Source organism: Physcomitrium patens, chromosome 15 (genome assembly GCF_059467195.1).
Source record: "Physcomitrium patens ecotype Gransden chromosome 15, ASM5946719v1, whole genome shotgun sequence".
In the NCBI taxonomy this organism is placed as follows: Eukaryota; Viridiplantae; Streptophyta; class Bryopsida; order Funariales; family Funariaceae; genus Physcomitrium; species Physcomitrium patens.
Window position 1 is genome coordinate 11718470 of NC_143424.1, and position 52374 is coordinate 11770843.

The 52374-nt window shown below is 35.7% G+C and overlaps 2 protein-coding genes and 1 long non-coding RNA gene across 22 annotated transcripts; 1 reads left to right on the top strand and 2 right to left on the bottom strand.

The window, feature by feature from the left end:
- Window positions 1–2411: 2411 nt before the first annotated feature.
- Window positions 2412–5367, bottom strand: LOC112292232 (uncharacterized). 14 transcript variants are annotated; one of them, XM_090256450.1, is made up of 9 exons: window positions 5147–5316; window positions 4725–4884; window positions 4103–4164; window positions 3913–3960; window positions 3721–3747; window positions 3472–3621; window positions 3228–3287; window positions 2969–3030; window positions 2412–2761 (listed from the first exon to the last, which is right to left on the bottom strand). In XM_090256450.1, the coding sequence occupies exons 2-9, from the start codon at window positions 4828–4830 to the stop codon at window positions 2656–2658; spliced, it is 621 nt and encodes a 206-aa protein (XP_090112576.1). In that variant the 5' UTR covers window positions 4831–4884; window positions 5147–5316; the 3' UTR covers window positions 2412–2655. The 14 variants fall into 14 exon arrangements, with proteins under 14 accessions (XP_090112576.1, XP_073395072.1, XP_073395071.1 ...); XM_073538971.2 differs by having other exon boundaries at window positions 2969–3027; window positions 4100–4164; window positions 5147–5285; XM_073538970.2 differs by having other exon boundaries at window positions 4100–4164; window positions 5147–5285.
- Window positions 5368–21627: 16260 nt separating this feature from the next.
- Window positions 21628–26266, top strand: LOC112292910 (uncharacterized). 7 transcript variants are annotated; one of them, XM_024541891.2, is made up of 11 exons: window positions 21628–21971; window positions 22749–23041; window positions 23366–23444; window positions 23699–23793; window positions 23964–24068; window positions 24299–24378; window positions 24557–24638; window positions 24840–24947; window positions 25361–25447; window positions 25600–25668; window positions 25805–26266. In XM_024541891.2, exons 2-11 carry the CDS (start codon window positions 22778–22780, stop codon window positions 25919–25921), a joined length of 1086 nt encoding a protein of 361 aa, XP_024397659.1. In that variant the 5' UTR covers window positions 21628–21971; window positions 22749–22777; the 3' UTR covers window positions 25922–26266. The 7 variants fall into 7 exon arrangements, with proteins under 7 accessions (XP_024397659.1, XP_024397663.1, XP_024397660.1 ...); XM_024541895.2 differs by having other exon boundaries at window positions 25863–26266; XM_024541892.2 differs by having other exon boundaries at window positions 21628–21795.
- A 296-nt stretch (window positions 26267–26562) lies between these two features.
- LOC112292911 (uncharacterized) lies at window positions 26563–27331 on the bottom strand. Its single transcript, XR_002972853.3, has 2 exons — window positions 27161–27331; window positions 26563–27013 (listed from the first exon to the last, which is right to left on the bottom strand). It is a non-coding gene; the product is annotated as an uncharacterized LOC112292911 (long non-coding RNA).
- Between the last annotated feature and the right edge of the window lie 25043 nt (window positions 27332–52374).

The window sequence follows — 52374 nt, forward strand, 5'->3', positions numbered from 1 at the left end:
ATGATGAAAGGATATATTTAATTGAACTTCCTTAAGAAAGATTGAATCAATAGTCAATGTTGATTTTACTACTCAAAAATGAAAATACTCCAATTTCAAGAGAATCATTCTTTGTTAATCAAAAGCTGCATTTTTTTTAGATACAAAGTAAGAACTTCTAAAAAAGATATTTGACAAAATTTGTTGTTTTTTGGATCAATAAGTGATCTTGAAATCAAATCATGATTAAAACATGCTCCAACAAGCTTGGCAATGATTCAAAATATGTACCAATATGAAATACTTGAGATTCTTATGGTTTCTATATGTAGTAACTAGACTAAAAGCACCTTCTAGATAATGGCATCATTCTTGAAATGAATCCATGATTATAAGAAGCTCTTTATTGTAAGTCTCATAGTTAAACTTGACCACTAAAAACTTCATAGAATGAAAAGGTACTAGGTGGATTCAATTGTGAACTTGATCTATTTGGTTCTTTCAATTGTACAATTTCTTGCCATAGAATTTGAACTTCATTGTTGACTTCTTCTATGGATATAGTAATAGTAAATCCATGATTCATATTAAAAATACATGAAATTTCTATTCTAAGAGTGGTGATAAACTTGTAGAAATCTACAATAGTTATAAATTTATTCTCACTTTTGCCAAGAGTAGCATCTACAATTTTTCCTTCCATAGACAATTCAAACAAATTCAAAAGTCAAATTAAAGAAAGGTAATTTAAAACCTCTAATATCAAATAAAAATTTCTACAAAGAGAAGAAATCTCCTTTTTTTAAAGAAAAAATTAATGTTAAAAAATTAATTATTAACTTAAAGATGAATAATCTGAAATCTTTAAAATATAATAATAGAAGTAAAATAATCCACTCATTTCTAAGACAAAACAAGAATAATGAATTAAGACTCTTGTCAAATTGTTAAGGACATGAATTTAAAAAAATAAAAGATCAGTACATTCTTAAATCACTCAAAAAGATTAAAAAATCACTCTAAGATGGTATAATATTAAACTAGAATGGTTATTACCAAAAATAAGAAGATTAAAAAGTCTTCTAATAAGATTAAAGACTAAAAGGTGTTGACAAGAGTGAAAAAGGCTTCATTCTTGCTTCTATATACTATCTAATTAGGAGCTATATAGCAACATTCTATAGGATGTCAAATATGTATCCAACTTGCAAGACATGTGTCTAACTTACAAGACAAGTTTCTTACTTGTGTATCACCTAATTAACTTATACCACAAGCTATCAACACTTAGCTAACTTGTTGGCCAAGTTTCTAATCTATCAATCAATTACAAGCATGTTTTAAGGCAATTGTATGTCTATGAAGCTTCTTAGAAGTTTTGCCATAAGATAGTATCAAATCTACCTACAATTATATTCTATCTAATACTTCTTATGTAAATAAATATATACGTCTATGATATTATTATAATTTTGATGTCATTTCCAAACAAATTGGATAATTTCACATCTTTAACTACCTTTGATATAAGTTGATACTCAAGCTTGACATCATTGACAAATAAATTGAAAAATCTTATATCTTTGATAATTTTTAATATGAATTGGTATTGAAGCTTGACATTACAACCAAATCAATTTGATAACCTTACATTTATGATTTCTATTAAAATATGTTGGTACTCAAGATTGACATCATTGCCAAATAAATTGAGCAACTTCACATCCTTAAATATTTTTGATACAAGTTGGTATTTAAGATTGACATTATTGCTAAATAAATTGGACAATATCACATCTTTAACTTAGATTAGAATTAAGAATTTAAGATTATTAATTAATAGAGAAGTTAATGAAATCATATTCTTAATTTATATAGAAAGGTGCAAGTACAATCAAAGAAGTCAAAAATCAAAAAAGAATAATTCTTGAGTCTTATGTTAAGGGCCTTTAGCCCTAGATATTTGATTGGTAGATGAAACACTAAAATGTCCTACAAAAGAGCCACATTCAATCCACTACTACTAATTCTTGGCTCCAAGTTAGAAATGTCCCTTTTGTCAATCTTCTCTTACACATCTCTTTAGACATTCCAAGTGTTCATCTCTTCCTTGTGAACTAGTTTCTTTCAGAGAGCCGCAATTGTTTCTACTAAAGACATTTTTAGCATGTGTCCTTGCATTTGATATTTTGCAGGTTTTCATTTCAGCAGACAGCTTTATGCTAGGATTTTGGATCGATGATGTTTCAAGTTATGCTGTTGGTTAGGTAATTTGCTCAGCAGGAATAAGAAAATTAGTCTCAAATCTACGGGTGTTAATTGCACACCATGTGTCAAACAATTGCACTCTATCTTGACTTGCATGTTAGAATAAGGGTCATTTTTAATTGAATGTGATTTGCAGCATTGTATGGCTAGCTTGCAACTCAATCTCCGGCCAGAGCTTATCAAGTATTGTTTATATCCGAAATTAGCCGTCTGGCTCCAACAATCAGAAATGTACGAGGTGGACGCCTTTTTCATCAGGTATGTCACAAGTATTCAGATCTGTTTTTATTTAACCACAGATCTATTGACTATAGCATACAAAGTAAAACCTGGTGTGTAGAAACATCGAACAGATGCAATTTTATCATAATTTTCGTGCACGCCATTATCATCTTGATTTACCAGTTTTCACCCAAGCTTGAAATGTTTGTCTTTGGATGTCGCATTCTTTGGACAACTTTCTCCCCAAGTTTCAAACTCTGAAGTTGATAAAATTGAATTTCTCATGGACATCCTGCAATTAAATATTGAATCACTCACTCATAAGACTTAAAAACGGTATGTTCAATATTTGATGTGAGCATTACGTCCCAATGCATCAAGATTTGTACCAACAATATTTCACTCCAATTCTATTACATTAACATTGTGGCACTAAGCATCACCGTGTGCACGAATGGTACCAATACACAAACAGGAGATTTAGCAACTTGCAACTCACCGAAGACTGCGTAGTTGACTGCCAAAATCCTCTGAAAACTGTTCAAGTTCTTTTTCTATCTTCTGATTAGCAAACAAAAGTTCTCAGATTCTTTTGAAATCACGTTAACATGTCTGAAGTCTTTAGGGCGTTGCAGCAATATGTAAGTGTCCTAACAAGGTCACAGTAGAAAGAGCAGCACATCACGGAGAGCAAGAATTATCCACTAGATGATAATTAGCGAGAAGATGTTTGCCAAGCGAAATGAACCAAGTGATACCTGCAGTTTAGCAACGCAATCTCCTCGGTGCCAGTTTGGGGCCACTAGAGAAAGAGTTTCCTGAAGATCCCACATGCTCCCTCGATGAACAGGTCTACAGAAAAATTTGTTCGACAATCATGAAGTTTTTGATGTCCTCTGCATTTTGTGTTTGCAAATTGAGACAATAATTGAAAAATTCGCAATTTTAACTATGCTTCTTGTAGGAAGGTGCAAACAAAAGCATACTTGTGTTTCGAATTACCGGCATATCACGAAATAAAGCCTCTTCTAAAACTTCTTTAGTGTTGTATATACCGTAGTTGCAGGCATTCTCTCCCATGACCATCTCATCTGACTCTTTTGATGCAGAATTTGACCTAGAATAAGAATTGTCGAAGTGAATTGGATTGGTCTGCACAAGAATTACATGGTTTAAAACACACAATCCTACGGAACTCCAGTCTGGACAAATGCCTTGCAGTTCTGAATAAAACGAAGAACATGCAGGTACCTTTCTGTGAAACGAAGGCTCGTAGCCCTGCATGACACACCACGGCATCAATGTTTTAGCAAAGAAACAAACCTAAATAGCTATCAGTTTCTCTGTTTACACAATTTTGGTACTCACACATAGGTGAAACCATTACAACACAAACTGCTGTTGAAAGATGTTATGCCAACTGGAAGTTGAAACTAAGGATACCTCTCCTCGTCGAGACAACTGTGATTGTGCAACTGAATCACCCTCTGCCTGCAATCATGTTCCCAAGAGACATGAGTAAATTTAGTGGGCAGTGAATGGTTGTGCATTCGTATTTGACTTTGTCTTTCCACAGTCTATTGATCAAGTAAATCATTGCTAAACACGAGAAGGTTTTGTAAAGACAAACGACTTTGGGTCCAAGTATTCTCATCGTGTGAGACATGCGGTCCGACCAAGCAGTTATCCCGAAACCTGAGTTTGCCGCACAAACACAGTCCGAGTGTTAATCACCAGGAAAATACCAACCACATCCAACAAAAACGGTCAAGAAAATGCCATGAAAATCAATAGTATGTTATCTTAATGACACGGAGAAACCTTAGGTAAGCTTATCAAAATACACCCGAAGCCGTTCTCTTGTTTTCAAATCTCTTGCATTCTCACACCGTTCTCGACAGAATATCAGAGCTCAGATGCTTTACATCTCTTCACCATCCAGAAAACTCCACAAAAATTACAAACACATGAACCAGCAATCCAGGACTACCTCAATTGCGCACAATCCATTAAAGCGATATGAAACTGCCCTTCAACAAAATTTCTGCAGCACATACAGAAGACTCCCTCGTTCATTCTCCAAGCAAGAGCCACGACCCCGGTATGTGGGCCACACCCTTAATGATCCATAGGGACCATGACAAATCATGGGTGATCCCAAGAAAATCTGCAATGACGAATTTGGGACAGTACAGACTTGAGGGGAGATATACAAAAAACAGCAGATGGTGAGTGGGAGATAGTGCAAAGGAAACCTGGGGGAGAGGTTTGATGGGGGATGAAAATCGAGGGATAGAAGCTTATGAATTGGGTCACTATGTAGAGATTTCGAAGGGGTCCCTCCCAGTTGAAGTACCACATTTTGGTCACCTTAACCACCACAATATCTCATAATTCCCAGCACCTTCAAATATCCTAAACGATGAAATCCCACTCAAACTCAAACTCAAACTCAAAATCTTCACTTAAACTCAGCAGCAATCGAAATCCACGAAACAAAGACAACCCACGACCTCTCTAACCAAAAAAAGTTTGTCTGCTTGCACCTCCAGACAAAAAATTGCCAACGTGCGTAGTCAAAATTTTAACGTACGTTGTGTACAGACAAAATCGCTTAGAAGAGGGGGGGGGGGGGGGGGGGGTGAAATCATGGTGGCTTGCGATTCGTTGCCATTACCTTTCAAAGTCCTTCACATCAGAAAATTTGAAGACTCTGCAACCCTGTGTCGATAGAGCTCAAAAGTAGTGGCAGAGAAAAGCTAACGAGGATGATCAGCCAGCCAACTAACAGTAAGAATTCAATTCGCCGACTCAGTCATGAAGCGGACAACAGTTTTCAATCGTTGAAAACTGCCGCTCCTCGAAACCAGCAGATAAATCAATATATATGTTTTCATTCTCCTGCAGCCAGACTGACTCTGCCTCCGTGACCAGCGGTTTCCTATGCCTGTCTCCACGGCGCGTGTGACCGCTGAGGAACTGCACCCGATGTGACCTATGAACGTGGAGGGTCTATAACCTTCGAAGTCCCATGACCGCCTCAGCATTGTGTTCTTCCTTCCATCTCCGCTCCGTGTCGGTGACATTATTCTTCAAATCAAGGACCCCCCCCCCCCTCACCCCTTTGTTTTGTGTTCCTATGTTTAGGTCACAAGCACGTTAATTAGTTTTTGGAAATTAAAAATTCTCCTAACATTGCATCTTAAGTTTATTACTAAGCTTTGGTTTTGAAAAACCAATTTATCTCCATTGAAACAATTCTATAAAAAAATAAAAATAAAAATAAATAATGGAAACTGATTTAATTTTGGATCGATTTATTTTATTTTATTTTATTTTTTAATGCAATCAATTTGAGAGCATGTTCTGTCTTTGATAGGTAGGAAGGATGAAGTTGTTTATATGAATTTGAAAGCTGCTGTTTGTAGTAATTACAAAAATCAAAAAAATATATATATATATATATATATATATGTCATATTCAAGGTAATTATTAGTTATTCAACATATGTGTTTTCAATTACCTACTTTATAAATATCTTTCACAACAACATCAATTATTTTCAACAATCTTAAGACAAAAAGAGTTCAATGTCAATTATTTTTTGTCTCATTTGTTGGTGTTTTTATATCAACACTTATGCATAATTGATTATGTATGTACATATATTCAAAAGAAAGAAAGGAAAGAAATAATAGGGAATTAAGACAAGATGCTCTAAAATCCTAATCTTGGAAACTTTAAAGAAAATATAAAAAACATTATCCATGTATTAATCATGAATTTTTAATTATGCATGTATTAATCATGAATTTTTAATTATGTACTGGATGAAATTTTAATCATGTTTTTTTTACTTCAATCTCATGATTTAATCAAAATACTAACATTCTTAAAATAACCAAAAAGCCAAATAAACATGTAATAAGCTCTACTTTTGTAAAAATATTTATGAAACACATACACACAAATGCATCTATAATTTATGATGAAAATATACACATTGCTATTTTCTTTTTTTTTTTTTCAACTCAAATCATAATACAAAGTAACATTATAATATGTTGAGGATGTTAGATAGTATCAAAATCAAATATCTAAAGATGAATTTCAACTATTGTATCAAATAATTTTGTCTTGTCAACTCTATCTTATAGTACATGAGTCTAAGTACATACATTTATAGGTTCAAAATAAGTCTTCTTAGTTAACATCAGTGTATGTTAATTAGAATATATATATATATATATATATATATACACACACATTTACGAAATTGTTAAATCGATCAACCAATTCTAACCATCATGAAAAAAATTCTCCATTGCAAGATTCATATTGGTTGAAAACATTTGAAAAAATAATTGGATCTACAAATAAGGATGATGGGTGGGTTGATTTAATAAATTTATGGATTAATTTAATAATTCTTAATATTTATGCACACATTAAAGTTCTAATGTGCAAAAATATTTTGAGTAGTATTGGACTAAATCATCTACAATCATGGAGAGGATTCAACTCACTCAAGCAATAATATAATTGTCAAGGACAAGACCTCGATAAAAAGAAATTAAGACAAGTGAGCCTTCACTCGAAGTAAGGTAACAAAATATAAATAAACAAGTATGTATATTGAAAGAGAAACTGGAATGGCTATTGCCAAAAGACAAGAAAACTAGAGACCCTTGAAACTAGACTAGAAGCAAGAAAAGAATTGACAAGAGTGAAGAAGGCTTCACTCTTGTCTCTATATATACTATCTAACTAGGGGCTACGTGGCGACGTTCTATAGGACCTCCAATATGTGTTGACTTTGTTGGATACATGCCTTGACTTACAAAGCAAGTTTTTCTACGTGTGGGCCACATAGGTAACTTAATCTTCAAGCTAATAATATATGTGGCACATGGCCAACTTGTTGACTATGTTTTTAATCCAAAAAGTCAATTAAAGACATCTATGAAGTCAAATCAATATCTATGAAGCTTCTAAGAAGCTTCCATATTAAATACTATAGAAGTAACTTACTTTTACCTACTTTTACTTACTTCCATCTATTTGTATATGTAATAACTAGCTTACATGAGTATGTCCATGACATTACCCCCTCTTCTAAGAACAAGTTCCATGAGGAGCGGTCATCATATGTTGAAGAAATCTATGATGCGACGAATTATATTTGCCACATACTCTAATCTTTGTTCTCTTCGAAGATGATTGATAGGGCCTCTCAACCATCGATAGTGTCTCATACTAGGGCAGGAATACCACCTAGTTATTTGATCATTGTTGAGGCCTTCATAACTTCCTTTGAATAGAACATTTGGAACACCATCAAGAATTATTCCTATCTCTAGTAAAATCACCAAACATTGGGAGTCCCTTCCCAAGTCGTGATACCAAACGCGTTGTATCTCGCCATCTATTCGAGGAAGAACATGTCGTTTTTGAAGATCTTTATCTCGATTGCATCGTCTTGAAGGTTGTGACAATTGTAATGTCTCGTCCAGTAGATCAACAAATGAAGGCTCTTGAGTTGAATCCGTTGATTGTTGATTCTCTATATCCTGAGTGTCACTACTGCAAAGAAGCTACGAACAAAGATTGAAAGTAGAATGTTATCTTGTCTAGATGTTGTTTCTTTTATAAAGAAGGTTTTCATCTTGATTTTGATGGATGTCGTCGATGAAAAGCCTCCACCGCCTTTGCTGCATTTGTAAGATTCTTTATTAGCTCCCATGTGTGTTCACTAATATCATATCCGCGTCAATGGACAAGATATTCCAATTTATTTTGGCGCCACCTTGAATCTAAGACTTCTTCTATTTCAAACTCTTTATTATTGTCCACTTCTATAGGAGGAGGTGGAGCTTGTCGTCTTCTTGGTATGTCCACTATCTTGTATGGTTCAAGAAGAGACACGTGGAATATCGGATGGATTTTCATTGACTCCGATAGATGTAAACGATATGCAACTGGATTGATTTGTGCAGAAATAGAAAATGGTCTAAATCTTCGATAGTCTAATTTATCACAAGGACGAGTGGTCTTGATATTGTGACGAAGTAGCCATACCTTATCACCCAAGAGGAATGGTGGTTGTTCCTTTCGATAGACATCCGCATTGACCTTTTGTTGTTCTTGAGCCTCTTTTAACTACGCCTTCATCGTTGCATGTAGCTTTGATAAATGAATCGCCAAATCTTTTGCAGTAGGATTATCAACTTTTGAAAAGTCAAAAGTATCAAGTCTTGGATGATAACCATAATTAGCAAAGAAAAGTATTTATTTTGTAGAAGAATGTATCGTGTTATTATGAGCAAACTCTACCAATGGCAAAAGAGTTGTCCAATAATCTTATTGATAATTAATGTTACATCTTAAATATTGCTCCAAAACTTGATTAATACGCTCCGTTTGTCCATCAGTTTGAAGATGGAATGTCGAAGATAGTTTTATATCCACTTTTAGAATCTTGAAAAAAATCCACCAAAATCTTGATACAAATTGAGTTCCCCTATCTGATATAATATCCTTGGATAATCCATGATAGTGATAGATATTGTCAAGAAAGAGCTTAGCTGTTTCTTCACCTGTGATAGATTTTGTACATGGTATAAAACGTGCCATCTTAGTAAAACGATCTACTATCGCGAATATAGACTCATAAGAATCTGAGATTGGAAGATCCGTAATGAAGTCCATAGAAACAAAAGACCATGGTTGTTCTTGAATGGATAATGGCTGAAGAAGTCCAAAAGGTCAATGACGAGGAGTTTTTGATCTTGAGCAAACATCACATGATTGTACAAAATCTTTGACTGCCTTCCACATTTGAGGCCACCAAAAATCCCTAGATATTAGCTCCAAAGTCTTATTATATCCAAAATGTCCTGCTGCTGGAAAGTCATGACGAGCATGAAAAATACGTAAACATGTTTCTCCTTTTGGAACATATAGGCATCCTTCAAAATAGAGTAGGTTGTTCTTGAATTCAAATTTAGAAGAATCATGAGATTTAGAAGAATTATTCTTAATATCATGAACAAGAGGGTCTGAAGACATACTTAACTAGACTTGCTTAAGAAAAGTTAAATTAACAGTCAATGTTGATTTTATTGCTCGAAGATGAAATTGCTCCAACTTCAAGAGAACTGTTCTTTGTTGCTCAAACGCTACATCTCTTTCTTTTGGTACAAGATAAGAACGTCTAGACAAGGCATCGGACAAACCTTATTATTTTTCTGGCCGATAAGTGATGATGAACTCGAATCTTGATAAAGACATGTTCTAATGAGCTTGACAACGATTTAATATGCATGCTAACATAAAATACTAGAGGTTCTTGTGATCCATATACACGGTGCCTGGACTAGAAGCGCCTTCTAGATAATGATGCCATTCTTGAAAAGAACCCACGATTGCAAGAAGTTCTTAATTGTGGATTTCATAATTGATTTCTGTTGCTAAGAATTTTCTTGAATGAAAGGCTACTAGATGAAGTTTGTCATCTGTTCCCATTTGTGATAAAACCACACCCAGAGCAAAGTCTGATGCATCTGTTTTCATAAAGAATGCTTTGGAAAAATCAACACGATACAAGATTGGTGCAAAAACAAACGTTGTCTTCAAAGATTCAAAAGCAACTTCCGCTTCTTGATTCCATTGGAGTTTGTCTTTATAAGTCAAACGTATAAATAGAGCTGCAACTCGAGAAAAGTCTTTGATGAAGATCTGATAGTAGTTAGCAAATCCCAAAAAGCAGTGGACATCTCTTACCATTTTGGAGATCTTCCAATCTAAAATAGTTTGAATTTTCTTAGGATCCATCATAAGTCCATCATTTGAAATGATGTAACCTAAGAAATCGACTTGAGTAGTGTGGAATATCCACTTTTCTATCTTGGCATAGAGTCTTGCAGCTCTTAATTTTTGTAACACATGACAAACATGAAGTTCATGTTCTTCTGGATTCTTAGAATAGATCAAGATGTCGTCTAGATAACAGACCACAAAATTGTCCAAAAACTCTCAAAAAACATCATTCATTAGATGTTGAAAAGCTGTTGGTGCATTTGTAAGTCCAAAAGGCATGACATTGTATTCAAAATATCCATACCTAGTTCAAAACGCAGTCTTCCATTCATCTCCTTCTTTGATGCGTAGTAGATTGTATGCTCCTTGGAGATCTATTTTTGTATAGATCTTAGGTTGAATCAGCTGATCAAGAAGTCCAGATATTAAAGGTAGTGGATACCTGTTCTTCATGGTAATCTTATTGAGTCCTCGATAATCAACACACATCAGCAATGATCCATCTTTTTTCTTCACAAATAGAATTGGAGCTCCTGCAAGAGATTTAAAATGGCATATGAAATTCTTGGCTAGATTTTCTTCAATATACTCCTTGAGTTCAGTCAATTCATTTGTGATAAACTGTAGATTGGTCCGAATGGTGGTTGTGCTCCTTCTTGAAGGTCAATTGAACAATCATAAGGACGATGTTCCGGGAGTGTATCTGCATTCTTTTTTTTGAATACATCTTCAAATTCTTGATATTTGCTTGGAATGCTACTTGAATTCTTTACACCAGTAAAAACTGGTGTAGTATAATTAATATATGGTGATTCTTTCATAGCAGCATGCAAAAAAGCTTTTACACCTATAAATACGAGTTTAATTGAACTAGACTTATGACTATCTACTTGATTAACTACACTGTTAGTTATACTTTTAGAGAAAGTAAGAGTTTGGAAAATCTAATTTATTTGAGGGTTGTATTTTTTTAACCACAATAAACCTAAAATGATTGGATTAGAGGGAGATCTAATGATATTAAATACTACAAAGCTATTATGACCATTGATTATTACTTCTATAGGAAGGGTTTCGTGAGTAATATCTCTAAAAGACAATGGACGACCATCTATGACTTCTACATGAATAGGTTTAGTTTTCTTTACTAAAGATATGCTATGTCTTTTAGTAAATTCTTCATCTAAGAAACATGCTAAGGCTCCTGAATCTAACAAGGCAGAGGCTTTGTAATATTTAAGTCCTAAAATAACATTTAATGTAAAAGAAGGAGAGGGCTCTGAGGAGAGAATAGGACCTTTACTAGATGTTGTGCAAAGTTCCAGCCGCACGGTCCCTATTGTAGCTGGATAAACTCGTTTTCTAACATATTTTCTTCTTTCATAGCCATGCTCCTCATTTTGTGATTACGTCATTTCTTTAACCAATGTTGAGTAGTATGCTTTGGTTCTCCACAATATAAACATAATCCTTCTTGACGACGACGAGTCTTTTCTTGCTCAATAAGAGATTTGAAACGTATTGCATCAATTTGCATATCCTCTACTTCCGAATGTATGTGTTGAGGAGCTGTTAGTGTTGCCATTGAATTATAGTAACGTTGAGGTCAGTTCTCAGATCGAAATTCAAAAAGGTGATTGTCGCACTTCATAGCAAAGTCAATTGCTTGACTCAATGTTTGAGGATCAGGTAAGTTGAGCATTAATTTTTTTACCTCATATTGTAATCCGTAGAGAAATTGGCTAATAAGTGCAGCATCATCCCACTTGATATCAATTGCAAGTTGTCAAAATTGTGAAGCGTACAATGTTACTGATCGATTGCCTTGTCGTAAGATATGGATCTTATTGGTTGCAACACGAATTGCATCATGTTCTCCATACATAGATCGAAACTCCGCCAAAAAAGCCTCTAGATTATCTAATATTGGATCTCGTCGTTCAAGAAACGATGAAAACCATGATAGTGCTGAACCTGAAAGAAGCATACCAATGAATCTAACTTGCGATCTTGGAGTTAGATAGCTTTGGAATTGAAGTTCAATCACAAGTTGTACTTGATTGATAAATCCTCAAAACTTGGATCTGGTGCCATCAAACATCTTGGGTAGGGCAATTCTTGGTTCTCTAATACTGAAAGGGCGTTCCACCATAGGAGAAAGGACATGATTTGGTGCAGATATTGAAGCAGCTCCAACCATTTCTATATCTTCACTTCCTACCAATCTTGTTGCTCTTTGTAGTGGTAAATTAAGTTGATGCATCGCAAGCATTAACTTCCTCAATTGCTCTTGCATTTGTGCCATTGCACTCTTCATTTCAACAAGTTCTGCTATGATAACACTTAGAAAAGAAAAGATGTCTAATATCGCTCAAGACAAATAGAAGAAGGACTTGAGAACAAAGAAAATACTAAGGACAATATCAGTTTAGAAGAGGGTAATCCGTAACTTCTAATATGCTTATATCTTATCAAGAAAAAGGGGTAACTTACTCTTAATCAAGATTAGACAAAGCTCTGATATTGTAGGTGTACTCTTGTCAATCTGTCAAGGACAAGAACTCGATAAAAAGAAATTCAGAGAAGTAAGCCTTTACTTGAAGAAAGGTAACAAAATATAAATAAACAAGTATGTATATTGAAAGAGAAACTGGAATGGCTATTACCAAAAGACAAGAAAACTAGAGACCCTTGAAACTAGACTAGAAGCAAGAAAGGAGTTGACAAGAGTGAAGAAGGCTTCACTCTTGTTTTTTTATATACTATCTAACTAGAGGCTACGTGGCGACGTTCTATAGGACCTCCAATATGTGTTGACTTTGTAGGACACATGCCTTGTTTTACAAGGCAAGTTTTTCTATGTGTGGGCCACATAGTTAGCTTGATCTTCAAGCTAACAACATGTGTGGTACATGGCCAACTTGTTGACTACGTTTTTAATCCAAAAAGTCAATTACAGACACCTATGAAGTCAAAGCAGCATCTAAGAAGCTTCTAGAAAGCTTCTATATTAAATACTATAGAATTAACTTACTTTTATCTACTTTTACTTACTTCTACTTATTTGTATATGTAATTATTAGCTTACATGAGTATGTCCGTGACAACATGCCATTTAATGACTCGAATGATACATGTTCTTTCTTGAAGACTAACTTATAATAGACTTCATCACATATAGCAAAGGTATTATGTTCTTTGCATAAAGATGCTATAAGGCCTTATCCATGCTAAAGAAATACCTTATCAATAGGGTTGTGATGATTGTATTTAAGAATTGTCCAAGTTTTTTTGAGAGCACTATAAGATGCTCTTTCTGTGGTATAACAAAATTTGGAGCAAGCAACATAACTATTTTCAAGATTGCATAAGCCATGGATTCAACTGCTTGGTAAGAATCCTAGAATGGATTAAAGATTATAATCTTGTCTATGGAATTAACTAAATCTAATATTGTAGCATCAATTGCATCAATATAGCTTGATGTAATAGTTAAATTGGTTTCCAAGTTTACAACAATGCTACTATTTTTTCTTCAAGCTCTTTGCAATAGTTGCATTGAGTTGAGGTATATCAAAATCCCTCCTTTCTCTCTCCCTTCTTCTTCCCTCATGGGGAACTCAATTTGTATCAAGATTTTGGTGGATTTTGGAAGAAGAAGGGAGAGAGAAAGGAGGGATTTTGATATACCTCAACTCAATGCAACTATTGCAAAGAGCTTGAAGAAAAAATAGTAGCATTGTTGTAAACTTGGAAACCAATTTAACTATTACATCAAGCTATATTGATGCAATTGATGCTACAATATTAGATTTAGTTAATTCCATAGACAAGATTATAATCTTTAATCCATTCTAGGATTCTTACCAAGCAGTTGAATCCATGGCTTATGCAATCTTGAAAATAGTTATGTTGCTTGCTCCAAATTTTGTTATACCACAGAAAGAGCATCTTATAGTGCTCTCAAAAAAACTTGGACAATTCTTAAATACAATCATCACAACCCTATTGATAAGGTATTTCTTTAGCATGGATAAGGCCTTATAGCATCTTTATGCAAAGAACATAATACCTTTGCTATATGTGATGAAGTCTATTATAAGTTAGTCTTCAAGAAAGAACATGTATCATTCGAGTCATTAAATGGCATGTTGTCACGGACATACTCATGTAAGCTAATAATTACATATACAAATAAGTAGAAGTAAGTAAAAGTAGATAAAAGTAAGTTAATTCTATAGTATTTAATATAGAAGCTTTCTAGAAGCTTCTTAGATGCTGCTTTGACTTCATAGGTGTCTGTAATTGACTTTTTGGATTAAAAACGTAGTCAACAAGTTGGCCATGTACCACACATGTTGTTAGCTTGAAGATCAAGCTAACTATGTGGCCCACACATAGAAAAACTTGCCTTGTAAAACAAGGCATGTGTCCTACAAAGTCAACACATATTGGAGGTCCTATAGAACGTCGCCACGTAGCCTCTAGTTAGATAGTATATAAAAAAACAAGAGTGAAGCCTTCTTCACTCTTGTCAACTCCTTTCTTGCTTCTAGTCTAGTTTCAAGGGTCTCTAGTTTTCTTGTCTTTTGGTAATAGCCATTCCAGTTTCTCTTTCAATATACATACTTGTTTATTTATATTTTGTTACCTTTCTTCAAGTAAAGGCTTACTTCTCTGAATTTCTTTTTATCGAGTTCTTGTCCTTGACAGATTGACAAGAGTACACCTACAATATCAGAGCTTTGTCTAATCTTGATTAAGAGTAAGTTACCCCTTTTTCTTGATAAGATATAAGCATATTAGAAGTTACGGATTACCCTCTTCTAAACTGATATTGTCCTTAGTATTTTCTTTGTTCTCAAGTCCTTCTTCTATTTGTCTTGAGCGATATTAGACATCTTTTCTTTTCTAAGTGTTATCATAGCAGAACTTGTTGAAATGAAGAGTGCAATGGCACAAATGCAAGAGCAATTGAGGAAGTTAATGCTTGCGATGCATCAACTTAATTTACCACTACAAAGAGCAACAAGATTGGTAGGAAGTGAAGATATAGAAATGGTTGGAGCTGCTTCAATATCTGCACCAAATCATGTCCTTTCTCCTATGGTGGAACGCCCTTTCAGTATTAGAGAACCAAGAATTGCCCTACCCAAGATGTTTGATGGCACCAGATCCAAGTTTTGAGGATTTATCAATCAAGTACAACTTGTGATTGAACTTCAATTCCAAAGCTATCTAACTCCAAGATCGCAAGTTAGATTCATTGGTATGCTTCTTTCAGGTTCAGCACTATCATGGTTTTCATCGTTTCTTGAACGACGAGATCCAATATTAGATAATCTAGAGGCTTTTTTGGCGGAGTTTCGATCTATGTATGGAGAACATGATGCAATTCGTGTTGCAACCAATAAGATCCATATCTTACGACAAGGCAATCGATCAGTAACATTGTACGCTTCACAATTTTGACAACTTGCAATTGATATCAAGTGGGATGATGCTGCACTTATTAGCCAATTTCTCTACGGATTACAATATGAGGTAAAAAAATTAATGCTCAACTTACCTGATCCTCAAACATTGAGTCAAGCAATTGACTTTGCTATGAAGTGCGACAATCACCTTTTTGAATTTCGATCTGAGAACTGACCTCAACGTTACTATAATTCAATGGCAACACTAACAGCTCCTCAACACATACATTCGGAAGTAGAGGATATGCAAATTGATGCAATACGTTTCAAATCTCTTATTGAGCAAGAAAAGACTCGTCGTCGTCAAGAAGGATTATGTTTATATTGTGGAGAACCAAAGCATACTACTCAACATTGGTTAAAGAAATGACGTAATCACAAAATGAGGAGCATGGCTATGAAAGAAGAAAATATGTTAGAAAACGAGTTTATCCAGCTACAATAGGGACCGTGCGGCTGGAACTTTGCACAACATCTAGTAAAGGTCCTATTCTCTCCTCAGAGCCCTCTCCTTCTTTTACATTAAATGTTATTTTAGGACTTAAATATTACAAAGCCTCTGCCTTGTTAGATTCAGGAGCCTTAGCATGTTTCTTAGATGAAGAATTTACTAAAAGACATAGCATATCTTTAGTAAAGAAAACTAAACCTATTCATGTAGAAGTCATAGATGGTCGTCCATTGTCTTTTAGAGATATTACTCACGAAACCCTTCCTATAGAAGTAATAATCAATGGTCATAATAGCTTTGTAGTATTTAATATCATTAGATCTCCCTCTAATCCAATCATTTTAGGTTTATTGTGGTTAAAAAAATACAACCCTCAAATAAATTAGATTTTCCAAACTCTTACTTTCTCTAAAAGTATAACTAACAGTGTAGTTAATCAAGTAGATAGTCATAAGTCTAGTTCAATTAAACTCGTATTTATAGGTGTAAAAGCTTTTTTGCATGCTGCTATGAAAGAATCACCATATATTAATTATACTACACCAGTTTTTACTGGTGTAAAGAATTCAAGTAGCATTCCAAGCAAATATCAAGAATTTGAAGATGTATTCAAAAAAAAGAATGCAGATACACTCCCGGAACATCGTCCTTATGATTGTTCAATTGACCTTCAAGAAGGAGCACAACCACCATTCGGACCAATCTACAGTTTATCACAAATGAATTGACTGAACTCAAGGAGTATATTGAAGAAAATCTAGCCAAGAATTTCATATGCCATTTTAAATCTCTTGCAGGAGCTCCAATTCTATTTGTGAAGAAAAAAGATGGATCATTGCTGATGTGTGTTGATTATCGAGGACTCAATAAGATTACCATGAAGAACAGGTATCCACTACCTTTAATATCTGGACTTCTTGATCAGCTGATTCAACCTAAGATCTATACAAAAATAGATCTCCAAGGAGCATACAATCTACTACGCATCAAAGAAGGAGATGAATGGAAGACTGCGTTTTGAACTAGGTATGGATATTTTGAATACAATGTCATGCCTTTTGGACTTACAAATGCACCAACAGCTTTTCAACATCTAATGAATGATGTTTTTTGAGAGTTTTTGGACAATTTTGTGGTCTGTTATCTAGACGACATCTTGATCTATTCTAAGAATCCAGAAGAACATGAACTTCATGTTTGTCATGTGTTACAAAAATTAAGAGCTGCAAGACTCTATGCCAAGATAGAAAAGTGGATATTCCACACTACTCAAGTCGATTTCTTAGGTTACATCATTTCAAATGATGGACTTATGATGGATCCTAAGAAAATTCAAACTATTTTAGATTGGAAGATCTCCAAAATGGTAAGAGATGTCCACTGCTTTTTGGGATTTGCTAACTACTATCAGATCTTCATCAAAGACTTTTCTCGAGTTGCAGCTCTATTTATACGTTTGACTTATAAAGACAAACTCCAATGGAATCAAGAAGCGGAAGTTGCTTTTGAATCTTTGAAGACAACGTTTGTTTTTGCACCAATCTTGTATCGTGTTGATTTTTCCAAAGCATTCTTTATGAAAACAGATGCATCAGACTTTGCTCTGGGTGTGGTTTTATCACAAATGGGAACAGATGACAAACTTCATCTAGTAGCCTTTCATTCAAGAAAATTCTTAGCAACAGAAATCAATTATGAAATCCACAATTAAGAACTTCTTGCAATCGTGGGTTCTTTTCAAGAATGGCATCATTATCTAGAAGGCGCTTCTAGTCCAGGCACCGTGTATATGGATCACAAGAACCTCTAGTATTTTATGTTAGCATGCATATTAAATCGTTGTCAAGCTCATTAGAACATGTCTTTATCAAGATTCGAGTTCATCATCACTTATCGGCCAGAAAAATAATAAGGTTTGTCCGATGCCTTGTCTAGACGTTCTTATCTTGTACCAAAAGAAAGAGATGTAGCGTTTGAGCAACAAAGAACAGTTCTCTTGAAGTTGGAGCAATTTCATCTTCGAGCAATAAAATCAACATTGACTGTTAATTTAACTTTTCTTAAGCAAGTCTAGTTAAGTATGTCTTCAGACCCTCTTGTTCATGATATTAAGAATAATTCTTCTAAATCTCATGATTCTTCTAAATTTGAATTCAAGAACAACCTACTCTATTTTGAAGGATGCCTATATGTTCCAAAAGGAGAAACATGTTTACGTATTTTTCATGCTCGTCATGACTTTCCAGCAGCAGGACATTTTGGATATAATAAGACTTTGGAGCTAATATCTAGGGATTTTTGGTGGCCTCAAATGTGGAAGGCAGTCAAAGATTTTGTACAATCATGTGATGTTTGCTCAAGATCAAAAACTCCTCGTCATTGACCTTTTGGACTTCTTCAGCCATTATCCATTCAAGAACAACCATGGTCTTTTGTTTCTATGGACTTCATTACGGATCTTCCAATCTCAGATTCTTATGAGTCTATATTCGCGATAGTAGATCGTTTTACTAAGATGGCACGTTTTATACCATGTACAAAATCTATCACAGGTGAAGAAACAGCTAAGCTCTTTCTTGACAATATCTATCACTATCATGGATTATCCAAGGATATTATATCAGATAGGGGAACTCAATTTGTATCAAGATTTTGGTGGATTTTTTTCAAGATTCTAAAAGTGGATATAAAACTATCTTCGACATTCCATCTTCAAATTGATGGACAAACGGAGCGTATTAATCAAGTTTTGGAGCAATATTTAAGATGTAACATTAATTACCAATAAGATTATTGGACAACTCTTTTGCCATTGGTAGAGTTTGCTCATAATAACATGATACATTCTTCTACAAAATAAATACTTTTCTTTGCTAATTATGGTTATCATCCAAGACTTGATACTTTTGACTTTTCAAAAGTTGATAATCCTACTGCAAAAGATTTGGCGATTCATTTATCAAAGCTACATGCAACGATGAAGGCGTAGTTAAAAGAGGCTCAAGAACAACAAAAGGTCAATGCGGATGTCTATCGAAAGAAACAACCACCATTCCTCTTGGGTGATAAGGTATGGCTACTTCGTCACAATATCAAGACCACTCGTCCTTGTGATAAATTAGACTATCGAAGATTTAGACCATTTTCTATTTCTGCACAAATCAATCCAGTTGCATATCGTTTACATCTACCGGAGTCAATGAAAATCCATCCGGTATTCCACGTGTCTCTTCTTGAACCATACAAGATAGTGGACATACCAAGAAGACGACAAGCTCCACCTCCTCCTATAGAAGTGGACAATAATAAAGAGTTTGAAATAGAAGAAGTCTTAGATTCAAGGTGGCGCCAAAATAAATTGGAATATCTTGTCCATTGACGCGGATATGATATTAGTGAACACACATGGGAGCTAATAAAGAATCTTACAAATGCAGCAAAGGCGGTGGAGGCTTTTCATCGACGACATCCATCAAAATCAAGATGAAAACCTTCTTTATAAAAGAAACAACATCTAGACAAGATAACATTCTACTTTCAATCTTTGTTCGTAGCTTCTTTGCAGTAGTGACACTCAGGATATAGAGAATCAACAATCAACGGATTCAACTCAAGAGCCTTCATTTGTTGATCTACTGGACGAGACATTACAATTGTCACAACCTTCAAGACGATGCAATCGAGATAAAGATCTTCAAAAACGACATGTTCTTCCTCGAATAGATGGCGAGATACAACGCGTTTGGTATCACGACTTGGGAAGGGACTCCCAATGTTTGGTGATTTTACTAGAGATAGGAATAATTCTTGATGGTGTTCCAAATGTTCTATTCAAAGGAAGTTATGAAGGCCTCAACAATGATCAAATAACTAGGTGGTATTCCTGCCCTAGTATGAGACACTATCGATGGTTGAGAGGCCCTATCAATCATCTTCGAAGAGAACAAAGATTAGAGTATGTGGCAAATATAATTCGTCGCATCATAGATTTCTTCAACATATGATGACCGCTCCTCATGGAACTTGTTCTTAGAAGAGGGGGTAATGTCATGGACATACTCATGTAAGCTAGTTATTACATATACAAATAGATGGAAGTAAGTAAAAGTAGGTAAAAGTAAGTTACTTCTATAGTATTTAATATGGAAGCTTCTTAGAAGCTTCATAGATATTGATTTGACTTCATAGATGTCTTTAATTGACTTTTTGGATTAAAAACATAGTCAACAAGTTGGCCATGTGCCACATATATTATTAGTTTGAAGATTAAGTTACCTATGTGGCCCACACGTAGAAAAACTTGCTTTGTAAGTCAAGGCATGTATCCAACAAAGTCAACACATATTGGAGGTCCTATAGAACGTCGCCACGTAGCCCCTAGTTAGATAGTATATATAGAGACAAGAGTGAAGCCTTCTTCACTCTTGTCAATTCCTTTCTTGCTTCTAGTCTAGTTTCAAGGGTCTCTAGTTTTCTTGTCTTTTGGCAATAGCCATTCCAGTTTCTCTTTCAATATACATACTTGTTTATTTATATTTTGTTACCTTACTTCGAGTGAAGGCTCACTTGTCTGAATTGCTTTTTCATCGAGTTCTTGTCCTTGACACATGTATGAAAAGACAATTATAATGTACTCCATGAGCAAGACATTTTCTTTGGCAAGGTGGAAAATTGGATGGTTGATAGCACTACCACATCTTATTCAAGGAATTCGTTTGGTACATTCTTATTTAACATTTGCAATTGTAGTGCCACTCAAATGAGCATCTATAGAAGCATTGCGAGAACTTGATTTATTCTATGCAAAGCTATAGTTCTAAGAAAGACATCATTGTTGAAGGTTTAAAGAATGTAGGGTTATGAAGCAGAAAGGACCTACTTCATCACAATAGATCATATTTCTTTTGGATTTAAGAACAATGTTGTTTATTGTAAGTATTTAATTGAAGAAGTTTAAAAAGTAGCAATCCCACCTAACATCTTTTATATAAACTTAGAAGACTACAAGAACCATGAGAATTGTTGCGCCTTTGTCAAATTGGTGATACCTTATCATATTCAAGGGTACATTTGCTACTCTAAAAAACGCCAATGGTACATTTGCTATTATCAAGAATGCAAGGATATTCTTAATATTTCAATATACTTAGGGATATATATGATATTTTTCCAAAAAGAAAAGAAATTAACAAACCTTTCTATAGTATACAAATATCCTAAATTTACAAAAAATTGGAAAATTATATACTTCACATATCAATAAATAAATAATATATATATATATATATATATATATTCCTGAAGGCGGACATGCTGGAATCCAGTCCAGGAGGCGCAGTGTGAAAGGGGGGTAGAGCAGGAGGGTGACGTGGTGAAGAGAGGTAAAGGGCGGTCTCGTTGGGAGAGAAAGCAATGGAGCTGGAAATGGGAAGTAGCAGCAGATTGGCCATAGCCATAGCTCTTTCTTCTGCTTCTTCTTCTTCATCTGTGCTCCCGATGCATCGCCCGTTTGTCCATCCCCTCCCTCCCTCCCTCCTTTGCGGCGCTATTTTGTGATGTGTTGTGCAGCGTTAGATCAGGTAGTCTCAGAATGGAGACTCTCTGCTGCGTCGATTTCAGTCAGTTTAGATCTGTGAGTCGGGGTTTAAGAGGTTTTGGTCTTTGTTTGTTTGTTGCACCTGCAATCAGGGGTGACTCTACCGTAACAGCCGATTTCGGGAGAAAAAAAGGAGTCCCAAGCTTCGTGGATTGTGTGGTGCGTGTGTGCCGAAGCTTTTTGATTGTAATTGATCGCTTATGTCGTTTTTTTTCTTTTTTCTTTTTTCTTTTCTTTTTTTTTTTTTTTTTTTCTTTTTTTTTTTTTTTTTTTTGAGGGATCTGTGTGATTGCAGTGTTGGAGAGGAATAGTTTGCGTGACTTTCTCTTGTTCCAGAAGAGTTTTGATGTCGAATTTAATTCAGTCGTTAGGGAAATGATCGAATAGGTCGTCTTGTCTGCGCGTAAATTTTCTGCGATTTTCAGTTTGTGGTTTGCGCTCGTTCTTTGATTGCGTTATTTATGTGCCGAAGTCGGAGGCGTAAGCAATAGAAGTTATTTCTTTGCAGTATTTGCCTTGGACATGTTGATATTCAGAAATGGATAGAAATTGATCATCTTTTTTGTTTCATGTAAGATAATGTACCGTGTCGTGTATGAATTAAACGCAGTGTGCGAGCTCCGGGTTTCGCTGCAAAAGTCTGACATTGAACTGATTATTCACTATGAGCAACTCGATTGTCCCACTTGAAACATATTTCGTATCTTGAGAAGCTAATTTTTAATTCCTCAAATTTTCACGCTGCATTACCCTCGCATCTTCCTTGTTTCATAAAAGTGAGTGGCTAATTCTGGGGTTAAGCTCTCTGAATCACCAGCTCATCAAGAATCTCTTGTAACAACAAGTAACCACATATTACGGAAACAACTATCTGGGAGTTGGGGAACCTTACCTTGTTATACATATTTTTACATGTCGCCTCGATTGGCCTTGCAGTTCTTCCGCCGTCTCCAACCTAAGTTCCGATGACCAGCGGCTGTGGTAATAGGGGCATTGAACCCAAAGGTGGCGCTGAAATGGAGGAAAGTATTGAAGATCGAGTTGCGAGCTTGGCCAAGAGCTGTAGATCATTAAAAGAAGCGGCATCGGCACATTCCTCAAGGTGGCAACATGAGGCGGACACTCTCAGCAAGCAGGCTATCAACCATGTTAGTACTTTGAAGAAACTTCAAGTTGACGTGGGCTCTGCTAGTGAGAAGGACGAAATCGACCAGCAAACAGCTGATAAGGTTTTGTTCTTTAATGTCACATCTCCGAGTAAATCTCATTACTGTACCTTATTTTTATCGTCTTCGTATGGTGCCCTTGAGATGTGATACTGTCCTCTGTGTGCAGCAGATCCTGTACTGCTAGGACTCTCTTCTCTCCACATTTAAACCTAATGTCTCATGCCGTAGCATCGCATTAGCAAATGCAGCCGGAGACTTTGTGAAGATACTTAGGAAATTACTTGCTGAGATTAGTCAGACCAGTCTGTCCTTGTTATATTATAAAAATGCTAATATGAGTCCTACAATTTTGCTGATGGCCTGAGCTTTATGGTGGCTGCGCAGCTGGAGGAAGAGCTTTATAGAGCACGAACTATGCTGTACAATGGAGAAGTATCGTCTCTACTTCCTGCCAAAGCTAATGGTGAGCAGCATCCCATCTTGGTTTTTAAGGGCCTCTGTGCGGACGTACCCCGATTGTCAAATTCAACCTGGCCCAGCTGCGACTTTTTCTAAAGAAAAGATTCCTGCATTTTTTGTAAAATATTTCCATTCCTGGAATGACAAGTTCACGAAGATTATCTTTTGATCTGCCTCAGATTGCACTTGCTATTGTTGCTTTGGGGGAGATGCTACGAAGGATCTGTAGATTGAACGACGGTTATGTACATGATTCAGGTGTTTTTCTTAGGATGCTGCTTGGACCTACTAATGTCAGGGCAACACTGAAAGATGGTCGATATAAAGTGAAAGAGGAGTACAATGCCTACAGGGTATGTCGATTTCATTTTCTCAGGGTACATTTTTAAATGAATGTGTGCAAGATAACTGCTAAAGTAAGAAAGTAATTACTTGCTATCGTTTTATGTGGTTCTCTCCAAGAACACAAGGTTAAGGATCAAGTTATTAACCCATGAGTACTGATATAATGTTGTGTGTTCAGGATAGGACAGCACTGATGTTTCTTGCATTTCCGGTCATATTGCTTGTTTTGAAGAATAAAATATGGAATGGGTGCTTTCCAGCTTTGCCAGTGCAAGTATACCAGGTATATTTCACAGGCTTTTCTGGAATGCTTTGGATGATACCGAGTTACTAGGATCGACCAAGGGCTTGTTCTTGTATGCTGATTTGGGATCATACGATCTTTCGTACAAGACTTGGTACATGTCGAGTGTTACTCTTCGCACAACTTGGATTTGCAGATACTTTATCTAAACTTTGTGACGCTATTTCTTCATTCAAGGTGGCTAAGTGCTACCCATGTGGTTGCTTCAGGCATGGTTGTTGTTTTTCTACACTAGTTTAGCTCTGCGAGAAAACATTTTGAGGGTCAACGGTAGTGACATACGGCCATGGTACTTTTCTTCACTGAACCTTCCAACGATGGTTTTCGTTAAGTTTATTCGTTTTGTTGGAGGAAGTTCCATCATCAGCTTTTTTGGACGGTCCATTATCATGCAGGCCCTAATGCATTTCCATCAATTTCGCGATTCGTTTGGATTATAGTGGGAGAATGTTGCATTGATGTGGCAGGTGGGTGTATCATCATTATTGTGCAATGGTGATGGCACTGGTGAGTCTTACATGGGGTCATCCTAGTTGCATTCGCAAACAGGTACGTCCGTACACGGGCAATATTTACTTCGCGTGACATCGTTAACTTTTATGAGAGAGAGGTTATGTTACCTTCCTGTCCCTATCAGTCCAAAGAATTCCATGCGCAAAAGAAGCGTTATGGTGGCAAATTCTGTGTCTGGCACTTGTCAGTAGGCTTGTCCGTTTTTTGGTAATGTTCTAATGTTTATTGCGTCTGCAGCAAGGAGTGCAGCTGTTTCTTGGATGGGCTGTAATGCAAGGTGTAGCCATGTTATTACAGAACCGTTATCAGCGCCGACGCTTGTATACTCGGATTGCTCTCGGAAAGGTATAGTGTGCTCACTTCTTAATGCATGTGTTAGCAGTGTTCCCTGCAATGGATGCGCACGAGAGAAAGCATTTTTTGAAGTAGTCTTAGCAACTCTTCCTTATTCCGCTAGCCAACGCATTTTCTTGGCCATTTTATCTTCCGATTTATTGATACATTTTTTAACATATACACTATGCAATGCTTGTCAATTTTAGAACCCAAGCATAGAAATCATGCTAATTGTAATTAGTGTCGCTGCCAAAAGACTGTGTCAGCATTCCTCAGAACTTGGTCTTAGTTCCAGTCTCATACCAAGGTGATGTACGGCCTTCACATACAGAAGGAAATGCTGGGCCTCAATCTCGTTGATTTTACTCAGCATTGAACCGTGTGAGGCAAGGTCTTCTTCTGACAGATAATCTGGTACACAGGCTGGGAGGATGGATGTCGTGTGGGGAGAGACAGCAGGTGTGAAGGGGCAACTTGGGATTTTGTATCCTCTCCTCTTCATCCTACAGGTGGGATTTTGCAACACACTTGGATATCTTGTAGGAAATGTAAACAGGCTTGCAGTTCAACTTGCTATCGAAGGAGAAGGTTATTGTTGGTGATCAATTAGAATACTGGCACTTTTTGGTCCTTTCTGATCTGTTGTACTTCATATGTGTAGGGTTTCCAATTTTTCATTGGAATCCTTTTGTTAAAGACTGCTATTGTGGAGGATAAATCTGAGTGGCAGGTAATCAGCCATCACCTTTACGGCTTGTTTCACTCAATTCTGCACTTGCTTTGTTCGATTCGAAGTTCATTCATATTTTATGGAAATTATTGAACTTGGAAATAGAGGCCTGTTAAATCCTTGTGATGTGTAACAGATTGTGGTTTGCGGGTTGTTGTTGGTCCTGATGGCGTGCGGCAACTTTATTAATACAGTCGCCACCTTAGTCGCAAAAGCGAAAATCAAGTCCAAGATGAATAAGAAAAGCAAGTAGGTGTTGCAGTAAATGAACCCAAAGCAAATGTCTTCAACCCCTTGTACGGTTATGTAAATAGCAGAATACAGCACTATCTCAGTTTGTGTTCCTGCTGGAGTATCTGTGAGGTTTTGTTAACTAGATCATGAATAATAGTCATGCGTAGGCTGCATCAGCTCCCAAGCAATGAGTTTATGTTTCCCCACGACGATCTTCGTCACCTTGAGACTAGTAGGTTTGGAAATAACAGTCGCACACACAGGACCGAGGATGGTTGTTGGGTGACTCCATTCATGTACTTCGAATTCATCAATTTTCACTGGTGGAGAAGTTATCAACTTTTCTGAGGAGTGTTTATTCGAATCTCTCATTCGAATTTTTGAGAAGATAGTACTTTGAGTGATGGAAGGGTCTCGAAAAAAGATTAGGTGTAAAAATGAAGATTTAGTAGGCTACATTTGAAACTGAACTTAGTGCAAATGACCCTATGTAATCAGGACGAATGTGAATCCCAGAGGTAGTAATTCTGATGCACCCCACCAAATATGTCGATCGTTCCGGATCCTCTGCAGCAACTTTCTATGCCTACGCATCCTCATCAACTTTTTTCTTTATTTACACGACTGGACCCAAAATTGGAAAATCCCATCGAATAAGAATTTCAGAATATCACGCCAGTTTCTTCCAAGAATGCCCGATTGATGGGGCGTAACTCTCATTCTTAACAAAATTATGTAGAAATTTTTATCATCAATGTCTCTCCTGTCATGTGTAGTCCTGAAGCTAAGCCCTTGACATCACGTGAGCATATACAAGAAAGCACAAGTATGCACTAATGCACTCCAGCAGACACTGTCCGACCTTTTTGGGCTGAACCACAACCAATAGATGAATACATATCTACAGAAGCAACTTTCACAAAAATATCGAAAATCTCACGACAAATCTAAGCTACTGATATCTTTGCTGCCGATCTCAATTTCTGGATGGCACTCCAAAGCTCTTGGTTATACTAGACACAAGTGAGGAGATTGAAGTCTATTCTTCATGGGTTTGCTGTATTGATTCAGTCTGATGATACACAAACCGAATACGTGTTCCAGCGGATCCCTACATACAGGGAGAGAATAATTAGTAACCATTATACATTGGAAAATATACAATCTTGCAAGGTCTCCTTATCAAACTTCTGTGCAACACAACCGAGCTTGCATCAAAAATTAAAAACCTTCAACTCCTCAAGGGTTGAGTACGTACCCGAAAACAAGGCCTCAGTTCTCCCCAGAACATCCTGTCGTTACAGGATGATGAACAGATACATTGACAAAATAAGCACGATCATTTCACTTGGCAGCATCCATAAATTGCACACCATCAATTTGTGAAGCACTCCCAACATTTCATTAGTTAATCATCTACAACTATGTCACTGTAATCACCCACCACCGCAAAGTAAATAGAACATATATGAACCCCGTACTGAAAATGTTGGATAAATGAACACACCCTCTGCATAGATCACCGCGAACACGACATTGGGTACAGTTGCTATAGTTTCATGTACGTAGAATAAGATGATCACTTGCCTGTGCACTCATATTCCTCGCATCGCAACCTCTACTCCCATATGTTACAAAAAGCTATAAACCATTCCAAGTCAGAATCTACCCTTGAGATTGCCTGTTTTGCAAGGGGAGCTTCTCCAGCAGAGGTGCTCTTTGGCACATCGGCCACTGAAGTGCCGCTCTCAGATTGCAAGGACTGCAGCGACTTGAGGGGAATCCCACTTCGAGGGAAATGCGTCGCAAACTGACGCCTGAAGAAAAACGAAATGCTGCTCTCCATTACACACCACACAGACTTAAACACACACACACACACACAAATAAAACACTTGTCCAGGTACCCACAAAACCAGTTCCGAACCCGTGGGTGGGGAATCAGCACCGCAACACACACACACACAAAGCACACGGCAACTTCAACTAAACCTAGAAACGCTCTCAACTTTGAAACTCATTGGCAGGCAACGATCCGTAACGTGTGCACTGGGATTCCAGCGACGTGACAGTTAAAGGCATTGCCGAGACTCCAAGGCGCGAACTTTCCTGACTTGACAAGAGTTTCATGTTGTATGTTGCGAATGAGTCATCAAATTGAGCTTGCGCAGCAGGTGCGATTTGCGAGGGAGCTTGGCTGATTCACCAAGGGATTCCATCCCAGTCCAGTCAGAACACAGGGCCACCCCTCATGAAGCCTCCATCACCCCCAGTTGTTCATGGTCAAGACGTGCCGCGTCAGTTGATGGCGGTGACGCGACGCGACGTGCCGACACGTCACAGTTTCGTGACGGGTCGGTGACGCGTCGGCGCGGCACATAACCAGTACCTCCCACTCTGGCCATAAGCTTTACCTTCAATTGTTCCGCGTGGTTATTGTATTTTCAAGAGTGGATGATGACAGATTAGGATTTAGGGTTTAGGATTTATTTTCACAATGTTTTGTGCTTTGTAAAAATGTGGAGCCTCATGGGGTTGACATTCCCATTGTTGGGAGTTCACAATTGGAATTTTTGCATCTTCGTAGATTGATTGAATTGTGATGCATAGAAATATTGTTGGTGTCTTTGATGAGAGATTTATTGCACGTGTTAGACTTTAAAAAAAATTGTTTTGCTAATTTTTGAATGATGGGGTTGTTATTTTGTTGCAATTATCTTTCTTTCGTTAAGTATTTGTGTTTGAAAGTCAGTTAATAATAAATAAATCATAAATGTGATGGTGAGTGCTTTTATTTTGAAACTTGTAATGGTTTTGATCCTATTCAAATATTTCAATATATTTCATTCATTAGCTTTACTATATGCCAAATCTTTTATTTCAAGAAATCATTATCTTCAATTTGTAATTCCTTTTAAAGTATTTTTTTAATGTATCAAAAATAAAATTATGTAGATAGTTTCCAAATTTGAATGCAATTTTTAAGATTTAAGATTCATTATAATCCAAACTATAAAAGGTATAAAATAATATTTTGACATAAATAAATAAATGAAGGTACTTAGCATCTTATGCATTATATAAAATGACTCTAGACAAAGAAATAAATAAGCCTTCTGATTGGCCAAATATGGGAACAATGGAACATGGATAAATGAAGGAATAGATGTTAGTGCCAAAAATTGTTGTGCCCAATGGCATGGTTTTTTGGTAGTTTTTAATAAGATTTAATGACATTAAATACAAAAGTAAGGCACTAAAATAATGAGTAAAATTTTCAATATATATATATATATATATATATAATTAATTAAATAATAATAATTTCAAATATGTTAATTGTGAATGCCTTCTATGTAACATAATAAATAAACAAAGGATCAATTGTACTATTATAAAATTAAGACAAGTAAAATTTGGATTTAAAATCACTAAAAATACTTTAGAATACCAATTAGAAATTTTTCAAAATGAGATAATAATAATCAACTTCTATAATGTTCTATTTTTTTAAAAAATCAAAAATATGGTATTGAAACTTTTTATTACACTTAATTCAGTTTTTTCTTAAGTTCTTTTGTTTTTAGATTTTTTTTCTCCTATAAATTATTATAAAATGTCTTAAATATTATAAAGTGATACAATTGATAATAAAATGTTTGTATCAATGATTGCTACATAAAAAGATAAGATTTTTATGTAAGTATTAAATTTTTAATAAATTATAAACAACATAGAAAAAAAAGATATCATCAATTTACTACATTGATATCATCAATATACTATATATATGTTTTATTGTTATGGACATGCATAAGTATTCTAATAAATACCTATATGATTAGGTAGAAGTAGATAAAAGTAGATTAAAATAGATTAATTTCATAAGACCTTTTAGAGAAGCTTCTTAGAAGCTTCATATATATTTCTCGACTTTATATGAGTTTGTAATTGATTGATAGATTAGAAAATTGGTCAACAAGTTAATCATGTGTTGGTAGCTTTCGAAACAAGCAAACTATGTAGTGCACACATAGAAAACTTGCCTTACAAGTTAAAATATGTGAATTGCAAAGTCAATATGTTTTGGAGGTCATATAGGACTTTGCCACGTAGTTCCTATTTAAGAATATATATGGAAGCAAGAGTGAAGTCTTCTTCACTCTTGCTAATTCCTTTTTAGTCCTTAGTCTTGTTTTAAGACTTTTTAGTCTTCTTGTTTTTGGCAATAGCCATTCTAGTTCAATATTATATCATCTTTGAATGACTTTCTACTTCCTTTCAGTGATACAAGAGTGTATTGAGGATTTTCTTTCTTTGAGATTCATGTCCTAAACAATTTGACAAGAATGCTAACATATTATTTCTGTATTATTTTAGAAGTGATTGGATTACTCCACTTTTGTTGTTGTATTTTGAAGATTACACATTACCTACCTTTAAACAAAAAATCTTATTTTCTAATACTGATCTCTTGCTTAAAGAAAGTAGATTATCTCTCTTTGTGGATTTTTTTATTAGAAGTTACAGATTACCCTCTTCTAATTTAATTTTTTGAATTTATTTGAATTGTCTATGGAAGGAAAAATTATAGATGCTACTCTCAATGGAAATAAGAATAGATATGCAACTAATGTCGATCTTCATAAGCTTGTCAATATTCTAAGAGTGGGAATCTCATATATTTCTAATGTGAATCATGGAGGTACTATGCCTATGCCTATAGAAGAAGTTCAGAGTCTACAACAAGAAGTTGTGCAGTTGAAAGAAACAAGTAGATTGACCTCATAATCAAATCCAAGGAGTTTTTCTTCTACAAGTATGATAGGGATAAAGTTTATTATGCATAAAAAATTTGATGGAACAAAATTAAAATTTTGAAGATTTTTGCAAAAAGTCAAATTCTATTTAAGGTTGTATCATTTCTAATATTCCAATGAATTTACTTAAGTTGGATTCAAAAGAACACTTCTATCAAGAAGTGATCTTTTTTAGTTTGCACCTTTAATAGAAAAATATTTGTGACTTCTCTATGATTTGAATTCATTCTTATAAGTATTTATAGACTGTCAAGGACAAGAATTCGATAAAAAAGCAATTCAGATAAGTGAGCCTTCTTTCAAAGAAAGATAACAAAATATAAATAAATAAGTATGTATATTGAAAGAGAAACTGGAATGGCTATTGCCAAAAGACAAGAAAACTAGAGACCCTTGAAACTAGACTAGAAGCAAGAAAAGAATTGACAAGAGTGAAGAAGGCTTCACTCTTGTCTCTATATATACTATCTAATTAGGGACTATGTGGCGACGTTCTATAGGACCTCCAATATGTGTTGACTTTGTAGGACACATGCCTTGACTTACAAAGCAAGTTTTTCTTTGTGTGGGCCACATTATTAGCTTGGTCTTCAAGCTAACTACATGTGTGGCTCATGGCGAACTTGTTGACCACATTTCTAATTCCAAAAAGTCAATTAAAGATACCTATAAAGTCAAAGCAGCATCTATAAAGCTTCTAGGAAGCTTCTATATCAAATACTATAGAATTAACTTATTTTTACCTACTTTTACTTACTTCTACTTATTTATACATGTAATTATTGGCTTACATGTATATGTCCATGACATTACCATCCCCTTCTAGGGATGAGTTCCACAAGGAGCGGTCATTATATATTGAGGAAATCTATGATGTGACAAATTGTATTCGCGACATACTCTGATCTTTGTTCTCTTCGAAGATGATTGAAAGGGCCTCTCAACTATCGCTAGTGTTCTATACCAGGGTGGGAAGATCACCCATATATTTGTTCATTGTTGAGGCCTTCATAACTTCCTTCGAATAGAACATTTCGAACACCATCAAGGGTTGTTCCTACCTTTAGTAAAATCACCAAACATCAAGAGTTCCTTCCCAAGTTGTGATACCAAATGTGTTGTATCTCGCCATCTATTCGAGGAAGAACATGTTGTTCTTGAAGATCTTCATCTCGATTGCATCATCTTGAAGGTTGTGACAATTATAATGTCTCATCTGGCAAGTCAGCAAATGAAGGCTCTTAAGTCAAATCTACTAGTTGTTGGTTCTCCATCTCTTGAGCGTCACAACTACAAAGGAGTTATAAATAAGGATTGAAAATAGAATGTTATTTTGCCTAGATGTTGATTCTTTTATAAAAAAGGTTTTCATCTTAATTTTGATAGATGTCGTCGATGAAAAGCCTCCACCACCTTTGTTGCATTTGCAAGATTTTTTACTGGCTCCTATGTGCGTTCACTAATATCATATCCGCGCCAATGGACAAGATACTCTAATTTATTTTGGTGCCGCCTTGAATCAAAGACTTCTTCTACATCAAACTCTTCATTATTATCCACTTCTATAGGAGGAGGTAGAGCTTGTCGTCTTCTTGGTATGTCTACTATCAAGTATGGTTCAAGAAGAGATACATGGAATAATGGATGGATTTTCATTGACTCCGATAGATATAAATGATATGTGATTGAATTAATTTATGTAAAAATAGAAAATAGTTCCAACCTTGAATAGTCCAACTTGTCACAAGGACGAGTGGTCTTGATATTGCGATGAAGTAGCTATACCTTATCACCCAAGTGAAATGGTGGTTGTTCCATTCGATAGACATTTACATTGACTTTTTGTTGTTTTTGAGCTTCTTCTAACTACGCCTTCATCGTTCTATGTAGCTCTGATAAATGAATCGCCAAATCTTTTGCAGTAGGATTATCAACTTTTGAAAAGTCAAAAGTATCAAGTCTTGGATGATAACCATAATTAGCAAAGAAAAGTATTTATTTTGTAGAAGAATGTATCGTGTTATTATGAACAAACTCTACCAATGGCAAAAGAGTTGTCCAATAATCTTATTGGTAATTAATGTTACATCTTAAATATTGCTCTAAAACTTGATTAACACACTCCACGTGTCCATCAATTTGAGAATGGAAAGCCAAAGATAGTTTTATATCCACTTTTAGAATCTTGAAAAGAATCCACCAAAATCTTGATACAAATTGAGTTCCCCTATCTGATATAATATCCTTGGATAATCCATGATAGCGATAGATATTGTCAAGAAAGAGCTTAGCTATTTCTTCACCTATGATAGATTTTGTACATGGTACAAAATGTGCCATCTTGGTAAAACAATCTACTATCACGAATATAGACTCATAAGAATCTGAGATTGGAAGATCCGTAATGAAGTCCATAGAAACAAAAGACCATGGTTGTTCTTGAATGGATAATGGCTGAAGAAGTCCAAAAGGTCAATGACGAGGAGTTTTTGATCTTGAGCAAACATCACATGATTGTACAAAATCTTTGACTGCCTTCCACATTTGAGGCCACCAAAAATCCCTAGATATTAGCTCCAAAGTCTTATTATATCCAAAATGTCCTGCTGCTGGAAAGTCATGACGAGCTTGAAAAATACGTAAACATGCTTCTCCTTCTGGAACATATAGGCATCCTTCGAAATAGAGTAGGTTGCTCTTGAATACAAATTTAGAAGAATCATGAGATTTAGAAGAATTATTCTTGATATCAGGAACAAGAGGGTCTGAAGACATACTTAACTAGACTTGCTTAAGAAAAGTTAAATCAACAGTCAATGTTGATTTTATTGCTCGAAGATGAAATTGCTCCAACTTCAAGAGAACTGTTCTTTGTTGCTCAAACGCTACATCTCTTTCTTTTGGTGCAAGATAAGAACGTCTAGACAAGGCATCAGACAAACCTTATTATTTTTCTGGCCGATAAGTGATGATGAACTCGAATCTTGATAAAGACATGTTCTAATGAGCTTGACAACGATTTAATATGCATGCTAACATAAAATACTAGAGGTTCTTGTGATCCATATACACGGTGCCTGGACTAGAAGCGCCTTCTAGATAATGATGCCATTCTTGAAAAGAACCCACGATTGCAAGAAGTTCTTAATTGTGGACTTCATAATTGATTTCTGTTGCTAAGAATTTTCTTGAATGAAAGGCTACTAGATGAAGTTTGTCATCTGTTCCCATTTGTGATAAAACCACACCCAGAGCAAAGTCTGATGCATCTGTTTTCATAAAGAATGCTTTGAAAAAATCAACACGATACAAGATTGGTGCAAAAACAAACGTTGTCTTCAAAGATTCAAAAGCAACTTCCGCTTCTTGATTCCATTGGAGTTTGTCTTTACAAGTCAAACGTATAAATAGAGCTACAACTCGAGAAAAGTCTTTGATGAAGATCTGATAGTAGTTAGCAAATCCCAAAAAGCAGTGGACATCTCTTACCATTTTGGAGATCTTCCAATCTAAAATAGTTTGAATTTTCTTAGGATCCATCATAAGTCCATCATTTGAAATGATGTAACCTAAGAAATCGACTTGAGTAGTGTGGAATATCCACTTTTCTATCTTGGCATAGAGTCTTGCAGCTCTTAATTTTTGTAACACATGACAAACATGAAGTTCATGTTCTTCTGGATTCTTAGAATAGATCAAGATGTCGTCTAGATAATAGACCACAAAATTATCCAAAAACTCTCAAAAAACATCATTCATTAGATGTTGAAAAGCTGTTGGTGCATTTGTAAGTCCAAAAGGCATGACATTGTATTCAAAATATCCATACCTAGTTCAAAACGCAGTCTTCCATTCATCTCCTTCTTTGATGCGTAGTAGATTGTATGCTCCTTGGAGATCTATTTTTGTATAGATCTTAGGTTGAATCAGCTGATCAAGAAGTCTAGATATTAAAGGTAGTGGATACCTGTTCTTCATGGTAATCTTATTGAGTCTTCGATAATCAACACACATCAGCAATGATCCATCTTTTTTCTTCACAAATAGAATTGGAGCTCCTGCAAGAGATTTAAAATGGCATATGAAATTCTTGGCTAGATTTTCTTCAATATACTCCTTGAGTTCAGTCAATTCATTTGTGATAAACTGTAGATTGGTCCGAATGGTGGTTGTGCTCTTTCTTGAAGGTCAATTGAACAATCATAAAGACGATGTTCCAAGAGTGTATCTGCATTCTTTTTTTTGAATACATCTTCAAATTCTTGATATTTGCTTGGAATGCTACTTGAATTCTTTACACTAGTAGAAACTGGTGTAGTATAATTAATATATGGTGATTCTTTCATAGCAGCATGCAAAAAAGCTTTTGCACCTATAAATACGAGTTTAATTGAACTAGACTTATGACTATCTACTTGATTAACTACATTGTTAGTTATACTTTTAGAGAAAGTAAGAGTTTGGAAAATCCAATTTATTTGAGGGTTGTATTTTTTTAATCACAATAAACCTAAAATGATTGGATTAGAGGGAGATCTAATGATATTAAATACTACAAAGCTATTATGATCATTGATTATTACTTCTATAGGAAGGGTTTCGTGAGTAATATCTCTAAAAGACAATGGACGACCATCTATGACTTCTACATGAATAGGTTTAGTTTTCTTTACTAAAGATATGCTATGTCTTTTAGTAAATTCTTCATCTAAGAAACATGCTAAGGCTCCTGAATCTAACAAGGCAGAGGCTTTGTAATATTTAAGTCCTAAAATAACATTTAATGTAAAAGAAGGAGAGGGCTCTGAGGAAAGAATAGGACCTTTACTAGATGTTGTGCAAAGTTCCAGCCGCACGGTCCCTATTGTAGCTGGATAAACTCGTTTTCTAACATATTTTCTTCTTTCATAGCCATGCTCCTCATTTTGTGATTACGTCATTTCTTTAACCAATGTTGAGTAGTATGCTTTGGTTCTCCACAATATAAACATAATCCTTCTTGACGACGACGAGTCTTTTCTTGCTCAATAAGAGATTTGAAACGTATTGCATCAATTTGCATATCCTCTACTTCCGAATGTATGTGTTGAGGAGCTGTTAGTGTTGCCATTGAATTATAGTAACGTTGAGGTCAGTTCTCAGATCGAAATTCAAAAAGGTGATTGTCGCACTTCATAGCAAAGTCAATTGCTTGACTCAATGTTTGAGGATCAGGTAAGTTGAGCATTAATTTTTTTACCTCATATTGTAATCCGTAGAGAAATTGGCTAATAAGTGCAGCATCATCCCACTTGATATCAATTGCAAGTTGTCAAAATTATGAAGCGTACAAAGTTTTTGATCAATTGCCTTGTCGTAAAATATGAATCTTATTGGTTGCAACACAAATTGCATCATGTTCTTTATATATGGATCGAAACTCCACCAGAAAAGCCTCTAGATTATCCAATATTGGATCTTGTCATTCAAAAAAAGATGAAAATCACAATAGTGCTGAACCTGAAAGAAGCGTACCAATGAATCTAACTTGCGATCTTAGAGTTGAATAGCTTTGGGATTGAAGTTCAATCACAAGTTACACTTGATTGATAAATCCTCGAAACTTAGATGTGGTACCATCAAACTTCTCCAGTAGGGTAATTCTTGGTTCTCTAACATTAGAAGGATGTTCCATTATGGAAAAAAGGACATGATTTGTGCAGATGTTGAAGCAGCTCCAACCATTTCTATATCTTCACTTCCTGCCAATCTTGTTGCTCCTTATGGTGGTAAATTGAGTTGATGCATCGCAAGCATTAACTCCCTCAATTATTCTTGCATTTCTGCCATTATACTCTTTATTTCAACAAGTTCTGCCATGATAACATTTAGAAAAGATAAGATGTCTAATATCGCTCAAGACAAATAGAAAAGAGGACTTGAGAACAAAGAAAATACTAAGCACAATATCAGTTTAGAAGAGGGTAATTTACAACTTCTAATATGCTTATATCTTATCAAGAAAAAAGGATAATCCACTCTTAATCAAGATTAGACAAAGCTCTGATATTGTAGGTGTACTCTTATCAATCTGTCAAGGACAAGAACTCAATGAGAAAGCAATTCAGACAAGTGAGCCTTTACTCAAAGAAAGGTAACAAAATATAAATAACCAAGTATGTATATTGAAAGAAAAACTGGAATGGCTATTGCCAAAAGACAAGAAAACTAGAGACCCTTAAAACTAGACTAGAAGCAAAAAAGGAGTTGACAAGCGTGAAGATGGCTTCACTCTTGTCTCTATATATACTATCTAACTAAAGGCTATATGGCGGCATTCTATACGACCTCCAATATGTGTTGATTTTGTAGGACACATGCCTTGACTTACAAGGCAAGTTTTTCTATGTGTGGGCCACATAGTTAGCTTGATCTTCAAGCTAACAACATGTGTGGTACATGGCCAACTTGTTGACCACGTTTCTAATTCCAAAAAGTCAATTATAGACACCTATAAAGTCAAAGCAGTATCTTTGAAGCTTCTAGGAAGCTTTCATATTAAATACTATAGAATTATCTTATTTTTATCTACTTTTATTTATTTCTACATATTTATATATGTAATTATTGGCTTACATGCATATGTCCGTGATATAGACTTATTTGAAAAAAATGATTGAAATAGAATAGTCGAGACCAAACTCTTATTTTTATAGCAAAGATCATTGTCAGCCACCATATATGCTACTGAATTCCAAAACCTTGCTTGTGATGTGGAGTGAAATGACAAAGTCCTTGTCAATCGATTTTGATATAGGTTGAAGGATAATATCAAAGACCTGTTATTCATAATGCTAAAGACAGAATCTTTAGATTAATTTATTGTTTAAGCCATTGCATGTGACAATTGATTATTTGAAAGACTTCAAGAATGAAGATATGGCTGAAGAGGAATAAATCAAATAATGACGGTAGCTCTTAAGTTTTCAAGAAACTTATTTATCAAGGCCAAAACTAATGCAAATTGATACGATATATTTTAAACTCCTCACAGAGTAGGAAAAGAATTGATGATGTTGAGAGAGCTTATGCTTATATTGTAGAGAAGCTAAACATACTATTCAATATTATTCAAAGAAACAACATATTTACAAAATAAAAAGCATAATTGCCAAAGAAGATAATATGTCAAAAAACGAGTTACTCCAGCTACAACAAGGACCATGTGACTAGAATCATGTGCAACATCTAGTAAAGGTCATATTCTCTCATCTAATCCATCACCTTGTTTTACAATAGAAGTCTATTTAGAACCATAAAATCACAAAGTCTTGCCCTTCTTCGATTCAAGAGCCTTAACTTGTTTAATAAATGAAAACTTTGTCAAAAAATAAAATATATTCTTAGTTTAGAAAATCAAATTTGTACATGTAGAAGTAATAGATGGATGTTTATTGCCTTCCAGGAATGTTACACATGAAACTATTCCTATAGAAGTAGCAACTAGTGGTCACAATAGTTTAGTAATATTTAATGTGATTAAATCTCATTCTAATCCAATTATTTTAGGATTATTGTGGTTAGAAAGATATAGACTAAATTTCTTGTAATCTTGATTTTTTCCATAGTTTAATCTAAGGTCCTACCAAACAAATAAAAATCCATAAGTCTAGTACATCCAAATGCTTATTAATAGATAGAAGTTCTTTCATGCATGTCACAAATGAAGGGCTATCTTTTGCTATATATGCCACACCTATTGCGGATGGTGAGAAGATATCAAGTGGTATTCCTAGCCAGTATCAAGATTTTTAGGAAGTTTTTGAAAAAAAAAATGTAAAAATTCTTCTAAAGCATCATCTTCATGATTGTTCCATTGATCTTTAAGAAAGAACTCAACTATTATTTGGATCAATCTATAGCCCATCAGAAAATGAGTTTTTTGTACTTAAAAAATATATCAATAAAAACTTAGCTAAGAACTTTATACGTTATTCTACATCTCCTGCTGACGGTCCTATCTTATTTGTGAAGAAAAAAGATAAATTTCAATGGATGTGTGTGGATTATCTATGACTTAATAAGATCACCATCAAGAATAGGTATCCTCTACCTTAGATTTTAGGACTTCTTGATCAACTAAATCAAGCAAAGATCTATATAAAAATAGATCTATAAAGAACATATAACATAGTCTGCATTATAGAAGGCAATGAATAAAAGTTTGATTTTCAAACTACGTATGGACATTTTGAATATAATGTCATGCTTTTTAGACTCATGAATGCAATAGTTCCTTTTTAGCATCTAATAAATAATGTCTTTTGTGAATTTTTTGATGATTTTATCATCTATTATTTGGAAAACATTTTAATCTATTCCAAGAACATAAAAGCATATGAAGTTCATATTTGTCATACGTTACAAAAACTAAGAGATGCAAGATTATATGCAAAGATGGAAAAATGTGTATTTCACACTATTCAAGTTGATTTTTTGGGATACATCATTTCCAATGAAGACCTTATGATAGATCTAAAGAAAGTCCAAAATATCATAGATTGGAAGACTTCAAGAATAATAAGAGATGTACAATAATTTTTAGACTTTGTTAATTATTATCAAATCTTTATCAAGAACTTTTCTCAAGTTATAGCTCCACCTACACATTTGACTTATAAAAAAAAACTTAAGTGGAATAAAGAAGCTGTATCATTATTTGTTGCTTTGAAGAAGAAATTTATTTTTGTACCAATTTTATATCATGTTGAATTTTTTAAGGCATTCTTTATGGAAACAAATGCATTAGACTTTGTATTAGGTATAATATTGTCACAAATGAGAATAGATGACAAACTTCATCTAATAGTTTTTTATTCTAAGAAATTTTGAGCAACTGAGTTTAACTATGAGATCCATAACAAAGAACTTCTTACAATTATGGATTCATTTCAAGAATGGTGTTATTATCTAAAAGGCACTTCAAACCTAGTTACAATATATACAAATTACAAAAATGTCAAGTGTTTCATGTCGATACGTATTTTGAATCATTGCCAAATCTGTTAGAACATGTCATTATTAAGATTTGATTTTAAGATTATATATTGACCTAGAAAACAACAAGGTTTATCAAATGCTCTTTTTAGCCAATCTTATCTTGTACCAAAAGAAGAAAATGTATCTTTTAATCAAGAAAGAACAATCTGCTTGAAGCTAGAGCATTTTCATCTTTAAGCAATGAAATTAACTTTGATTATTGATTCATTCTTTATCAAACAAATTCAATCAAATATGTCCTCTTATTTATGATATCAAGAATCTTTCTTCTAAGTGTTATGATGTTTCAAAACTCAAGTTTAAGAACAATCTACTCTATTTCAAAATATCCCTACATGTTCAAAAAGGCGAAGTACATTTAGGTATTCATCAAGCACGTCACAACTTTCTAGCAATAGGACATTTTAGATACAATAAGACTTTAGAGCTTATATCTAGAGATTTTTGGTAGCTGCAAATGTGGGAGGTAATAAAAGACTTTGTTTAGTCATATGACATTTGTTTAAGATTAAAAACTCCTCATCATCAATCTTATAAACTTCTCCAACCATAGCCTATAATCAAGGGCAAGAACTCGATGAAAAAAGCAATTCAGACAAATGAGCCTTCACTCAAAGAAAGGTAATAAAATATAAATAAACAAGTATATATATTGAAAGAAAAACTGGAATGGCTATTGCCAAAAGACAAGAAAACTAGAGACCCTTAAAACTAGACTAGAAGAAAAAAAGGAGTTGACAAGCGTGAAGATGGCTTCACTCTTGTCTCTATATATACTATCTAACTAAAGGCTATATGGCGGCATTCTATAGGACCTCCAATATGTGTTGATTTTGTAGGACACATGCCTTGACTTACAAGGCAAGTTTTTCTATGTGTGGGCCACATAGTTAGCTTGATCTTCAAGCTAACAACATGTGTGGTACATGGCCAACTTGTTGACCACGTTTCTAATCCAAAAAGTCAATTAAAGACACCTATGAAGTCAAAGCAGTATCTATAAAGCTTCTAGGAAGCTTCCATATTAAATACTATAAAATTAACTTATTTTTATCTACTTTTATTTACTTCCACCTATTTGTATATATAATTACTAGCTTACATGAGTATGTCTGTGACATTATCCTCCCTTCTAGGAACGACTTCCACGAGGAGCGGTTATCATATGTTGAAAAAATCTATGATGTGAAAAATTATATTCGCCACATACTCTGATCTTTGTTCTCTTCAAAGATGATTGATAGGGCCTCTCAACCATTGGTAGTGTCCCATACCAGGGCAGAAATACCACCCAGTTATTTGATCATTGTTGAGGCCTTCATAACTTCTTTCGAATAGAACATTTGGAACACCATCAGGAGTTGTTCCTACCTCTAGCAAAATCACCAAACATCGGGAGTCCCTTCCCAAATCATGATACCAAATGCGTTGTATCTCGCCATCTATTCGAAGAAGAACATGTCATTCTTGAAGATCTTCATCTCGATTGCGTCGTCTTAAAGGCTGTGACAATTATAATGTCTCGTTTGGTAAGTCAACAAATGAAGGCTCTTGAGTCAAATCCGTTGGTTGTTGGTTCTCCATCTTTTGAACGTCAAAAATATAAAGAAGCTACGAACAAGGATTAAAAGTAGAATGTTATCATGCCTAGAGATTGTTTCTTTTATAAAGAAAATTTTTATCTTGATTTTGATGGATGTCATGGATGAAAAGCCTCCATCGCCTTTGCTACATTTGCAAGATTTTTTATTCGCTCCCATGTGCGTTCATTAATATCATATCCGTACCAATGGATAAGATATTCCAATTTATTTTGGTGCCGCCTTGAATCTAAGACTTCTTCTACTTCAAACTCTTCATTATTGTCTACATCTATAGGAGGAGGTATAGCTTATCATCTTCTTGATATGTCCACTGTCTTATATGATTCAAGAAAAGACACGTAGAATACTGGATGGATTTTCATTGACTCCGATGTTGTAATGTGTGAAGTCTTGCTTCATAATGCTCCGAGTACTTCGCTGTAGAAGGAAGAATAGAAATTGTAATAACAAAATCCTAATTCTAATAGAATACTAACAATGCTCTAATTAGACTATAATAATGGTAAACAAACGTAATCAAATTCAAAACAACTCAAAGAAATTTCAAACAAACAATAAAATTCTTAAAGAAATATTAGAATGAACACAAATATTATTCAAATATATGTCAATTCAACCTTAATTTAATTCTAGTTAAAATCCTATTGAATTTCACTCAAACTTTAGACCAAACCTAATTAAATCTTAAATCCTAGTAAATCCTAAACCCTAAGTCAAATCCTAAACAAATCTTAAATTAAACCCTAAATCAAACCCTATTTCAAACCCTAAATCTTAAACCAAATCCTAAATCAAATCCTAAACCAAACCCTAAATTCTAATCCAAACCTTAAATCAAATCCTAATCCAAATCCTAAATCAAATCCTAAGCAAACCCTAAATCCTAATCCAAATCCTAAATCAAATCCTAAGCAAACCCTAAATCCTAATCTAAATCCTAATTCAAACTCTAAATCAAACCATAAAATAATCCTAAATCCAAATCCAATCCCTAATCCAACCCTAAACCCTAACCAAAATTTCATCCATAGATCTGCAACAAAACTCTCGAAATCACTCAAAACATAAACCCTATTTTATTTCATAAAACCCAAGTCATTCGAAACAAACCTCCACTTTGCAAAGCTCTTACAAAGTCATATCAACTCCAAATCATCCAAAATCAATGCCCATCAAAATCCTATCCAATCTTCTATCAAACCCCACTCTCCGATCTGCCAAAGAGTCCGGTATCGTATTACGTGCTTTCTTGCTCGAGAACGCGCCGAGCGTCTGGCTGTAGAAGGTAGTATGGAGATTCACCGATAGTCAAGCAGTCTATCAGTTTTGACTGCTGGAATATAAACGACTGCAACAATGTACCGTAAATCTATACGGATGCTCTTCGACTGCTTGTCGAAGTCCTTTTTGCCCCAGCCGGTAGGTCTCTAGATGTTACAGAGAACCCCGAACAATCCAAACTGTTAATCTTCAATACCGCTTTGTACTTACGATCTTGTATCCACTCACTGTCTTGTTAGATTAACCCAATAAATTTCATTCACTTCGCATACTCAATCCTATAGACACCCTTTTAATCCTTCAATCACAGACGTAACTCGATTTCACAAAACAGTCAAGAGTATTCAAACCCACTTCATTAAAAATCTCGATTCACCATTACAATACTGACTTCAGCAGCGATTGCCTTAGTCTTCCTAAAACTCTACGAAGAAGAAAAATCCAAATTCTATGTCTTTCCTTCCCCGACCCGAAGCATGAAGCTCCTCTCTCTAATCCCCTTGATCTTCAAAAACCTCCAATGAAAATCGAACTAGTAACCTTGTAAAAGCTTGCAAACTAGCTCCCCCCGATTCCCAGAAAACCCCCCCCCCCCCCCTCGCCAAAAAAAATTCTCTCTCCTAACCTTATCCTCTGAATTTCTTCAATCTTTCGTCTTGGATCCGGAATTGGCTCTCGCCATCAAAGCTTAGATCCAAAATTGGCTCTCGCCGTTAGAGCTTTTCCCCCCCCCCCCCCTATTTTTACCTTTAAGAGATCCTTTTACCGAAACGGCATAGAGAACAGGACAGCCCGAAACAGAATCGAAACCCTGTAATCGGGACCACATTGAGTCGTCCGACCAATTCAGGTCCCATATTGGGTAAGATACCCATAATAACCTGGATGTTCCCGTAATTGGGTCTGCATTGGGTTGCCCGGCCAATTCAGATTTCATATTGGGTAAGAAGACCCGGATTGGATTCTCGAAATTAGATCCAATTGGCTCTTCGAATCCGTCGTGTGAATTGGTCCTTCTCTTCCTGCTGACTCCCGTTATTGGAATTGAATGGAGCATTTTAGTATGCTCCGAATGACTGTAACGGGGTGACTGAACCTGACCACTCAGTATTTGTACAGGAATTGGTCGATGCTCCCAATATTCGAGGTAACTGAATATTAATAAAATTCTCCTTTCTTTTTATTTTCACTGTATACTCGTGTTACAACACGACATCCACCCCCTCTGAACCTGTGCATCCTCCGGTATGCACCAATTTACCCAATTGCTGTTTGATTCAGAATATATCCTCTACGTCTTTGTCCGGTTCGTCTTCATCACCTTCATTATCCAAATCACTTTCATCTTTTTGCAGCGGAATCTCTATTCCTTCATTAAGGTCTTCCATATTCATCTCTATGTGTCTTCGTTTAAATATTTTTACTCGCTTCCCTCCAATTAGTATTTTCAATTTTGTACCATCTAACTTCCGTATTGAGTAAGTCGCATTATCATGAACAGTTGTTACCACATATGGTCCAAACCAATGTTTTGAAAATTTCTGCAAAGTACTATGTTGATTATCCAGACTATTGTCATAAACAAGTACCCAGTCACCTTCCTCGATTGCTTTTGGTCTCAATCGATGTTACTTATCGAATCGCGTCTTGTTTTGTAACCTTGCTCTTTTTAACCTTCCCAATGCTATCTGGACATCTTCCGTTCTTTGCTCCAATTGTCGAATCCTAATAGCCAGAAGTTCTTCTCTTGTCAATCCACCTTCCCATGGTAGCATACTCCAAGTAAGTACCTTTTCTTCAATCGGCATAATTAGTTTTTGACCTGTCATAAGTTCTACTGGCATATATCCTATCACCGAGCTATGTGTTGTTCGATCAGCCCATAATGCAAATGACAAAAGCCGTGGCCACTCTTTAACTTTCCCATTACAAGCTTTAACCAATGCTTTCATAATCGATGGGTGACCACGTTCGCTTTTTACATTCCCTTCTGGATTATAAGCAGTAGTCAGTGATAGTTTAACTCCACATCTTTCAAAGAACTTATGAGCTTTTTGTGCATTTAATTCTCCACGATCTGCAGTGATTTTTCCTATGCACCCGTAACGACAAATGACATCTTCAAGCAAAAACCTACAAATTCCCTCTGTAAATTTTGTCCTCAATGCTCTTCCTTCTACTTGATTTGATAAATCTTCACGAGCTAAAATCAAATATCTCATCTGCCATAACCCAACCGGCATAATAACCAAATCAACAACCCATTTAAAATGAATAGCTAGAGGATACGTAAGATGAAGACCATCTCGATGTCGGATATTAGAATACGATTGACAGATTTCACATGACTCTACAAATGAGAGCACATCTCGATACATATTTTTCCACCAATATCGTTCCTTGAGTTTAGCAAAAGTAGCCCAGATTCCTCTATGCCCTGCCCATAAACTATCATGAAACTCCTTTAATAATTTTAGTTTTTCTTCCCTTTTGCCTATCACTCGTCGTGGCATCCCAATTCCTTTCTTCGGTCTCTTCCATAAGAATCCATCTCGAAGTAAAAATCCATATGCTTTTTTTCTTATTTGTTTGAATTTTTCTGTAGACCAATTTCCCTGCTTAGTCAAGGTATTCAAATAATGACCAATATCCAATAATTCTCCTTCATAAGATTCTTCAAGAAATAGCTTGTCTTCTTTGTTGAGATTTGATATTGAATAGAATTTCAATCCGACATCATCAATGTCTTCAACCATTTCGTCCTCCCTCTCGTATCTTGCTCGAGATAGCATGTCTGCTACTAAATTGTCCTTCCCAGTGATATGCTTAAATTCTGGATTTAGTGACTTAATATAAGCAATCCATCTCAACATTGCAATATCTGGCGTTGAACAGTTAATAATCATTCCAAGCAATGGCAAGCAATTTGTTTTAATTACTACTACTGCCCCAATCAAATAGTCCTTTTCAGCTTTCATAGCCGAAACGACTCCCCAAAGTTCCCTTTTGTCTTGCAAATATGCATGCCGACGAATACTTAAAACTTTAGCCCCAAATCGAACTGCAAATCTACTCCCATTTGAATCATCTTGATCCACAGCCCATCCAACCACAATTGGACTAGTGTCCACAATAAGAATCACTGGTCTATTGCACTTATAATCAACCTTCTTCAATATTGGAGGTGACATCAATAATTTCTTCAATCTTTGCATTGCCTGAATATGCCTTTCTTCCCATTTAAATCGGTAACCCTTGCATAACAGTTCATATAATGGATCCGCTATGTGAGCATAATGAGGTATCCAGATTCGATAAAATACACATGCACCCAAAAACCTGCGAACCTCTGTTAAAGAATCACAATCCTCTTTCATCCTTCCAATTGCATCAACTTTAGTCGGGTCTGGTTTTCTTCCGTAAGATCCACATAAATGTCCAACAATTACAACCTCTCGTACTCCAAATACGGACTTCATACCCGATAATGTAAGATGAACTTCTCCAAGCCGAGTTAAAATCTTTTCACAATCTTGTATATGATCAACAACATATCTGCGACACCCCCTCGTATCTAAAGTTTCATCCTTGTCTCCTTCTCTGTACCCTTTTATAGGAACATCATCCAGAAAAGGCATAGTCTTTTCCGGAATAAAATCTCTCAATACCTTATTCATCCCATTCGTCATATGCGCAACTGAGTTGGTCGCGCCTTGAGGAAGAGTGCACATTCTAACCAATCCAAGCGGTGTCCTCATCGTTGTCATATCTCTACTTCCTTCAGCAAGTTGAAATTGATCATAACTTGAATACAAATCACCCATTGAATAGATCGCCCTTCCAGCAAACGCCTCAGCAAATTCATCCACAATAGGTCAATTTCCTGCATTCCTGACAGTTACAGCATTCACCGGCTGCATATCTTGAATAAACCGTAGTGACTTCTTAGGTACCGTAAACCATCGACTAGAATACGGCCCAAATGAAGGTTCCAATATTTTCATCTTTAACTTTTCTTTCAAAAGTTCCACCAATTTAGGTAAATGTGCCCTCAATACTGGAATCGGTCTTAGATTCCAAGGTACATGCGGTACAGTGAAGATAACCATAGGTGTTATAATATTTGGATCCACACACCCAACTTCATGAGATTCGAAGGCAAACGATCTACCTTGTTTAGCCAACATCTTTTTGAAGCAAGTAAATTCCTCCGGCAATAAAGAACCATCAGAACCAATCTTCAATTCTTCAAAAGTCTCTTCAGTAAACTGATGTCCAATACTCATTGGATCTCTTAAACTTGCTTCTTTTTATGCTTCTCCCATTTGTTCTTTAGAATCCTCTGGTAACGGTCCGGCAACAGGCTTTACCTTCTTATCTGCCTTTTTATATCTCGTCTCTACTGTGACTTCTGGTGCTTGAAAAGATTCAAGCATGGTATAAACCTCTCTCGAATGAATCTCAACAATCTTATCATTATCCCCTAACCCAATAGATGTAATCAATTCCAATGAATCTTCCAGTCCATTTTCTTCATAAACACCCAAAATCCTCTCATCATCTCGCAATGTAACTATCTTGCGTAATTGTCCTTCAATATTATATAATCTTTTTCTTTCTTTTCTTTTAAAATCATCAACTTTCTTATACATAATATTTCCATTCTCCAATATACCAATAAAACTCGCATCAAAGGCACCTTCATCTCGCGAGAGTACCTCCTCTTTTGTACCTCCATAATCTCGCTTTACAGTGGTACCTCTCCAAAATCCTTAAATCCTTCAACAATCTTTGGCAATGGTTTCTCCCTCAACCTATCTCGATTCCGTTCATGGTTAGGAGGTACTGTTAGAAATTGTATAGCTTTCCTCCCATCTTCGCTCCGTACCCTTGCATAAGCAGAACCATCGTTAAGTACTTTTGTTTCTATCCGTGTTGCCGTGATATAAGGTTGTCCTAAAATCAACGGATAAGACGTTGTATCTTGAACGAAGAAATGTTGCTCCGTCGCAACATCCCCAATCCGAATTTTGACATCTGGACAAGCTCCATATAATTCGCCCCGTGTGTTATTAGCTGCTCGTATTGCCCATCCATGTTCCATATCAATTGGCCATTTTTGCTTCTTATAAAGATCTTTAGACATGAGATTTATTTCAGAACCATAGTCGACCAAAGAACCTATTCGTTCTTCTATATCTCCTACCTCCACCAATACCTCAGTAGTTGCCCTTGCCCAATGCTTTCGAGTATAATGGCTCAAAGTTTCCATTTCCTTGTCACTAGAATCTTCGAAACGTACTCGCTGATTATACCCATTCTTTTCATTTGTTGGTTGCTTGTAACCAATATCAACCTCTTCTTCATCTCTATATATTCTTGCATCAATAGCATGACTCTTCCAGTTTCGCACATTAATTGCCTCTTTCGCTTAATGCTGTCAATGATAACATCATGAAACTCCTTCTTTGCAATTCCCAAGACTTCTTTCAATGTGAATTCCACCTTAGCGTTTAATATACGTTCTTCCAACACCCCTTTCAAATTTGTTGCCGCTTCAATGTCAGAAAGTAGCTTATAAGCAATTGATTTGCCCTTATCTTTTGTCTCCGTTGTTTTTTCTCCCAATGATGCTGAGGTATCCTTTACAGGCAATTCTTCTGAAGCTGCCTCCCGAGCCTTGTCTCCTCGAGTTTGCCTCTTAAAAGAATTTCCTTCTCTAGTATCATCAAAATTTCCTCGTCTTTTTTCTTCCATCAAAGCTTCATGTTGGCTCTTAGCAATATATGCATGAACTGAAAGAGACTCAACAGGATCCTCTCAACCTGTTCTACCTCGTATTGTAGCTGCAGTTCTCAATAACGCTTCTCGAGGTAATTTCCCTTCTTGCATTGTAGAAACGGCAGAAGCCCAAAACTCACTATTTTTCGTACTTCCACCAATTTCATCATCTACTCTAGCACCATAACTTGCACTTTCTCGTGCTACTGTTTCATGCTCTTTTAAGTAATCTTGAACCAATGCTCTCATTCCTCCCTTGCCAAAATTGGTTTGAAGAAGATTCGCCCTATCTTTCAATGCTATCTTCCCATCTTTCCAATAAATAATTCCCTGCCATATCATATTATTAAATTCATTGCAATCTTTTCTAGTGTGTGAAGCATCATCACACCAAATGCATCTTTGTACATATCCTTGTTTTGAAACATTCTTCGAATTGTTTATAGAAGTATTCTCTTCAAGTCTTGCCAATTTGATTTGAAGATCTCACATTCCTCGTATAATTTCTTCCATATCCATATCTGCTTTCTTTGACAAGGATGTCGAAGGTTGAACTGTAGGCATTGTTGGTGGTGTTGTACATACTGGAGCTTTGAGTGCTTGTACTGTTTTCGGAATATTGCTCCTATCCTTCCCCCTTTCGTTTTTTTGTAAGCAACCCCACCGCATCTTCAACGTTCTTCCACTTCGTTGTCAATCCTTCATCTTCTTCTTTGTCTTCAAGAAGGGGTTCTAATTTCTCTTGCAATTCTCCATCAGCAGCTTGAAGAAATAGATCAACTTTGTTCGGCTCCAATGTCAATTTTTCTACCTTCGATAATTGAGAGTACTGCCTCTCAAATTCCCTTAGTAGCTCTGTTGCTTGCAAATTCTTATTGGGCCGTTCAATCCATCCCAGAAACAGCTTCTTAGTAACGCGATCAGCATCTTCCAAGAAATATTTGTCTTTCAATGCATGTGAAAAATCCTCCCATGAATTCCCATAACGATTTATAATCGATGTAATGTGGTCCTTTATCTTCGGTATCGTAGCAAGTCCAAATAGTGCAACCATTTTCTTCTCAGAAACCCGATTTAATTCCATTTCACGAACATAACATCTTAAATACCTTGAAATATTCCTCCCATCAAATTGATCAATTTTATTGACCACTGCTTGTAATGCTTTGGTTGCCAAAGCTTCCTTTCGATCATTGCTTTGCTGTTGCTGCATTGACAATGAGAAGGCTTGAAACAAACTAGCAATAGACGGATCCATGTGCATACCTTGTCCTTTAGAAGACTCCCCACCAGAAACTCCTCCCAAAAATCCTTCAAAATTTTTATTTTTGTTTTCTATAAAAATAAAGATAAAATCAACCAAAATCCAATACCTTCTACCTCAAGCTTTCACGTCGGATTCACCACTTTTTGTCGTATTACGTGCTTTCCTGCTCGAGAACGCACCGGGCATCTAGCTGTAGAAGGTAGTATGGAGATTCACCGATAGTCAAGCAGTCTATCAGTTTTGACTGCTGGAATATAAACGACTGCAACAATGTACCGTAAATCTATACGGATGCTCTTCGACTACTTGTCGAAGTCCTTTTTGCCCCAGCCGGTAGGTCTATAGACGTTACAGAGAACCCCGAACAATCCAAACTGTTAATCTTCAATACCGCTTTGTACTTACGATCTTATATCCACTCACTGTCTTGTTAGATTAACCCAATAAATTTCATTCACTCCGCATACTCAATCCTATAGACACCCTTTTAATCCTTCAATCACAAACGTAACTCAATTTCACAAAACAGTCAAGAGTATTCAAACCCACTTCATTAAAAATCTCGATTCACCATTACAATACTGACTTCAGCAGCGATTGCCTCAGTCTTCCCAAAACTCTACGAAGAAGAAAAATCCAAATTCTATGTCTTTCCTTCCCCGACCCGAAGCATGAAGCTCCTCTCTCTAATCTCCTTGATCTTCAAAAACCTCCAATGAAAACCGAACTAGTAACCTTGCAAAAGATTGCAAACTAGCTCCCCCCGATTCCCAGAAACCCCCCCCCCCCCCCCCCCCGCCAAAAAAAATTCTCTCTCCTAATCTTATCCTCTGAATTTCATCAATCTTCCGTCTTGGATCCGGAATTGGCTCTCGCCATCAAGGCTTAGATCCGAAATTGGCTCTCGTCATCAGGGCTTTTTCCCCCCCTCCCCCTGTTTTAACCTTTAAGAGATCCTTTTACCAAAAACAACGTTCCCTGAAACGGCACAGAGAACAAGACAGCCCGAAACAGAATCGAAACCCCGTAATCGGGACCACATTGAGTCGCCCGACCAATTCAAGTCCCATATTGGATAAGATGCCCGTAATAACCTGGATGTTCCCGTAATTGGGTCTGCATTGGGTTGCCCGGCCAATTCAGGTTTCATATTGAGTAAGAGGATCCGGATTGGATTCTCGAAATTGGATCCAATTGGCTCTTCGAATCCGTCGTGTGAATTGGTCCTTCTCTTCCTGCTGACTCCCGTTATTGGAATTGAATGGAGCATTTCAGTATGCCCCGAATGACTGTAACGGGGTGACTGGACCTTGCCACTCAGTATTTGTACAGGAGTTGGTCGATGCTCCCAATATTCGAGGTAACTGAATATTAATAAAATTCTCCTTTCTTTTTATTTTCATTATATACTCGTGTTACAACACGACACCGAGAGTCGTCGTTGAGACTCGATTTTGTCCCTCAGGGTTTGATTTTGACCCTGGTTCATAACCGGTCCTCTCCGGGTATCAACTTCCATCTTCTTGAGGTAATTTTTACGAATTTGCACTCCTAACTCCTCCCTACATATGTCTATATCCTTTATTTTTCTAATCTACCTTGTTTTGCCTTATTTATGGCCTTACAAAGTAAATAGAAGCATAATTTGTAAAAAGGCAGTAATAGCACCTTTAATTTTTCTATCCTTTTACTAATATCTATTTTTCCAAGATAATTTGCTATAATATTTTTGAAATGAGATCCTCAAAACATGATATATTTTTTAATCCTTTCACCTACTAGTCATATTACATCACGACACTGGTAGATGTAAACGATATGCAACAAGATTGATTTGTGAAGAAATAGAAAATGGTCCAAGCCTTCGATAGTCCAACTTGTCACAAGGACGAGTGGTCTTGATATTGTGATGAAGTAGCCATACCTTATCACCCAAGAGAAATGATAATTGTTCCTTTTGATAGACATCCACATTAACCTTTCGTTGTTCGTGAGCTTCTTCTAACTGCGCCTTCATCGTTCTATGTAGCTCTGATAAATGAATCGCCAAATCTTTTGCAGTAGGATTATCAACTTTTGAAAAGTCAAAAGTATCAAGTCTTGGATGATAACCATAATTAGCAAAGAAAAGTATTTATTTTGTAGAAGAATGTATCGTGTTATTATGAGCAAACTCTACCAATGGCAAAAGAGTTGTCCAATAATCTTATTGGTAATTAATGTTACATCTTAAATATTGCTCTAAAACTTGATTAACACACTCCACGTGTCCATCAATTTGAGAATGGAAAGCCAAAGATAGTTTTATATCCACTTTTAGAATCTTGAAAAGAATCCACCAAAATCTTGATACAAATTGAGTTCCCCTATCTGATATAATATCCTTGGATAATCCATGATAGTGATAGATATTGTCAAGAAAGAGCTTAGCTATTTCTTCACCTATGATAGATTTTGTACATGGTACAAAATGTGCCATCTTGGTAAAACAATCTACTATCACGAATATAGACTCATAAGAATCTGAGATTGGAAGATCCGTGATGAAGTCCATAGAAACAAAAGACCATGGTTGTTCTTGAATGGATAATGGCTGAAGAAGTCCAAAAGGTCAATGACGAGGAGTTTTTGATCTTGAGCAAACATCACATGATTGTACAAAATCTTTGACTGCCTTCCA

What these genes read in the sequence shown, in the direction of transcription:
- LOC112292232 (XM_073538970.2), bottom strand. Translation starts at nt 4,830, where the DNA reads ATGTGGTACTTCAACTGGGAGGGACCCCTTCGAAATCTCTACATAGTG. An exon ending in AGTTGTCTCGACGAGGAGAG is followed by an intron (nt 3,748 to 3,912) that starts GTATCCTTAGTT and finishes TGTGTCATGCAG; the next exon opens with GGCTACGAGCCTTCGTTTCA. An exon ending in ATTGCGTTGCTAAACTGCAG is followed by an intron (nt 3,031 to 3,227) that starts GTATCACTTGGT and finishes TTTGCTAATCAG; the next exon opens with AAGATAGAAAAAGAACTTGA.
- LOC112292910 (XM_024541891.2), top strand. Translation starts at nt 22,778, where the DNA reads ATGACCAGCGGCTGTGGTAATAGGGGCATTGAACCCAAAGGTGGCGCT. An exon ending in ACTTCCTGCCAAAGCTAATG is followed by an intron (nt 23,445 to 23,698) that starts GTGAGCAGCATC and finishes TACATGATTCAG; the next exon opens with GTGTTTTTCTTAGGATGCTG. An exon ending in TGCCAGTGCAAGTATACCAG is followed by an intron (nt 24,069 to 24,298) that starts GTATATTTCACA and finishes TGGTTGCTTCAG; the next exon opens with GCATGGTTGTTGTTTTTCTA.